Consider the following 72089-nt stretch of genomic DNA (forward strand, 5'->3'; position numbering starts at 1 on the left):
TCTCTGTTGCTGTTTATTCTCTTCTTGAATATTTGTACAAATTTTGGAAACGGATCAAACACTACCCCTGGTGAAGTGTTCCACTCTTTCACGCCATTCCCAATGAATGAAAATTTACCCCAATCGCTGCTGCAAAAATTGCTTCTAATTTTATACTTGTGGTCAGCTCTGCCGATATAATTATTTTCCAACTGAAACCTCTCACAGATTTCTCCCCATGCTTCTTCTCCTGTATAGGTTCCTTTTAATCCTATAAGTCTAGTTTTCTCCCTTCTCTTACTTAAAGTTTCCCACCCTAATTCCTCTAACATTTGTGATACCGGTACACTACTTTTTCTCCTGAAATTCCCTGTTACAAATCTTGCTGCTTTCCTCTGCACACTATCTATTTCTTTTATTAGGTATTCTTGGTGAGGATCCCAAACACTGTTTGCATATTCCAATATTGGACGAACCACGTTTAAGTAACTTTTTTCTTTCAATTCTTTGTTGCATCCTTTAAGTAGCCTCATTATGACATGTAACGATCTGTACGCTTTCCCAACAATGTCATCAACATGACCGTTCCAGTGCAAATTACTTTCAAGTCTCACACCTAAGTATTTGCTCTTGCTATCTTTTGGGATAACTACCTCGTCCAAAGTAAATTCAAATTCAGTTTTAAAACTCCTGTTTGTAAATATTGTAACAGTTGATTTGCCTCCATTAACCTTCATATTATTTTCTTCAACCCATTGTTAGATACTCTCAAGGTCCCTTTGTAATTCTGAACAATCCTCAATGTTATTTATTTCCCTATAAACAATTATGTCATCTGCACACAATCTTATTTCTGATGTTACATTGTTCCCTAAATCATTTGCGTATATTAAGAAAAGTAACGGACCGATTATACTACCCTGTGCAATTCCTTTCCAAACTTTCTCTTTCTGTGATATATTATTTTCTATTTTGAATTTCTGAACCCTTGAATTTAGAAATGCTTCTACCCAATGTATAACCCTTATGTCCAATCCTATTCCCTCCAATTTCTTTAATAATATTCCATGTTTCACTCTATGAAAGGCTTTGGAAAGTTCTATGGCTATGCAAACTAACTGGCCTCCTGAATCCAACTGATCTGATATATCCTGCTGAAATCCCACCAGTTGTGCCTCACAAGAAAATTACTTTCTAAATCCATACCGGTACTGGCTCCTCATGAAACAATTTTTATCATCACATATCCCTCTGATGTACTTTGCTATTAAACTCCCCAGTATTTTACAAACTATAAGTTACTGGTCAAGCTGATTGGTCTGTAATTCTCTGGTTTCCTTCTGGTTACCTTCCCGTGTCCACACATACTTATAACCTTTCATTCTTAAATCCTTGGCTCTCTTAAGAAGACCTTTGGCTCTGGGTGTAAGATGATCATTGATGTAAACTTAAATCATGCGATCTGAAGCATTGAAGCCCATTGCTACAGATGGTATCTGCCGGACATTCTTCTTTGCTGCCAGAAATTCCTGTTTTTTTTTTTCCATCTGTTCATAAATTTGACAATGATGGGTCTGGGTAGTGTCTTGTTTGCCGAGGAAATTCTATGAGCAATGTCTACATCATACTTATTAAATTCAAATCCAATAGCTTTACCAATATTTGTCACGACACTATAAATGTCTTCATTGGGAAGTTCTGGTGCGCCATCGATTTCAATATTGTTTCTCCTTAAGTATTGGTTATCATTTTCCACTTCATCATGGGAATCGGCCTTCATCCTGTGAACTGCTGAAGTTCCTTGATCCTTTCATCCCGTTTATTGATTTCCAATTTTAGGTCTTCAGTTACTTTAGTATTGAAAGCAATACTCTCCTTCAGCCTGTCAATAACTGTGTCAACTAATCGATCCATAATTGAATCTAAAAATGTTGACTTACGAAGTATTTTATTCATTGCGGCCGACAGATCCTCTGAGCGACTGTTTACGTTAGGTGGAGTCCCCACAATCGCATCCGCTGCACTGCGCTGCTGTGGCTGTTGCTGCTCGAAGCTTGCCATCTCCGTGCTTCCGCGACTCTTTTGTTTGTTGTTGGGCATGACCTCAAACAGAAATTCCGGTCTCAAACACTGTTTCGCACTTAGTTCACGTAAAATAAATTATATTTCTTATTCACCTGTGACAATTAACACACACACAGGTCGTTCTTACATATAACTTAGTCACCAAGAATCACTAATATCCATACGAACACAAATCTTCAGATTAACCACCAATGCTCTCTTACTCGGTTGCTATTTGTCTGGAACGAGAGTTTTGCCTACCACTACTATATTGATAGTCAATAGTAAAGAACACGCGATAATTTTAATACTAGATATCGATAGTTTTGTTCGTGGATATTGGCAGCCCTGATTGCCATTACGTCATTTCTTGATGCTAGTGGTGTTTGCTATGGCTTGGCGTCATTCCAGCTGCGGGTCTGTTGACATGAAGAAGGCAAGTGTGCATTTAGTACGTCAGTAAAGTATGAACGCAAAGGAGGGTGTGACGTGATGATGATGATGATTTTTAATTATTATTACTTCTACGTCGCACCGACTCTCGGTACATCCCGGCGTTTGTCTGGTGTGAATATGGGAAACAAAAGAAAACGATATACTAGGCTGTCGACAGTGGACTTGAACTCACTATCTGCCGAATTCAAGCTCACTGCTACGTGACACAAACCGGTCACCCACTTGCTCGGTTGTTATTATTATTAGTAGTAGTTCTATGTGAAAGGTAGGGTTAGTTATGTCCTACTTGGCGAACCATGAGCAACGGCTGAGTGGCTTAATAAGTGGTTCTGAGACGGCTAGGACTATACATTCCTCCGGAGGTCCCTAACCTGTTACAGGGGAGATGCTCACTGGTAGAGATGGGGTGATATTTAACGTACTAGTTTAGACAACTGTTCCAGCCTGGTAACATTGTAGGTACTGAATTAACCCTGTTATTTTCGTCACAGGTAGCAGCACTTCCTAAACCCTTAAGTATCTCACTAGTCTTTTTGCCATCCTACATTACTTGATTTTTACTGATGTTAATTTAGTTCCATATGACTTAGCAAGTTCTTCATTGAATCAGTTTTTATTCATGTCGTAATATGGTTTCACACAGGAGAAAGCATGTCATGATTCATTCTCTTTCCTCGTATTCAATCAGACCATGTGTTATGCATGGCATTCTATATTTTGATCTACCTTATTACATACCATCATTCACTTGTGTATCCAGGGAGCTCACCTTCTGAATGCACACTTCAAGAGCAAGGCAATGACTGTAGTGCGCTATTTGTGGTATTATTGTGCTGTGAATTACCTGCCTGTTTCCCATGAACTTGGAAGACTGTTCCACAGTAACAATTATTGTGCGGAGGTAACGGCCACAGCAGATCTTGTTTTCTGTGGAATAACGTTCCTTCACAACTAATGTTTTGTCGAGATAGCAGCCTCAGCTCTGTGGAACATTGTTCCATGCCAACGAGGGTTCTGTTCAGGTAACACCGGTAGCGTGCTTCTGATACCTTTCTTTGTGTTATTCTGTAAACTTATAACATTTCAAAATATCCCCTCTCAGACTAATAATAAATAAAAGATTGAACACAGATTAACGTATATAAACATATATTTCTCGGTGAATGACACTGAATAAATTCACTTCGTATGACATTTGTGATCAAAGGCTGTTTTAACTTTACCGTTAATAATTTCAAAAACCCCAATCTAAATTTGGGAGCCCATTCAAACTCAACGACTTCAATTTGTACCGGTACCCACAATATATGAAAATGACTCTGCATCATAGTATGCCATCAGTTTTAAAAGAAAATGTGGGAGAATGCATTGGCATTATACCCAATGCATCCTCAACCTAACCCGGCCATTTCAATCACTACCACAACCTGTCACAGGGAAACGGACATCCATCCTGAAAATATGTTCCTGAAGTGTGTGATCTTGTTCGAGGTGTGATATTTGGTATTGCCTTCTATTTCTTGATTTACTGACCACTGAATCTGATCTTTAAAAAACAGTTGCCAAGTGAAATAATAGAAGTTGATTACGCATATTGTGTGCTAAGTTCATTAATTGCTTCAACTTATTTGTTTTGTGTATTATTTCAATACCTGATTTTTGCAATAATTGTAATGTATGCCATATGCATTCTATGTTCACTGATTTTATGTTTGATTATCCTTGTTTTTTATTGGGTTTACATCACACCAACACAGATAATTCTTTCGGCAATGATCAGATATGAAAGTGCTAGGAGGGGGAAGGAAGCTGTGGTCATGGCCTTTATTAAATTACTACCCTGGCATTTGCCTGGTGTAGAAATGGGAAAAACTGGAAGAATGAATGCAGGGCTGCCGACAGTGGAGTCTGAACCCAGGATCTCCTGAATGCAAATCTCAGAGCTACTTTCAAACTGCATAGCGTAATCGCTGGTGGACTATTCATAACATGTTTACTGTTCTTATTAACATGAGCTGATTGTATATGCCCATGGTATTTTAGCACATTCTGTACACGGTCTCCCTCTCCCTCCCTCTGTGTGTGTGTGTGTGTGTGTGTGTGTGTGTGTGTGTGTGTGTGAGAGGGCATCACATTAATATTTCCAATCCATATGGCATCTTACGGTTGGACATGATCAAATTGTCCTCTCAAATCTGAGCCAGTGTCACTAAATGCCACATCTTCAAGACATGGGACATGCACTCTTATATAGCCTATCAATGGTTTTGTATAAAATATGTCTACATTTTGTCTGTTTGAATGTACTGCATTTATTGTTATTATTTGTTTACTACAATGCATTACAAAAATATGGAAGGTCTAGTGAAAAGTGCACTGGGCGAGTCGGCCGTGCAGTTAGGAGCGCGCAGCTGTGAGCGTGCATCTGGGAGATAGTGGGTCGGAACCCCAATGTCAGCAGCCCTGAATATGGTTTTCTGTGGTTTCCCATTTTCACACCAGGCAAATGCTGGGGCTGTACCTTAATTAAGGCCACAGCAGCTTCCTTCCCATTCCTAGGCCTTTCCCATCATCGCCATAAGACCTATCTATGTCGGTGTGACGTAAAGCAAATAGCAAGAAGTGAAAAGTGCAAGCCCTGTGTACATTTAATGCTTCCTAGATTCAGTTTTGTCGTATTTCTGTATGCTAAACTTTTATTGGCACTAATTAATTGAAAGTGCTCTCAGTGTAGTATACTACACTACACTACACTACATGAGCTGTGTGGTCAGAAGTGCATGGCAATAGACTGTACATGAATGATTCTCAAGAAATCTCGCCCCTTTGACTGACTGTGCGACTTGACTCGCTCGTCAAGATATCTGGTGCCATCTAGCAAATACTTTGTTGAGTAACGTTATGCTTTTCTGGTTTTTGATCATGTTATTTTTGTTAACAGAACATATTATCTCGATTAAACTGGAATGTTGGAACATGTTATTGGAAAAAAAAGCAGTTTAGCCCACCTCTACGCACTGGGACTAAGTAGCGTAACATTCCTCTCTGTAGAATTCATACCAATCATGCTCAAAACGTTTTAAGCAAACTTCAACCTACGGGAGTGATGGAATTCCACTTCCATTTAAGGCGAAGGACTCCATGGCAACAATTCAAAGGGGAGATATCAATATTAATGGGACTTATGGAAGTAGCACTGGCTGAGGCTGCAAAGAGGATGTGTCTGGATGTGTTAAGAATTAATTGTCATTAGAGGGGCAGAGTTAGTATGTAACAGGTTACCCACAATGGCTGGCTTGCAGTCATTGGCTATTCGAGCGTGACATCGTACAGATACTGCTCTCTGATCGCAGGAGTGCTTTCCAAAGGAATTTAGTGGTTGCAATATGTTTTAACCAACCAACCAATTATTATCTTGTGTGTCCCCTATACTTTCTGAAATTGACCTTGTAAATAGTAGATAACGAACACAATAATGTACAATACAAGAGCTAATCGTGTTGCAAGACCATCTTTATTGCTAATAGTATTTTAGTCGCCATACTACGCTACTGAAATCCAATAAAGTATTCTGAGTTAAACAAAACTGTGCATTAAATATGACCAATAAACAAGCAAGTGAATAAAAGAACGAACAAATAGTTCTATTATGATAAAGTGAGTCTTACCTTAATTGGTAAGTGTCTTCATTTTCTTTATCTCCTTTACTTTCCCCTCCATAACGTTGACACATTTGCTTCCACTATTCCCTCACATTTGTTTAAAAGTTTTATGTGTGCATATGTCCTCATTTTCACAAATGTGGCCACCAGATCACTACTTAAATTACGATAACTTACACATATTAAAGAAACTGGTTCTCTTCGGACTGTAAGTCCGTGATAAGAACAAAAACTTTTCTGCATATCTTGTACAGTTTGTAACCATTCAGCTGTCAGCTCCGTAAGACCACTGTATGACAGATTTCGAACCCAGGACCCTGAACAATACGTACTGGCCTATGTTCTTCCTATGCGTCTTTGGAAACCTAAGTGTGGATGAGTGCTTACATGTTTTTTAGCTATCTAACTTGCAATGTAATTCAAACCTTCGACCCCCATTCCAGTGTCAGTTTTACTGGCAAATGTTGGAACAGCATCATATTTGCCTTCTTTAAAATAACATTGAGCAGGAGAATATTCTAACTCACGACACGTTATTTCGCTCTTCCTCAGCATTTATGATGAGAGATATTCATCAGAGGTTTCTGTTCATGTGTTCTTGTTTTTCTCTGTCCGGCTCCATAGCTAAATGGTTAGCGTGCTGGTCTTTGGCCACACGGGCCCCGGGTTCGATTCCTAGCAGCATTGGGAATTTTTAGCCTTCATTGGTTCATTTCTCTGGAATGGGGGCTAGGTGTACATGTTGCCTTCATCATCATTTCATCCTCATCATGACGCGCAGGTCGCCTACGGTTGTCAAATCGAAAGACCTGCACCTGGGGAGCCAAACATGTCCTGGGACACTTCCAGCACTAAAAGCCATATGCCATTTCATCTCATGTATTTCTCTATTTTACTGGCATTATTTCAGAGAATAATCATCCAAAGACAATAAAGAGCATTCATCGGCGTAGGGTGGCCATATAATCCTCCTCGAGAATGGATCCGGGAAAACAAATTCTCAAGTGAATCTTGGTTCAGTCGGTGGGTTAAAATGTACTTATTTCCTAGATTCTGAACTCCTGAGATCAAAAGTTTCAAGGAGGAGATAGTCACAAGGATAGCTTTCTGGGACACTTGCTTTACTTTTTTCCCCTTGCAGGTCATACTGTTAATAAGGCCACACATTTTATCTAAAATTTTGTCTTGTTGTTTTAACTGACGACCATACACAGTTTTGCTAGGGACTTTAGGAGTTGCTGGACTGTAAGAATTCGTGAGATGAGCAATCATACACCTCGTACCAGGTATGTTTATATGCAACCCGAGACAAATCAATTTAAGTCAAACACAAAATAACACTGACATAAGAAAGCAGCTATTCACCACAAGGACTAGTCATAGAAAGCACCATAAAACTATAAAATCAAAACTGCAACTCATTTGCACATATTAAAGAAACTCCCATACTACTCACTCACAGTATTACTGCACAGACTTTTAGCAATACTAGCGGTCAAGGTTATTGGTTGGGTAACTGGCTGACTTATAATCGAGCGTAGCCGAAGCCCTCCGATTGCAGAAACCTCAGTTCTGGGCAACATGTTATATACTAACCTTGATAGAGGTGTAAGAGGATATAACAGGGAGTAGATAGGTGATTATAATGTGTTGTTAATATGTGTTAAAAAAGGAAGGACCGGGCGAGTTGGCCGTGCACGTAGAGGCGCGCGGCTGTGAGCTTGCATCCGGGAGATAGTAGGTTTGAATCCCACTATCGGCAGCAGGAAGATAATAATTCAGATAGGAATGGGAAGCGTTTACTGGACTTCTGAGCTAGTATGGGATTAGTAGTTGCGAATAGATTCTTCATGCATAAGGCTATTCATCACTTCACATGGGAGGGTAGAGGCACTAGATCCATAATAGACTATAACATAACCGCCATTGAATTCAGGAAATCTGCTAGGGATGTATGAGTATTCTGCAAAATTTTTGATGATACAGATCTGTCTTGAACTAAGTACATGTAGGCCTAGGATACAGAAAGTGAAATTAGTCTGGAGACGAATAAGGATAGAAAATCTGCAGGGCGTGGGAATTAGACACGTACAGTGATATGATAAGTGTAAAGTTGCTAATAATAGACAGGAAGCAGGTTCAGGATAAGAGAATGGGTGGCATAAGGGATGCTGCAGTAGAAACAGCACAGGAGTGCCTAGCGACAACTGTGGGTAAAGATGGGGAGAAGTTAATATCTTGGTGAAATGATGAAGTGAGGTCAGCTTGTAAAGTAAAAAGAAGGTGTATCAGACATTCCAAACCAGGGCTGATGCAAACAGAAAATTGTACGTAGATGAAGAAAAGAGAACGAAATGCATAAATGTTGAATCTAAGCGGTGGTTAGGAGATTTTGGTAAGAATCTGGAAAGGCTTGGCCTAGTGTCAGATATACCTATCTGGTCAGTAATAAGGAATCTTAGAAATGGATGGGGAAAAGGGAAATGAACAGTGTTTTGAGTGAATCAGGTGAATTGATGGTAGATCCATGGGAATCACTGGACAGATGGAAGAAATATTTTGATAATATTGTCATTGTAAAAGGAAATCATTTTAGTTGACATTGTGAACAACCGATCTCATGGGGATCAGGACAATGATGGTAGCAAAATTACGCTTGAGGAGGTGGAAAATGTAGTATATTAACTCCATTGTCATAAAACAGCGGAAGGAGGTAAAATTAGACATACCATGGCGAGATATATTGCAAAGGCAGGGATGGGCACAACCCTAGTTAACACACTTCACATAGTGCTCAAGGAGACTCTGCAGTGGGTGAAGCATTTTTTTACTTCTGTTCTCTGCTTAATTCAGGGGATTACCAGAAGGAGCATCTTAACGTGCTCTGAACTGTTACAAAAGGTTATTGCCATGTGGTGGGTATTCGCTGTTGCCGTAGAAAAAATGTAAAAGGGGTCAGGGGGTGCAGTTCCCCGGAGTGATTACTGTTGAAACAAAGTAGTTCCCCAGGTTAGAGATTTGACATGCTGGGTGATCGTTACTAAAATACTTTCTTCCGTGCTGTCTAGGCAGTATGTGCTGCAGCATAGATAAAAGGCCCTTGAAGGGAGTGTGGCTCCACTATTCTCATGACAGAGTGGCTTGGATTTCCAAAGATCGGTTAGTCTCTATCACAGCCTTTTCTTGTGAATCTTGTGTTTTTATTCTGCGTGAGTTGGTAATGGTAGCTGTGAGTTACAGGGTAATGCCAGCCATGGTCAATTTAAAGTTAAAAACTTCATGATTGTTCCGTATTGAATAGAGAAATAAGAAGATGTACAATATTATAGGGAAGGATCCACCTTTCAATACTCTGTAGTAAGTTGAACTAAAAAGTAGTTACAACCTGTTTATTGGGACCGGTTTCAACACATTTCAAGTGTCATCATCAGCCAATTAGCGAAGATCTTAAAACAACTAATATATTGAACACAGGCAAAAAATTAACATTGTAACATATCGTAGCAATTCAGTTAATGTTCAAAACACAATAATCACAGTCAAGAGAGTAAACAGAACATCACTATCTTGCGCCGAAAACAAATACAGTTGAAGTTCATAAGCAGATCAAGTATGCACTTATGTAAAGTCGTTGCTAGGCAGGTCTTGTATGCATTTGTTTCTCCGGCCGAAGAGTAAAAGGTGAGTTTACCCTTTGTCCCACACAGAAACAAGCTACACCAAAATTTATTTTATTTTATTGTATGTTTAATTATGTGTAGCAGAAATTTTTATCATACCCAGTTAAAATTTTAATGGAGGTTCAACAAAAAAAAAAGTGCCAGTATTTTTCCATTTCCAATGGAGCGCTCACTTTGGAAACTCATAACTTTAAGAAAATTGATCTGATTTCTACCAAACTTTAACACATCTTAAAGCAACTTATTGTTGATCTGTATACCAAACTTTTATTTCATCTGATATTTGTGAAAATAGTTGTACATTTTGTGAAACAACATTTTCTAATTACAGTAAACAATTTGGCTTATTATGAAGCTCATGAGAATTTCAGTCTAAAATTGAAACTGCCTTTTGCCTGCATGCAGTTGTTGATTTTATATTGATTTACATTTAATAAGATGTGAATTCAGTGCCATAAAGATGGAAAATCATGAAAGTATGTAATATTTGTGTGTTTCTGTGGTCACCTTTCATGTTAAACAACAAATCTGGATGTTAATAGCTTGTTTTTATTTTCACTATTATTTGCTTGTTCTGTTAGTTCTTTTCTGCTGAAGTTGTATTTACCAAATGATTGGGACTGACCCATTTGTTCGTTCTTTATAGGGTTTTATACTTAGCTCTACATACTTTTGAATACAACAGTTATTGTGAAAGAAGAGATCAGCAGTGACCCGTGTCCAAGCTGTCTATCGGCCATCACTTCCTGCAGCTAGTGTTATCATTTTTGCTCCGTGAAACTTGGAAGAAGGACTATGGTAAGTCTTTAAGGCTTTTTGGCCTCATTAATTTTCATACCTGTAATGTTTAACCCATTACAAACTGAGTCTAACCAGCATCTTATTGATCTGCTACATTTCTTTCCCTCTATGTCTGAGTCCATTATTCTTCTTGGTAACCGATCATCCTCCATTCTCCTCATGTGACCCCGCCTATTATGCCGGTTTACATATTTATCAAATAAGTTCATTCCTAACTCGGCATTTATCTCCCCAAATTCTGAGTACCTCCTACCATTGTTCCCACCTGTCTGTACCAGCAATGATTCTCACTCCTTTCATGTCTGTTATTTAAAAACGAATGAATAATATATCCCAAGTGCACCAACTTCACTCTCTCGCAGCAAAAATCCTCTGAAAACAGACCACTGTAGGGATAGTTTGGGCCAGGAATGCTTTCTGACAACTGTGAGCTACTTGCAGTAACTTTTCACTAGCAGGGCCATAACTCAGTGTTTTATCTAGATATAAACTGCTGTTCTGTAGCAACTGGTATTCCAATTCTCAGGCCACTTACTAGATCAGTCAGCTGCTCCCCATCATTCACTAACTAGGATGTGACTGCAGAAGCCTACACCATGAACTTATGGTTTTCCATGGTTTCCCATTTTCACACCAGGCAAATGCTGGGGCTGTACCTTAATTAAGGCCACGGCCGCTTCCTTCCAACTCCTAGGCCTTTCCTATCCCATCGTCGCCATAAGACCTATCTGTGTCGGCGCGACGTAAAGCCCCTAGCAAAAAAAAAAAACACCATGAACTATTATTGTTATCATTATTATTATTATTATTATTATTATTTATTAATGTAAATGTTAAGACATGGTGACTAGGTTAAGATTTAACAGCTTAACCGCAAGGTCTCTATAGAAAGTAAGCCCAGTTTTCACAAACCCACAGTTCAGTAAAATTGTTGTTAACGTACTGATACACAATGCTCGTGATATATTTCCAGATGAAAATGGGAGTGTTTGTATCATGGAAGTAATAGATTATAAAGTTACTTTTAAAAAATTAAACAATAGGGATGTGGCGACCCCATCTCTCAGTGGGAAACCACTGCAGTCAGCCTCCCGAGTATTGGCAGGCAAACCATAGGTAGTTGGGTTTAGAGGAAATGACAACCCAAAACTGTGAACATCTTCGGTCACAATGGAATAATCGCCTATTAGGTTGGGCAGCTTCTTGCCTATGTGGAAAGTAAGGGGACACTACCACATTATATTCCCCAGGAAACACATGGTATGGCTATTTGTGAATGCTTTCAAATACTTGGCAAGTGGAACAACAAAGCACATGAAGTGCATCCGAGAGGTGAAAACTCATATCCCCCTGTGGGTGGGAGTGGTAGGATATCATCCACTGTACCCCTGCCTGCTGTAAGAGGCAACTAAAAGGGGCCCCAAGGGCTCTGAACTTTGGAGCATAGGTTGGGGAACATAGGTCCCTTAGCAGAGTCCTGGCATTGCTTCCACTTGTGCCAGGCTCCTAACTTTCATCTATCCTTTCTGACCTCTCTTGGTGAACTCCTGTTATTTTCCGACCCCAGCACTATTAGGTTTGCAAGGGCTAGGGAATCCTTTATTTTCACACCCTTCGTGGTCCTTGTCTTCTTTTGGCAGATAACTTCATTTTTTGAAGTGTCGGATCACTTCCATTTTTCTCTCTGATTAGTGTTATATAGAGGATATTTGCCTAGTTGTACTTCCTGTTAAAACAATAATCACCACCACCACCACTGAAAACTCATAGTGTGATTGCGAAGGAAGCATTAAATAAGAAGAATAGACTTTTTTGTGGGGGTGTGGATAGAGACTTGGGGAAGCAATTCATGAAGTGCTTTGTATGGAGTGTGGCACTGTATGGTGCTGAGTCATGGACATTGAAAAAAGAGGACGAAAGAAGATTGGAAGCATTTGAGATGTGGATTTGGAGGAGAAGGGAAAGCATACAATGGATAGAAGTAGTAAAGAATGAAGAAGTCTTGAGAATAGTTGGGAAGAGAGAAATATATTAAAAGTAATCAAGAAGAGCAAGCACAGTTGGATTAGTTATCGGATGAGGAGAGATTGCATGCTTGTAGATGCTATAGAAGGAGCGGTGAATGGAAATAGACAAAGAGGATGGAAAATAGATCAGATGCTGGACAGTATCAAGTATGAGGAAACAAAAAAGGTGGCAAAAGACAGGATTGTGTGGAGACCTGTCATATGAAGACATGGCATATGGCAGAACGCTGATGATGATGATGATGATGTATCTTACATAATGGCTGTAATGTAAAGGACATTAATTCCGATATCAGGGTGTTTGTTAGTTTGTTTTACCCACATGTCCACCAATGTGAACTCGAGAGATGTACTTTTGGAGAATTAGAATGTTCTCTGTCCCCTTGCCCATGTTTGAATAACTGTATTTTGGTTGTAGACTGTTAATTAGCCCTCAGGATAAGTTATTTTACTGAAAAAGGTATGATTTAGTTCTCTATTCAAATCTAACATCTGCACATCTTTTAATTAAAAAAACAGACAGAATATACCAAAATTTGTATATTAGAACAAGTGGACGAAGCTACTGATTAGGTGCTTGTGCCTATTCCTAAGTGGACTCTAAACAAATCAAATTATTTTTTCAAAAAAATAATACAAATTTTAATACTGAAAAAGAAAAATAAGTTGTGATCTGCAGTTTGGACTTTAAAATGAGCTTGATTCCTGTGTTAAAATAAGAGAGGAACCAATAATGTTCTGTGGGGACAGTCGGCTATATTTAGAGAGAGAAAGTGGGTAAATGGGTTGAAATAACTACAGCTGAACTCTGTTAAGAAGTTTTTCAAGGGACTGCAAAAAAAGAAAAGCTTCTTAAGCAGGAATCTTCTTAAAAGTGGTAATGCCCAAAAACTTATTCTGTACTTTGAAATACAAGTGAAACACACAGCCAACAGATTTCCTTGTTTGTGAACAATACCGAAATAAGCCAATATATAGGAGCTGCTAAAAGAAAGCCAAAATATAAAAATTGTATTATCATGACATGTATTTTTAGAGATAAAGTAAAATAATTGAACGCACCATATTATAAATACATTTGATAAGTGAAGGGAACATATTATATAAAACCTTGCACAAGATACAAGAAGTAATACTAAGAACATTAAAACGGTAGATGGTAACTCTACATTATGTAAATTCTCTACTGCATTAGTCATTGAATACATTTTCAGACACAAAAGTCTAGACTTCTACTTGGAAAAGAAATGTTCCAGGTTTGACTGTTTCAGGTTTTTACTGCTTTAAAGTATAAACCTCTCCATTTCCCACATTGCCTTCCATGTGTTCTGAGGCACACTGGCTGAACGTTTCACAAACCACCTCAGTTTTTCAAGGCAGATGCTTGCCTCACTGCAAGATGGTTTTGGGGATTCTCTTTCTCAACCTCTTCTTCTTCTTCTTAATCTCCTCTTCTCTTGCTTGAATTTCCTTGCAGATCTGATCGATGGTCTGTTCCTCGCAAGTGATTACCATATCATCAATGGCAGTGAAGTCTTTGAAACTACTGGTAATTGCCATCTTCTGCGGTATAGTTATCCAGCACCCAGGCTCTTTATCACCAGTTTCCATAACTATGCTGTTGGTACCACCATCAAAGCCTGCTTTCCTGAAGCAATTTGCTATTATTACAGGCTTCAATGAATCCCATGATGAGGCAATGAAATGCATTGTGTCCAAAAGAGATGGTTTGTGGATGGGTTCGCCTGCTTCCATGTGTAGCAGCATACAGCTCACAACTGATTTTCGATACCTCTGCTTCAATACCTTAATGACTCTTTGGTCCATGGGCTGTAGTGCCGATGTAGTATTCGGTGGAAAAACTTCTACCTTGATGTTCCTTCCTTGGATAGAAGTAGTAAAGAAGTGGTCCATAAACACCACAATCTTCCTCTTCTGTCTCCCCATTTTTTAATTTGATGCCTGCATATATTCTTCAGACAGGGAACTTGTCATCCAAGCTGACTTGTTGCTGGTGTACTTGCACGGCAAAAACCTGACATTTTGATACAACGTGGCTCGCTACACTTCCCTATCATCAATTGAGGTAGTTTTTCAGTTCCTTCCATATTAGCACCAACCAATACCATAACTCACATTTTACTTAATTTTACTCTGTGGCAAGGTTCTCCCTTCAAAACTAGTGACATCCAGGATAAGCTGGTAAAAAAGTGTGAATTCATTGAGATTTAAAATGTTGCAAGGTTTGCTTATTTTAGCAGGCAGAACCATTTCCTTCCATTAAAATGCAGAAAGTGTACAGGGAAATTTTATGCTTCCCTTTCCTTCGCACTTACATTCCCTGCTTTGCCACAAATTGTTGTATAAAAATGCCAGCTCAATTTTTAAAGCAGTCCAGCCACCCGTTCGACACGATGAAAGGTACCTTTAATTTGCACGCAATATTTTCGGCTTTCTCTTTCACAATAGTCCCGCTGGAAGGTATGTTCAAAACTTCGCTGCTGTTTAAACCATATTAGCAGAGCTTGTTCTACTTCATCGTACTTTCCGATTTAACTTTCTTGCAAAGTATTCCCTGCAGAAGCAAAGATCTCTTCTTTTTTCGCTATAATGCCGTTCAAAGTAGATGGCGGCATTCCCAGCTCCATTGCCAAAACAACACGGGAGAGTGTAGTTGACTCCACTTTCCTTATAATCTCCACTTTGTCTTTTATTGTTAGTGCCTTTCGCTTGAGCTCTTTCCTCTGAGTGCCACTCATTTTCACTTTAAACGTCCGTACGTTGATATCAAGTAAAATTAACTTCTCTGACTCTTATTCACACTAATTACGATGCTACACTATGCTTGGCAATCCATAGCTTAGGCTTACCAGATGCAAGGACAAGAGTTCGTTAGCATGTGCTTTCTATCTTCCTCGCCCCCCCGCAACCACACCTGCTTCAAGGTTAACGGCAGCAAATGGGAAATCTGGCAACTCATTCTCAGAGATTCTTAATATGTAAGCCTGAATCGCCCCTGCATTCCTACTGGTTGTCACGGCAACGGGCGTAGTTTCTGGCTGTTTTGCAAGTACCACATGGCCAAGCCAGTATTGAGTTTATTTTTCCGCTTCAGTCCTCTTCGTGCTATAGGTAATGAAGAAAAGAAACACAGGTTTGAAGTTGCAGAAATGAGTGCATGGAATAGTATCTGGGGTATTACGTGGGAGTGATAAAGGCACAGTAGCAACGCTGGCACATCTAAACGTAAACAGGTTTCTTCCCTGCGAGAATTTTATTTCATGTCTCCTCATCCTTGTGCTACATTCTAATAATGCGATGTAATAATTACGAGTGACAGGTTAATACAATGTTTAGCTTGTATAAAGGTAAAAATAACTTTTAATTTTATGCCAACACATCTTATTGCAACGCCTCTGTGTGCCTCCCACAAACACCCAGTTGGTTATCAACATTCGTTCAACTTTGTAGACGATCGGGATCTCTTGGCCGGCTGTTTGGCAGCATGTGTATCAGCTGGCAAGTTGGCTGTTTCCTGCATAGAATTGTGAAGTTGTTTTTGTTCACCTCACTAATAATGGACACGGAAAATCTTATCAGTTTAGTTAAAAAACGTAATTTCCTCTACGACAAGGCCCATAAGTATTATTGCAACAACAGCATAAGCGAGAATTCCTGGAAGGAAATAAGCAAGAAAATGAAAAATCAAGCAGTTTAAAATATTCAGTTTCATGATAGGTTAGGCCTATACAGTATTTAGTTTATTTTGCAATTATTATTGACCTTATTTCAGAATCATACCATGTTAGAGTCCATATACAGTATGGTATGTCAGTACAATAATTGGCATTGGTTGGAATGTACGATCCTTAAGTGTTCATTATAATTTTATAAGTGGCATTCCATAGGTTTGTTGTACATGTATTCCTAACAAACAGTAATGTTGTGGACAAATATACTTTACGGTTCTTAATTAATGTTTAGGCCTCCTCGATTAATGACTTCACCCTTTCACGGCACGCAACTTACTGCATTAAAATTTGATGAAATCAATCATTGTGTGCTTTATGTTTCCCGGGTAGAATCCATTCGATTCTATTCCGCTAGATGGAATGGTGGAGTGGAAATTTTGACTGATAGGTTTGCTTTGATTCCACAAGGTGAGAGTGAGCATCTGGTGTCTGTCATAGTGTGATGTCGTATGGCCTTGGCAAGTCCGGACAGGTTCCATGACACCAGAGGCACACCACAAGCGTGCGAATGGTCTAACACGGTGCAACTTGCGCGAAGACTGGAGGGTTCTAACCATGGGCTGCTTGAGCGGATGTTTTCTATCTCAAGGGGCTCTAAAATCTGAACTGTTTAACCGGGAAATATATTCACAACAGAACACTTTAAACGGGAAAAATATACATATATCTTAATACAACTGATCAAGGCACAAAGAAAATCACACGTAATATGAAGGAAAACTTCTTATGCAGGAACTTCTTAACCGAGTTTCACTGTACCTGGTTTTCTAGAGTGAAACTAGCAGGTATCCTCAATGGCATCTAATTATGACCAGGGTACCTATTTTCAAGAAAAAGGGGAATGCACAGGGAAATTAAAATGCAGAAAGTGTACAGGGAAATGACTAGTCACATCAGAATGAGGCTTTTGATCTGAGACTTGACCCAAACGGAAGGATCGAACAGGACTGATGTGGACGCTACACGAGTCATACACAGTGAGTAGTACGTTGAGAGAGAGTCAGTGCACGTGGTAGTGAAGGAGAAATGAAAACGATAGACATACTTGTGCTAATCGCTCAACGGTGGCAGTACACAAAGCACGCGGAGTATCCAATATTGCATAAACTTGAGTGTGGTGTAGCTTACAGTTCACGGTTAATGATAGCGTAATTCCAGATCTTTACTTTTATAGTAAAATTAAATGTTCGTAGATTGTATCTTTCCTCATTAATTTGTAATTGCTTTGCCAAAACTTAAATTATAATAATACACGCCTCAAAAAATGTTTTGCACCACCTGGAGTTCTGGGTTTCTATGTTGCTGATGACCCCAGGAAACATGGGATGCAAATACACACTTAGTCAGACATAGCATGATTGATGTAAAAAAGAAAGCAACGGCAGTCACAACACACACTACTCTCCAGCAACGTGCACCCGTCTATCGAACAACAGAATCTAATTCTTTCTCTCATTACGGTGTTACTATACCTTGTGCACTGAAGCATAATCAGACCCATTGCGGCATGCTGTCCGCAAGGCGGTTGAGGCTGTCCTGGTTGATCCTGTCTCATTCTCTGACAGGTGGGCACTCAGCCCACTGCCTGTTTCACCATGTCCCAGGCACGTTCAATGGGATTCATGTCCAAAGATACTGCAGGCCAGTCTATCCAATGGATTTGGGCTCTCCAAAGGAGGTTCATAATAGTGGAGCAGTATGAGTGCATGTTGTCATCTTGCAGAATGAATCTGTTGCAAAAATCTCAGTATGGTTGAAAAGTGGGCTCAAGGATACTGTTCCGGTATTGTGTACCAGTTATATTGACCTCTATGACAGTGAGTGGCTTTCCACATCCATATGTAAGGCTGCCCCAAAATATGATGGATCCACCTCGCTGTTGGACATGCTGGATGGCATACAAGACTCGTCTGCTATTACCTCGCTATCTCGAAACCCTCCTCCAATGATTACTTAGCATCAGATACATTTGGCATTCACTGTGAAGGGGACCCACTGCCATACTACTGGAGTCCAGACCAAGTGCTCCTTTGCCCATCTGTAACTGGTGCAATGATGTTGGGTTGTATGTGCATGTGCTTGCCAAGGAACTCTTTGAGTGTAGGTGGTCTCTATGGAGCCTGTTTGTGATTGCCTGCATAAACACAGCCCTACCAGTTGTTTGCCTTAAGGCTTTACGTAGTTCTGTTGCTGTGTCTGACTAGTTCCTGCGACCCAGGATTCACATGTAATGGACTTCAGCTGCTGTTGTTCACAATGAACAACCACTGTAAGACTGATCTTCAACAGTTTGTGTTGAATGATAGCGTCTGTATGTCCTGACATCATTACTATGGTGAACAACAACCAGGCTGGCAACTGCCCTCACAGACAGGCCTTGCTCATACAATGTCGTTATGTGCGTATGGTCAAAAGTGGTAATGAATCCTTGAGGCATGTCTCTATACTGTACAGGACATAAATGTGCTCTTTACATGTTGTGTCCACAGGTGACAGTAACAGCGCACTCTTCTAGACTGTTCTGAGACTGTGCGCTTTACCTCTACATCCATGAACAGGTAGCATTACACGTCTTTTGGACGTCTGTCATGCAACAACTCTTAGAGCAAACATCCTTTACGAACACAAAAAATACAGGTCAGAACTGTTTTTGAGGCGTTTATTATAAATTGTAAAAACAATAACTCCATGTAATTTACATAATGTGAAGGTGCTAACTATTATAGACTGCTCGAAATTATCACAGAAAAAATTCTGTAAAGAATGAAATGTGTCAGTGGTGCTTTTTTCTATGCATGCTACTTGACCAGCATACATATTTCGTCAACACTTTCATTTACTACAGTATCTGGGATCTTATTCCTGAGTTTCTGAACACTAACCCATATGTTTCTGTTACAAGTGTGTTCAGAACCTGGCACGCACACTCACATCAGTTTTAAGAATAATGTCCCTGATGAACACAGGCCTTAGAAGAGTGATTGGCTGATGGCATGCTGTGAGCAATGTAGTTGATTTTTGTTCCTTTCCATTTAGATGCTGGGGAAAGTTATATGTTCATAAACCACTGTATTAGGGTTATTATAATTGAATTTCATTGTACATATTTTTATATTTGTATGTATTCTTCAATGGTTCATGTTTGTGGGTTACTATAGTCACGTCCTAGTTCGTGAACCATGGGCAACGGCTGAGCGGCCTAGTAAGTGGTCCTGAGAGTCGGGATACCAGTTGCTATGGAATGGGAGTGGGCATCTCGGACATATTCTGAGTCGTGGCCCTCCTTGTGCTCAGGCGGCTAGGACTATAAAATTCACCGGTGGTCCATAACCCGTTAGAGGAGAGGTCCTCACTTAGACTATGTGCAAGTAGGGCAGCATCCTGCTTCATGAATTTACCGAGCTCAGAACACTTTAAGCAAGCCTCGGACCTATGGGAGTAATAGAGTCCCACTCCCATTTGACAGGCGAGGGACTCCTTGGAAACAACTTGGCGAACGAAATGGAATTCAATGGGGAGCTATCAATATTAATGGGGCTTATGAAAGAAAGAAGGTAGAACTGGCTGAGTCAGAAAGGAGGATGCATCTGGATGTGCTAGGAGTAAGTGATATTCGGGTAAGGGGAGATAATGAGGAAGAGGTGGGAGATTATAAAGTGTACTTGACGGGTGTTAGAAAGGGAAGGGCAGAGTCTGGGGTAGGGGCTCTTTATCAGGAATACCATTGCTCGCAACATAGTTTCTGTTAGGCACGTAAATGAGCGAATGATGTGGGTAGATTTATCAGTGGGAGGAATTAGGACAAGAATTGTGTCCATGTATTCACCATGTGAGGGTGCAGATGAGGATGAAGTTGACAAGTTTTATGAAGCATTGAGTGACATCGTGGTCAGGGTGAACAGCAAGGATAGAATAGTGCTAATGGGCGATTTCAATGCGAGAGTTGGGAATAGAACTGAAGGATACGAAGGGGTGATTGGTAAATGTGGGGAAGATATGGAAGCTAATGGGAATGGGAAGCGTTTGCTGGACTTCTGTGCTAGTATGGGTTTAGCTGTTACGAATACATTCTTCAAGCATAAGGCTATTCACCGCTACACATGGGAGGCTAGGGGTACCAGATCCATAATAGACTATATCTTAACAGACTTTGAATTCAGGAAGTCTGTTAGGAATGTACGAGTTTTTCGGGGATTTTTCGATGATACAGACCACTATCTGATCTGTAGTGAACTAAATATCTCTAGGCCTAGGGTAAAGAAAGTGAAATCTGTCTGCAAACGGATAAGGGTAGAAAATCTCCAGGACGAGGAAATTAGACAGAAGTACATGGATATGATTAGTGAGAAGTTTCGAACAGTAGACAATAAGCAGGTTCAGGATATAGAAAGTGAATGGGTGGCATACAGGGATGCTGTAGTAGAAACAGCAAGGGAATGCCTAGGAACAACTGTGTGTAAAGATGGGAAAAGGCGAACATCTTGGTGGAATGATGAAGTGAGAGCATCTTGTAAACGTAAAAAGAAGGCTTATCAGAAATGGCTCCAAACAAGGGCTGAGGCAGACAGGGATTGGTACGTAGATGAAAGAAACAGAGCGAAACAAATAGTTGTTGAATCCAAAAAGAAGTCATGGGAAGATTTTGGTAACAACCTGGAAAGGCTAGGTCAAGCAGCAGGGAAACCTTTCTGGACAGTAATAAAGAATCTTAGGAAGGGAGGGAAAAAGGAAATGAACAGTGTTTTGAGTAATTCAGGTGAACTCATATTAGATCCCAGGGAATCACTGGAGAGGTGGAGGGAATATTTTGAATAAAAGGAAATCATCCTGGTGGTGTTGCAAACAGCCAAGCTCATGGGGAGAAGGAAAATGATGTTGGTGAAATTATGCTTGAGGATGTGGAAAGAATAGTAAATAAACTCCATTGTCATAAGGCAGCAGGAATAGATGAAATTAGACCTGAAATGGTGAAGTATAGTGGGAAGGCAGGGATGAAATGGCTTCATAGAGTAGTAAAATTAGCGTGGAGTGTTGGTAAGGTACCTTCAGATTGGACAAAAGCAGTAATTGCACCTATCTATAAGCAAGGGAACAGGAAGGATTGCAACAACTATCGAGGTATCTCATTGATTAGTATACCAAGCAAAGTATTCACTGGCATCTTGGAAGGGAGGGTGCGATCAGTCGTTGAGAGGAAGTTGGATGAAAACCAGTGTGGTTTCAGACCACAGAGAGGCTGTCAGGATCAGATTTTCAGTATGCGCCAGGTAATTGAAAAATGCTACGAGAGGAATAGGCAGTTGTGTTTATGTTTCGTAGATCTAGAGAAAGCATATGACAGGGTACCGAGGGAAAAGTTGTTCGCCATACTGTGGGACTATGGAATTAAAGGTAGATTATTAAACTCAATCAAAGGCATTTATGTTGACAATTGGGCTTCAGTGAGAATTGATGGTAGAATGAGTTCTTGGTTCAGGGTACTTTCAGAGGTTAGACATGGCTGTAATCTTTCACCTTTGTTGTTCGTTGTTTACATGGATCATCTGCTGAAAGGTATAAAATGGCAGGGAGGGATTCAGTTAGGTGGAAATGTAGTAAGCAGTTTGGCCTATGCTGACGACTTGGTCTTAATGGCAGACTGTGCCGAAAGCCTGCAGTCTAATGTCTTGGAACTTGAAAATAGGTGCAATGAGTATGGTATGAAAATTAGCCTCTCAAAGAGTAAATTGATGTCAGTAGGTAAGAAATTCAAAAGAATTGAATGTCAGATTGGTGATACAAAGCTAGAACAGGTCGATAATTTCAAGTATTTAGGTTGTGTGTTCTCCCAGGATGGTAATATACTAAGTGAGATTGAATCAAGGTGTAGTAAAGCTAATGCAGTGAGCTCGCAGTTGCGATCAGCAGTATTCTGTAAGAAGGAAGTCAGCTCCCAGATGAAACTATCTTTACATCGGTCTGTTTTCAGACCAACTTTGCTTTACGGGAGCGAAAGCTGGGTGGACTCAGGATATCTTATTCATAAGTTAGAAGTAACAGACATGAAAGTAGCAAGAATGATTGCTGGTACAAACAGGTGGGAACAATGGCAGGATGGTACACGGAATGAGGAGATAAAGGCTAATTTAGGAATGAAGTCTATGGATGAAGCTGTACGCATAAACCGGCTTCGGTGATGGGGTCATGTGAGGTGAATGGAGGAGGATAGGTTACCTAGGAGAATAATGGACTCTGTTATGGAGGATAAGAGAAGTAGAGGGAGACCAAGACGACGATGGTTAGACTCGGTTTTTAACGATTTAAAGATAAGAGGTATAGAACTAAACGAGGCCACAACACTAGTTTCAAATCGAGGATTGTGGCGACGTTTAGTAAATTCTCAGAGCCTTGCAGACTGAACGCTGAAAGGCATAACAGTCTATAATGATAATGTATGTATGTATGTATGTATGTATGTATTCTTCATGATAATACATAAAATATCACATTTTAGCATTTTAAGTTTTCTTATATAAATTGCTGTGTTGAAGTTTCACTGACAGCCCCTTGGTGACATGGAACGTTCAAGAGCCGTTTTACCCTGCGGACAGAGGTGATTCAGATGTGAGCACTGTAATTATACAGCAATGTCTTTAAAAATTCACTGTAACTACAGTTTGGCTCAGATTATTTTCAACTGTTTACAGTAGAGACTCAAATGAATGTAGTTTACATTCATTAACTTTATATTTACGTATGGTTTAGTAATGACGAAGGGACCCTCCACATTTTCTATGGAAATAAAGTGACGTTCTTGTATTTGCATGGGTTGTTTCATAATGCAGTGAAAACTAGGGTAATTGTTGTCTCAGAAACTTTGAGTGGAAGAACCGAGATAAATAGTTTAAAGATTCATTTAGCACAAATTCTGTGTTAATATGTCTATTAGTTCATGAGAAAGAGTACGTACACTTAGGCTACTTTGGCACGTTTTGTTGTCCATTACTTGGCCGTGCGCATCATGCCGTCCCATTTCTTATGTTAATACGCCCATCCTCGCTTCACTCAGTCCAGTCTTCTGTAGTACAGTTATTGCTTGAGTTATTACGACTTTATTACTTCTGTTTCATTCAAACTGCACCGTGCCATCCTGTTGCTCCACACAATGTCATATTTCAAATTGACAGCAAGTCAAGAAATTATGATTACAAGTAATCATGCTCATATTTGTTGTATTGGCTTTATAATTGATCGGGTGGTTGAATTATATATATTTTTTTCAAGTAATTATACGCCATAGCCCGTCAGGACCTCGACACAAATCGGAGTAAAAATAAGTGACATCACAATCATCCTGTTGCTCAACAGCAGACAGGTACCTATTTCCATTTCCCAAGGAGATGAGGTAAATAAAAGAATAAATGGCAGGGACGAGGCAGGGCGATAGAAAATTTTCCATAAGACCAAGAAGAAGGAAGGAATGCTACGCACATACCTCATGATCGTTTAGCGGAAGGACGCTAGCATTCATCCAGAGTTTCAACAAAATAATCCCATACTTATTCGATGAAACACAGAACAACAGATATTAAAACAATCGTATCAACAAGCATCAAAATCCACTAAGAAACACCTAGAGCGGTAGATTGACTTTAAATGAACTTTACAGTACAACCATGGAAAACATGACGACGACTGAGAGACAGGTTATGCAGGAAATCCATGAGATGGCAGAAACAAAATACAACAAGAAGCCAGTTACCTAAATCCACCTACATACTATTCTACAAGAGTTGCGTTACCAACAAACAAACAATTCCCAAATCTACCAAGACACATGAGAAATTATAAGGTCACACAACCTTCTAACAAGTGCCATAACTGCCCAATAATGACTACACAACATCAAAACCACAATAACTTCCAATAAACATGTGTCAGCCCTTCAGGGTTAAAAGATTACACAATCTTCAACAGCATGCTATGAAGTCATCATGCGACCATCAAAATTTACACTCAAAACAACACACTGGTACTCAAATAACACCACCAGATACAGGCCCAACACCAAACCTATCGCGGCTAAAGAAGTAGAATTCTCAGGTTAAGAACCATACTTTCACAACACAACACTACAACAACAGGTAGATATGGTAGGATACTCCACATAGTACAACAGCACACAACTCGCATAGAACAGCACGCAACAGGAAATAAAATAAATAATTTGAAATAAGGAACCTGGCGAATAAAGCTTCCAGAGGAGCTCAGAACTAAAGTTTAGCGTGGGGCTACAGAAAACGATAATAGGAAAGATACTTCCAACAGTTATCAAATTGGGTACGAAGATCCTTTAGGTACGACGAACTAGCAACGAGCCAATCTCAGAAAGAACTCACAACTCCCAAAGAGATGGGAATAGTAGAGAACCGGGCACTAGGAGAATTAGTAAAGGAGGAGCACCTATTACAAACAGTCAGACAGTGGAGAACCAGAAAGACTCAAGTCCATGCACAAGGCAAACAGGTTACCACTCCCAACACCAGTCGACAGAGCTCCTTCACAACTAATCACTTCCGCCAAAGATTAGACATAGAGAGGGCATAGTCACTGACAATTAATAATGGTTTTCCAAACCTACACCACCTAATGAAATGATATTACAATGCGAAGCATATCGTGCGATGAATGCACTATTGCCCTACAACCAGCACGAGTGAGCAATCATACAGTAGAAACAAAACCAACCCCCGTAGACAGAAGAACGGGGAGGAAAACGGAGATAAACATCATGCACAACATCCCGAAAGGGTGCCCTAACATAACAGTGCATTCTCGAATCATGATCAACACCTATAGTTTCAAATTATGTAAAGTTTAGAATTTTAAAGAAGAACAGTCCAGGGTTGAAGACCAACCAAACCTACCATAGGATGGTGACAGGAAAAAGAACCTTGCAAGGCGCGGAAAGGTAGCACGGGCTGAGCAAATATAACCAACAGAAATTAAATCAATAGGAGTAGATTGACAAGTAATTCACAGGACACCAGAGCTACAAGATCGACATAAGGTAATAAAACTTCGTATGCCAAATCCGCTTCGTCACGAAATATCATCAAGACACCATTACAGGATAATTTTTCCAGACCTATCAAAGGAAAAGCTCGCACAGGAAACCATCATAAGCCAGGGAATCAATACAGACATTAGAAATCAGAAAATATTACATGGTTTTACACACTACCCATGAATTAACCCTAATTAGCCCACTAAGAGGTAGTTCTTAGGCACATCTTTAAACAGTACACCACATCCTACCCAAGGTTGTACCAAACACCAAAATTAAAAGGAAACTTAAGGGAAACTGCACCTTATCCAGATTTGATTTGAGACAGATGAACTCGCCTAATTCTCTTAGTGATGGGATCACTAACTAACACTGATAGAGGGGACAGGAACTGCAAAATGGTACAAGGTCCTTGGTACCTGGGAGCCAGTTTAGCAGTAAATATTTTGATAGCTTTACTAATTGGATAGCATTTAATGAAGACATGGTCTCCAACCTTCAACCTTGTTGATTTTCTACCCTTGTTGTACCGTTTTTTAGCCTTCTCGTACGATACAGACAGATTTTTCCTCTCTTCATCCCAAATTTTCTGAAGATCATTGGGCTTGGACAGGTCAGGAAGAAGGTCATTGATTCCAAGTAGGTTGGACATGGGTGAATACGGAGGGTAACCAAACATCAGAGACATAGGCGTCTTACCATGAGTTTCATGTAAAGCTGAGTTGAACGCATGGGCCAACCAATGCAGGCAAGAATCCCACTTGGACTGATTGTTATGATGAAACGCAATCAAGGCCGACTTTAGATTCCTGTTCATTCTCTCAGCGTAAGATGGGTTAGGATAGTATGGAGTGGTAGTTACATGTGAGATGCACAACTCGAACAAATATTTCCTGAATGAATGGCTGGTGAAAGCACTGGCGTTGTCGGAGACTAAAAACTTGGGAGGACCAAAGGATGCAAAGATAGAGTTCAAACAACTGATAGTCGTTTGAGTGTCAGTAGATCTCGTAGGGATAATCCAGCTGAATCGAGAAAAGGCATCAATGCACATGAAAATGTGGGTGTTTCCTAAGGTAGAACGAGGGAGCAGACCCAGGAAATCAATGAAGAGCCGTTCCATTGGGCGAGAGGCTTGAGAAGAAGATAAAAATCCCACATGGTTGTTCATACTCGGTTTGCTAATAGCACAGGTTTGACAAGATTTCACCATGTTTCTAATATCATTATCCATCTTTTTCCAAATGAAGATCTATCTAATCTTTTCCCTTGTCTTGAACGTACCCAAATGTCCACCAATGGGAGAGCAGTGATAATATTTGAAAATTTCCGGGACAAGGACCCTAGGGACAACAATTTTGAAATTCCTACTCTTTCGACCTTTACAACAAAGAACACCCTTAACAAGAGAGTATGGCTTTACTACAGATCCTTTGTTAAGCTTATCAATGATCTCCTTCAAATCTGGATCAGTTTTCTGATGATCTGCAATTTCATGATTTAGTAGAGGAAGATCCGAAAGAATGGCATTAACTCCAAAGACATTAGTTACAATTTTTTCATCATCAGGATTTACATCGGTGCCAAAATTACCCTCAAGCATCCTACTTAGGCCGTCGGCGATGACGTTCTCAGAACCCCTGATATGCCTGACATTGAAATTGAAAGATGAAATCCTCAAAGCCCATCTAGTGATACGGCCAGTTCCCTTGGGTCGGTTCAATACCCAAGAAAGAGCTTGGTTGTCTGTCTCAAGATCAAAATTAACATGCTCGATGAAGGGTCTGAATTTTTCCAGGGCAAACAACACGGCCAGACATTCCAACTCATAAATGGAGTATTTGTTTTCTAGGTTGGTAAGAGTCCTAGACACGTAAGCTACAGGCCTACGCCCATCCTCGTACTCTTGTAGAAGAACACCAGCAATCGCTTTGCCAGAGGCGTCAGTTTGCACAATGAACCTTTTATTCAAATTTGGAATAGCCAAAACAGGAGCATTCATCGAGCGGATTTCAAAGCTTCAAAGGCTTCTTGCTGAGGACGACCCCTGAAGAACTTCACGTCTTTACGTCTAAGATGATTTAGAGGAACAGCTATCTCTGCAAAATTAGGAATGAACTTCCTGAAAAAATTGACCATGCCCACGAACCGTGCGATACCTTTGACATCTTTAGGGGGTCGAAAATCCCTAATAGCCTGAGTCCTAGAGTGGTCGATGGAGATACCATTGGAGGAAACCACATGTCCAAGGAAAGACATACTCGGCTTAGCAAACGCTACTTTTGACAACTTGACAGTCAGTCCAGCTTTCCTCAAGCGATCCAGGAATTCTCTAACATGTTCGACATGTTCTTCGAAGGTTTTTGAGAATATAACCAGGTCATCAAGGTAATTAAAGACGAACCTGAACTTAATGTCATAGAGAATATTGTCTAACAGTCTCGTGAGAACAGCCGCGCCACAAGAGATGCCAAACGGGAGCCGCAGAAATTCATAGAGGTTCCAATCAGTGATGAAAGCAGTTAGTGGAATGGAAGACTTAGACAATGGGACTTGGTAATATGCCTGATTGACATCTAACACAGTGAAAAACTTGGCACCCGAGAACCACCCAAAACAAGTGTGCAGATCGGGTAAAGGGATGGATTGCAAGATGACCTTGCAGTTTAAAGCCTTGTAGTTGATAACAGCCATGAACCCTCCAGAGGGTTTAGGTACCAGGAAGACTGGGGATGCATAGGGAGAGGTAGATGGACGGATCACTCCGTCAGCTAACATCTTTTTAAGCTCGAGCATACGAGGAGGTGAGAGGCGGTAAGGAGGGGATCTGACAGGAGTGTTATCTGATAACTCAATCTGATACTCGAGAACATCAGTAACTCCTAACTTGCTAGTAAACACATCAGGAAAATCATTACATAGAACACGAATACACTCAGCTTCCTCCTCACTTAAATGGCTGAGATCTAATTTATCAATTTCACCAACTCCTTCCGGTACTGACTCATCTACACAGGAAACCTTCATTGCACACGAGGAAAGTTCCCTTAAGTTAAATTTAGAATCAGGTGAAAATTTAAAGAAAAACATCCTAGCTTGAAGATCCATAACTAGTCCAATTTTCGACAAGAACCCTGTCCCTTAAATCATGTTGCAAGACAGGTTAGGTGCCACAAGGCATGTGATTTTCCAGGTGAAATTCCCGATTCTTACTTTTACCTTTACAGCCCCCAGAATTTCCAACTTGTTCCCATTAGCAGCCATACACTTCACACCAACAGGTAATAATTTATCCAGTTTACAAGCACTCTTCAGCTTGGAATACCATCCAAAATTAATCACATTGACAATACTACCAGAATCAATCAATGCTAACAGGGGTTCGTTATTTACTTCGACTTCAGCAAAAGTACACAAGGAAACACCACAGGTAGAAATCTTATTACACTTTTGGGGACAGATAACCTTAGCAGAGCCCGGAGACTTTCCAAAATTAGAATTTTTGCACTTTATTTGGGAAACTTTTAGTCATCGACCAGAATTAGGAGCTGACAAGGGGCAATTATTCTTAAGATGCTGAGCAGATCCACAAGAATAGCAACAACCCCTAGAGTTGCGCTTAACTACAGTACAAGCATTTCTGAGGTGGTTCCTAGAACCGCAGTTAAAACACTTCTTGGCACTGGCATCCTTATATATAGGAGAGGGGACAGGATGAACAGGTTTGGCAGGTGGAGGTAAACTTACAGGTCTGGGGGCATCTCCATGCTTGACGTCTTCAGCGAAGGAGCATGCAACCTCCAGTTCATCAAAAGTAGTTGGGCACTTACTCAGGGAAAGGTAGGACCTGTATGAGGGAGAGATGCCTTTTAAAATTCTTGCCACCATTTCTTCCTCTGGGACAGTAATTTTGAAAACTTTACAGTAAAATCTGAGGTCAAGGATATAAGAAAGTAAATTTTCATGAAGGAACTGCGTCCGAAAACAATGTTGAGGAATTAAGCTTTGTAATGCCAAGGAGGGAATAAATTTTTTCAACACCGATTCATGAAATTCATCAACCTTAAGTTTCAGGGAAATGGCCTCTGAGATTTCCCGTTTCAGAATACCTTCAAAATGGGAGAAAAGAGCTTGAAAGATACCCAAATCATCGATAGAATAAACTTTACCAGAATCCTTCATTTCTACTAGAAACCGCACAAAACGAATGCTTTCCTCAATCGAATCTACTGAGAAATTTTTCACCCCATGGAAAAGCTCCTTTAAAGGGTTGTAGGTGGGAGTAAGGCTCATTTTAGACAACAAACTTTCCAGGACGGGAGAGGCAGCACAACATAAGCCTGGGTTATTAGGAGGGGTAACTACATCGTTTGAGGAACACTGAGGAATAGGGTCAGAAGGATTACATTTTTGACTGATTTTTAGGTTATCCATATCTCTGCTGGCAATCATCAGGTTCAGCTCAGCAGAAATGCTAGAGGCAATAGCCAACAATTTGGTGCACTGAGAGATAAACTCGGGTTCAGGTTTAAGCGACAATAAAACATGGATCCTTCCCAAGTAGTGATATACTCTGGCCTTTAAATGGTCAATTTGTGCTTTAGTAGGAGACATATCCAAGAACTCTTCCCTTATTACCTCTATCTCGGTCAAAGCCTCGGTTATAAAATGAAGTGCCTCACCAATATTGCTGGGGCGAACACAAGAAGGATTAATGGGCACCTGAATAAGCTCGGAAAGAAGGTTAGCACACTCGGCAACAGAACCAGCTGGACTAGCTCCACGTATCGCTACCTCATATTTTAACTCTGCCTTACGGAGCTTGTGGGGAAACAGGACCGCTCGAGACATCGTGGAGGTACATGCAACAAAATTCCAACAAATTAATCAAGATAAATGCGCTTCTTTTCACAAAAGTAAGTAATCTTTAAGACCATTTGCCTTTTTTCCACCACTCAACCATTTGACACAGTGAACAGTTTTCAAGAAAAGGGGGATACGACCGACCTACAGGTAATTAACAGTAGCACAAGCGTAGTCAACTTAGGAACCACGCTCTGCTACCACTTACTGGCCCACCAGCTTGGTAACCTGGTACCAAACTAGCTGATTGAGAGTAAAAGACTACACTACATCGGACAAGATCCAGTGGAAGAGGAACAAAATAGGAAGCGTCACATACACTACACACCCAGAACAAAATAAAATACATAGGAAAAGGTGAACTTACCTCCAGGTGGTAGAAAACCAACGGGTGGATCAAGCTACCAACTGTCAGTGTGCCAAAATTAATGTTGAGTAGAAATCAAGACAAACTTTCTTTTTTTTTTTTAAATATATTATTTAATGAAACTCAAAATTAACAGGTAAATAACAAGACATCTTCGCAGTAGTTTACCAAAATGATAGCTACCAGAAACTGACTAAAATCAAATTGACATGTGATTAAAATGAAGAGGTCTTTAAAATTAAAGTAAATTAAATTAAATTGGATTAAATAAGGTAAACAGACCTCACCGAACTACAGAAAACTTCAAATAAAGTACCAAGAAACACCTAAAAGTAAATTAAGAAAATTATTCGAAAACTGCCAAACGGTAAGAAATAAAATAAGGAAATTTAAATGGTACCTTCAAATTTTGAACCAACCTAAAATAACGAAATTAAATCACCAAAAATCCGGTCGGCGAGAAACATTTTAAAGGAGGATATGTTATAATTAAACACTTCTGTTTACCTTCTTAACAACCAACAAATCTTTTCTTAAGAGAGGAAATAAGTCATTATTAGGAAATACCATCTTGTAAGAAACAGGAAAAAAAAACTTTCTTTGCTCTCACAGATTTTCGCTGAGAGATGGAACTCTCTCTCTTTCGTTTCACATCAGTTATAGGGTAACCAATATACAGTGGGAGGTCCAGCACAGGATGTAAGTGCTACTCAAAAATGTTCAAGGGAAAGGAAACCCGACACAACAAAACCTGAAGGGAAAAGGAAAAAGAGCAATGAGGGGCAAGAAACAGTAAACACACAACACGGTTCCTTTTAATGGCAGAACAATCTACGACAGGGGTGACTCCCAGCCTTCAAAAAACATCATCACCATCACGTCTCTCAGAAAAACAACATCGTCTCCAAGGCAACCATAATCCATTGTTAATTCAGGAAAGAACCAATCCCGATAGTGGACCAACAATGGTACGCAAAATGGAGGCAAAATAATGGAACCAACAATCCCAAAAACCAGGGAAAAACCCTAAAAGGAACGGAATTAAATAAAAAGCAGAAAAATAAATTTAAAACAACCCGAAAATGCACCAATATCCTTACTGGAACTCCCATGTATTACCCCACTTTAAAACAAATTTCAGAACAGCAGTAACATCATTACCAGATAATAATAATAATAATAATAATAATAATATTTTACATTTATACCTCTTTTCAAATTTCCCTTAGAAAATTCAAATTTCTTGTGGTGACACGTTACATGCTAGATGCTTCAAACAAACAAATTAACATCTTTTTCAACCCGATACGTTACTTTTGAAAGGGTAGTACATTTTCACTTATCAAATAATGGTCCACCAAATTTTCCGGAACGTATCACTTATTTTGATGATTGATAGATTTCTCCTAAGTAAATGCAGAAGCAGTTCACCACCGATGAAAACAACAAATAAGTATAAAGGTTGACTTACAGGTTGGTTTGAGGTCCCAGCAGTAGGAAAGTTAAACAACATGGCCAGGCCATGTCCTCCTTACCGTAGAAGTTGGTGTTTACAAGGTAAAATAAAAATCACACACTACAAGGATGTATTAGATGAACGCTGAGGGTGTGGAGCACAATCCTACATCCTTTTAAATTCACTATCCATAGTCCATTATACTATGCCAATGCATTGCCTGGAGCTCGGTACACCAACGTCTTCTCGGCATGATAGAAAAGCAGCGACTCCTCGCTTCGCTTCCCTCTCCAGAGACGGACTATTTCAAAAATGGCCGACACCAAGCGCTGATTGGCCGGAGCAATGTCAAAGAATAAGACGACATATAGTTCCTACTATAGCTGTAAGATTGCAGCATCACCCAGAGCTTACACGCCTTCATAGAATTAAACTTTAAAAACAGTGAGAACACCGATTAAGCAGTAGAAAATAAGAATACGGTTTTCTAAGCCATAACAGGCTATCCCAAAATGTAGATGCAGAGGAGCCAAACACGAAACCTCGGTTTCAGCCTTGAGGCTGAGTTTTTAATTTCTCCTCTCTGCATTCTGGCAGTGTCCGTCCTATTGTAGGCTGACAGAGAGAAAGTAGGTAAAACGGTTGAAATATCTACCTGGTTTTCTAGAGTGAAACTTGCAGGCAACCTGCACTGCATCTAATTAAAATGCCTGCACAGTAGTTATGCACAAATGATTATTGCTCTTCCTGTTATTTTTATTATTATTAATGTTAATGTATACAACTTTATCATTATGGAAATTTGGGGAGAAATGCATCAATTATGCAAATAAGTACAGTATTTCTGGTATCCATTTACTACTGTTATCCTGTATGCTAGCCTGTTTGTGTTACAGATGAGTTACACTACTGTGAAGCTAGTCGCTGTCAACGAGTCGCCTAGAGGGCTCTACGCAGTAATTTCCATGTTACTGCTCACAGGGGGAATAGAACGCAATCCTGGGCCTGTCTTTGAGGTAAATCGAATATTTCCTGTATCAATATACACCAATATATACAAATCTTGGAGGGTTTTGAAATTGCTTCCTACCAGGCGAGTTGGCTATGCAGTTACGGTGCGCAGCTGTGAGCTTGCATCCTTGAGATAGTGGGTTCGAACCCCACTGTTGGCAGTGCTGAAGGTGGTTTTCCGTGGTTTCCCATTTTCACACTATGCAAATGCTGTACCTTAATTAAGGCCACGGATGCTTCCTTCCAATTCCTGGTCCTTTCCCATCCCATCATCACCATAAGACCTATCTGTGTTGGTGTGACGTAAAACAAATTGTAAAAAAAAAAATCTTCCTTAAAAGGGGGTTAAAAGAAAATTTATGTCTTTACGAATGTGATGTTAAATAATAAAGGAACATGTTAAAGGATACTAAGAAGTCATGTAACAAAAATTGTAGAAAATATTTACAAAAAAACAGATGTAACAAATTCCTTAGTAGATCATTTGGAACACAACCTGCAGCAAGGAAAAGAGAAATATGTATTAATGACTTCAATTTTAACTTGAATGGACAGAGGCCTAATATGATTTTGAGTTTTGAGAAAAATAGACTATGAGAACCATGAGAATAAACATATTAACCCTCACTTTCTGAAGTACAGTAGTTTGCTTCCTCTTGCCTAGAAGTCTCTCGCTAAGAAGTTTTCTCCCAGTTTGGTTGAGACTGTTGAGATCTTCATCAACGTTGAAGGGAAGTACCAATACAATATCACATCCCTCTGCTGCTGCCCCTAAAGTTGGTTCTGCTGGATCCTCTTCTTCCTCTTGAGTACTTGTCTTTTTTTTTTTTTGCATTGTCACCAAAGTTTCCAGCATACATCCGTGGTGCTAAGGTTAGGATATCATCATCACAAGTAATAAATTCTTCAAATGTTGTGGCACTCGAGTCCTTTGATACAACTCCCAATCTTCCCCAATGCCATCAGTAGTGTCTCCTTCATTAAAATCTTCTGAAATTGCACCAAAACCTGCATGGCCAAAGCAGTTTTGTATAGTGTTCGTTGTGACTAGTTGCCATGCTGCTAGAAACATATGCGTGGCTTGGAGTAATTTCCTCATTTCTTTCCGAACTTCACTTTCACAGAATGAATAATGCCAAGGTCCAAAGGCTGCAGGTGACTGGTGCAGTTAGGAGGATAGAAAACCACTTTGATATTCTGAAGGAAAGATGTATGTATCTGAAGGATGAGCTGGACATCTGTCTGTCACCATATCTATTTTCCTTCCTGCCAATCCCAACTTAGCATCCAAGCTTCGTAAAAAATTTAGAAGTGTCCAATGTCGTCCACACATTTTTGTTAAAATCATACTTACATCGGACTGTACGGGTGTTCTTGAAACATTGTGGATTCTTCTATTTTCCAATTATTAGTGGTGGTAGTTTTTCACTCCCGTCACTGTTAACACAACAGTGCTGTCAAGTCTTCGTTTACATTTTTGCCTCCATGTGTTCAATCTTATGTACAAATTAAGGAATGTCTATCAAAGATCTTATAGATCTTTCATCAATAAATATTTTAAATCGAGAGTTCTTATTCACAACAGCGATCATTTAAGATTTTATGAATACACTCTTAGTTCCCACGAACTTTATCATTAAGAGTTTAATGAACAATTCAACAAGTTTTATTGATTATATGACTTGCAGATTTAACAAAGTTTGCCAATATTTTATTTTAAATGTCCTATCATGCAACAAATTTTTAATGTGTCTTTCCAATTTATTAATGTAATTTTTGTATTCTGTTATATTAATGTACTTGATTATAGCTGATGATGTCCCTCAGGGGAAGAAACATGTACTAAGTGTAATAAATTATAAATGTATTGAATAGGCGGACCACTTAAAAATAATATTTATCACTAGTTAATTTATTGTCCTTACGAAAATCGTCATTAAAAGCTGGCACGTTAAAACAGGGTTCTAGTGTATCTTTTATAACTAATAACCTCCATGGTGGAAGTCTGCAATACATTGTTTTATGATCGAGCATTACCCTGGCTGAATATTGATTTCATTAATACTGCATGCAAATAAAAGCTTCAGAATTTGTGAAATCTATTGTAAACTGAGCACAAAAATTAGGTGAACAGATTTTTAATGCTGTGTAGAATCTCGACATGTGGATTTGTGAAAAGAAGCACATGTTGGTGAAGGAACTGCATGCTTTATTTAATTAGCAACAACAAAACCATCGCCACTGCATTTAGCCATTCGCCACAATTTGCAACAGAACAGATGAACTATCACAATCACAATGTAAATTTCTTGCGGAAGAATCTGCATACCCGAGCAGTAGTTGTCTAATACTGTTTTGCACCTCCCGTAGCTTCAATTGCAGCTGCACGCCTGCGTAGTATGCTGCATATCAAACGTTGGATGCCTGCCTGTGGAATGGAATCCCATTCCTCAACCAGTGGTTCGTGTATTGTTTGTAGAGCATTTTCGTACTGCCGAATCGGTCTCTGCAATATATCCCATAAGTGCTCCAGTGGATTTAGTTCGGGGTTCCTTTCAGGGTACTCCATCACACAGATGTACAATCACTGGAGATGATATCTGGTGCCTCATGCAGTATGGGTTGTCGCATTGTCACGCATCAGCAAGAAATCAGGCTCTACACCAAGAGCAGCAGGAGCAATATGGTCGTTCACGATGCCCCTGACGTACACTGTAGCATTCAGATGGCCAGGTACCACCGCAAGATCCATACGGTTATCAATCATGATCCATCCTCACACCATGACCGAAGCCCCACCATGTCTGTCTACTTCCTGCGCAAGACCTTCAACGAATCACTGTCCTCGTCGTCTCCACACGCGTTGACGGCCATCCAGTCCATATAAGGTAAACCTGGACTCGTCAGTAAACATTACCTGACGCCAGTGTCTCAGTTGCCAGTGACGATGTTCTGTGGTGTTCCCGAGTGAGGGGGGTTACACGCGCAGGTTTTCTAGAGCGTATTTTATACTCTCGTAATTGATTGCGTACAGTCTGAACACACAGCTGAACGTCAGAGGCTCTTGTAAGGTCACTTCGCAGTTCCCTGGCACTGCTGGAGGGCTGGCGTAGTGCTGATAACCATAGGAATCTGTCTTGTTGAGCAGTACTTTCCCGTCTGTGACCTTGTCCACGGCGTCTAACATACCCTCCTGTCTCCGCATAACGATGCTAGAACCTGTGCACAACTGATGGAGGCACTCTGAGGTCGTTCTTGACGTAGGGCAACAGCTCGGGACACGTCCACTTCGCTTAGATGCCTCGTGCTGACTATCTCATACTCGAATAATGCGTATTAATGTCAAATAGTGTGGCGAGATTGGTTTGTGTGCTCCGGACTACTTTGTATTGAGACCCGACTGGACTGGAAGCACGTTTACATTCAATAGGGTAACCTTTATGCAGTTAAATCGCCATGACTGCTTTACTGTGGTGTGTAGCAATTCGTATAAACCTGTACATATTTCATGGTCCATGACATAAACTTTTACAGCATGTCAAACATTTGTTCCCCTAAGTTTTGTGCCAAGTATATTTCTTAATTGTTAAGAAATTCGAACTCTAAATGGACCTTTTTGCTTGCCGTCAGCATACCTGCCAAGTATTCCAGATTTTCTGTAAAATGTACGGATTTTGAGTGTGTTTTACCTTTGTATGGATGAACAATGTTATTTTACGGATTTGAAATATCCGCACTTGGTTTTGCTCTTTGCGGTCACATCAGATTTGACTTTTGATACTAGCTGGTAATATGAGATGCAGTGTTTGGAATTCGACTGGTAAATGTATCGATAATCACATTATCCATTACCATGGTGCTTTTGTCTCCTCTTCGACCTCAACTCCTAATTCATTCACTGAGATGTTCCCAAACAAGTAGCAGGCTGTTATTTTTAAGAAAAGAAATCCGTGAAAAGTAGCAGGCTGTGAATTTATTTATAACAACTTTAGTAACTGCATCGTGCTTCGTAGCAGCTGTGAAAGGCTTTGTTTGTGTGTGGGTGTAACATTGGTGGTAGTTCTGAAACTCCTGGAATTGTGTGACGAATTTGTAAGCGATTTAGTATCTTTAGTGGTGTTCGTAATTAGTTCAACTAAGAATAGATATTATCAGTCTTTTAGGGAGGCATATTCTGCTTAATTCCCTTGTTTTATACGATCACTGAAAGATGTAACGTTGTGTAAGTATTTAATTTCATGGGCGATCATAACATATATTTGACTTGTATTAGTATTGTTTATAATATCCCTCTTTGCCATCCTTTTTCATTATGTTTCAAGACTTTGCTACGCATGCACGTGTTGTTAAAAATTTTCCGCTTTACAATCTTCCAGATTTTTCTTTTTGAAAGTTGGCAGGTAGGCCTAATCAGAAAAGTCTGATTTTCTGATCCCCTGTAGGTAGAATCCGGAGACGAAAAATACACTCGCAATATCCCCTGCCTCTTGTAAGAAACAACTAAAAGAAGCGACTAAGGGATGATGGTTTTAAAACCATGACATGTGAAGAGTACCATTATGTATGGAACACCATACACCGTATTCCATTCACTTAGCATGTCGTAAATTTTAAGTCCCCATTCTCATTGCATTAAATCTATATAAAAAATATCGCATACCGAATTTTCACCATTACCGGTTAGTAAGATCACATTTTTCCTCGACCTAAACATGTTACTGTATTGTCATCCCTTCTGAAAGAAATATGATTTCCGACTCAGGTAAGAGCCATCACCACAGTTGCGTGATTACAGGAAAAGACCTTCCTGAACTTCCAAGGATAAGTTGCGCTTATGGGGGGTAAGCTGCTAGCTTCAGGAATGTTCAGTTTTGCATACTGGTTAGCTGTGGGATTGCTGAATAGCAGAATGAGCCTGTTTGAGCTTGTATTTCGCATTCCATTCAGAACGTAGAAATGTATTTTGTGTTGAGTGGTACAGTGAAGTGTTGGGTTGAAGGAATTATACAGTACCATATGAATGGAGAGTTGCTCTAGTAGCCCCTGTGTATAAAGGAAAGGGTGATAGGCATAAAGCTGAAAATTACAGGCCATTAAGTTTGACTTGTGTTGCATGTAAGTTTTGGGAAGGCATTCTTTCTGATTACATTAGATATGTTTGCAAAATTAACAACTGGTTCGATAGAAGGCAGTTCGGTTCTAAGAAAGGTTATTCCACTGAAGCTGAACTTGTAGGATTCCAGCATGATATATCAGATATCTTGGATTGAGGTGGTCAAATGGACTGTATCGCTATTGACCTGTCTAAAGCATTTGATAGGGTGGATCATGGGAGACTACCAGCAAAAATGAGTGCAATTGGACTAGACAAAAGAGTGACTGAATGGGTTGCTATATTTCTAGAAAATAGATCTCAGAGAATTAGAGTAGGCAAAGCTTTATTTGACCCTGTAATAATTAAGAGGGGTATTCTTCAAGGCTAGGGTTACCAAACGTCCATATTTAGCAGGATGTGCCCTTGTTTATAGTGTCTGTCCTGGCGTCCGTATTTATTTCTTAATTATTTGCTGATTGTCCGTATTTTTGTCTAATAATGTTAGAATGAACTTTTTCCAACTGGAAACCCATTTTCGTAAATTTAGACTCGCTTATTCCATAACATTTGACTTCAGCTGCAGCTGGTATTAGGTGAATAGAAACAGGTGCGAAATATGCGGAGATTAAAACAGGATGAACTTCAATTATATTTTGAAGGAAAAGATGTTAAATATAAGCCAAAAGGCAAAATTTTAATTCCATATACTGAAGTTTGAAATTAGTTACAATACAGGCGTTTATTATAATGGCATTTTACTGCATAAGTAATCTCTTCTCTGGTGTCAAGAGCATTCGTAAGGCTAAACTGTGTATGGCACATTTGTTCCCATGAGGTCTCCATTGTATCCTGGTGTATTTTCCTTCCTTGCCAAGTTTTATTGTTTTCATTACCTCTTCATTGACAATACTAGTGTTGGGTTAGGAATTGGTATCATATACATCATGGCTTATATTGAGTAAGATGTATCTCTATGCGACTTTTCTACTTGACCTTCTCCCGTCCATTCTGACCTAAAATTCTCAGCTCTGTCCTCATCATCCTTCTCCTTTCCCCTTCTCCAGCTCCTGGCGTTATGTCAGTATGTTCGAGCAGCCTCCTTAAGCCTTTCATAAAAGTTAAAGTAATTACAGTGTTGCCCTGCTTTTACATTCCAGTATTTTACGTTTTACCATCCATTAAAACATTTTCTGTGGTCCTCTCAGTTTCCGTGCACTCAAAATGTATTAAAATCCTGAAATTTATGTTTGCGACATTTTATGCTTTTCAAAGGCATTCCCTGTGTACGCCATTCAGTATTTTATGCTTCCCGCTATTTACACCACGTCAGGCTGCTCAAGATGTAGAAAAATCAAAGTATAATGGGGTCGCAACTAACCTATAATCCTTGAAGTAACTGCTGCATGTTGACCAAAACCAGACAGCACACATTACAACGTATGGAGAATACTAGCCTACTGCGAGTGTCAGGGAAAACTATGCAAACTGACGGACATCTGTGATGAATGGGTTGCCTATTTAACAAATTTACTCAAAAAGCAGGACAATTCTGAAAAGTGGGTTGCCTAGCCCACAAATTATTTTCCAATATATTATTCACATGTATGTGTATTTCTGGGGAGGGGGCTATCTGAAATTAGCAAGGACATAAAACAGACACTATAATCAGGATACCAGCATACATCCTGTGGATGAAGGATAGATGCCATTTTGATATGTGCACGTAAAGTAGCAAATATTCTTGGTGTTGGAAATTTCAGTGCATCTAGTGATGAATCTGTGGAAGAGGGAATCAGTGGAAGATTGCAGGAGCTGACCTACGGACCCAGGAACATTTTTAACCTTTGGCATTCAAAGGAGATAAATGCTGTGATGGAAAACACTGTAAATTGAGGCTCACATTGATGTGAGCCCTTGCTGATTGCTCTGAGAATCTCCACGCCTTTGTGGTGGAGAAATGTAAAAAGGCTCCTTGCTTCAAGGATGTGTGATGTAGGTATTATACATCCCTTTAAGTCATTCTATAGGGAAAAGCTGGTGCAGCACATTTTATTCCTTATGGTTGCTGGAAAGATTCCATCATCACTTAAAGTTCCAATGTTGTCTGCGCTCTACTTCGTTGCTAAGTCTTGGAAAGCTGTGAAGCTAACTATGATCTCAAATTGTTTCTTCAAAGCAGGATACTTCAAGAACCATCCCAACTCTTTCCTACCAGTGAAAGGAGAATAAATGCACAGTGAATTGGTGCCTAAAAATGCTGAGAAAAGTTTAGCAGTTGACATTTTATTGTAAATATATCATCTGTAGAGGGGTTTGAAAAGAATTTTCATAACTTTTAGGAGCTTGAAATCCAAATAGAGGACATTAGAAATAAGAAGTATAAAAAGAAATCGGCTCTGGTTTATTTCGGTAGGAAGCAGTGATTGTGTAATTCTCCATCTGAAATGTGTTACAAATGTAATTAGGTACAGGTAAGACTGAAGATGCTACCTTATCTGTTTATAGCCTATTCGCTGTTCACCCTGTTTTCGCTGGGAACCTATTGGAATTTTTGTGATAGTATAGGCAAAGGAAAAATAAAAGATGGAATTCAAGGGTACTGTCAGAACATACAGCTCAGGAAGCTCCAATATATTGCCACAATTTACATTACTAAGCACGTTTTAGTATGTGGCAGCACATGGTGAGTCTTCTGTTATTAGTGTTGGTTCCATTTCATAAATTTATGTCTTAATATAAATAATTCATGTGTGTGAGGGAAGAGATTGTTTCACATCTCCACCTAAATCACAGGGCCTATTTCAGCAAAACCTGGTACTCATTTTACCATCTGTGAAATAACGCTATGGGGGGTAAGACACCATTAAAAATCTTACGGTCAGTAGGGGAGAGGGTAGCATGTAAAAGTAATTGATAATAGTGTAGAATACATAGTGAAGTCCAGTCCCAGCACCCAACAACTTGGGGTGAAAAGAAAAATGTCCAAACTGACTGAGATTAGTGTTGAATGCAGTTTCTATAGTTCCTTTGTTGATTATTCACAGTTCCAGCATTTGTTGGAATTGTTTACATATCTATGGTGCAGCATGTCAATACATGCCATTATCACGTAATGTGATTATTAATTCAAGCGGATCAATTATTTCCTAGAAAAACCGACCTGTCAGAAGTTTAATAAAGTTTAATAAACCTGAAACAGAATAGTTTAACACTTAAACATATAACAATAACTTTAAAAACAATTATTAAAATATCAATCGCTGTCACAAACAAATCTACAGAAATTCTCATCATACACAATTAACAGGTAGTAAAAATCTTAAAAGTAAACATGCAGCAGGCAACATTGAGAAATGCGGGTAGTTTAATATGAAACGTAGGCACTGTATAATTCAAAATGACAGACTACAAATAACTTACATGTTTAATTCATCAATTTAGCATACAATGCTTTTTCTTTCTTTCTTGCTTTGTTCACCCCCTGGATACAGTGCCACTCAGCTGATCTAGTTCATGTCCAGAAAATTATAATATGGTTGCAATATGTACGGCACATCGTAAGAGAATCAATATCTCTTCAGGTAATTCTTATGGTGGCCAGTGTCAGTAGAATTCATTCCATGTAACCCGTCTCTTAGGAGGACTATCTGTTAATTTATGGTCTTATTGTGTGTTCCAGACTCGTTGCAAACTATGTGCAGTACTCTATGGATCACTAGTGGAAGATGTGGAGATGAGGGAGGTGCAGCTGAGAGAAAACACCAGAGTGGTGGAAGAATTGGAGAGGAGACTTACAGAGACAGAGAACAGCCTGAGGTTGTGGGAAGAAGTGCTGAAAAAGAGGGAGATGGTGATAGAACAAAGGGAGGAAGCATTTGAGAAGAAAGTAAAGGAGGTGGAGAAAGCATGTAATGAGACAACAGAAGAGATGGAAAAAGCATGTAAGAAGAGAGAAGAAGAGGTGGAAAGAGCATGTAAGAAGAGAGAAGAGGTGGAGAATGCATGTGAGGAGAGAGAAGAGGAAGTGGTGAGAGCATGTAAGGACAGAGAGAAGATTGTTGAGCAGCAAGAGTTGGAGTACGAGATGAGAGAGAAACCGAGAGAGAGGGAGTGGCGGGACAGACGAGAAGGTCCACGGTGGCAGGAACTGCTCACCCAGTGTGAACCAGGTCACGAAATCCTTCAGCAAATTCTAAATTGGGCGGCTGATCAGGGGTACATCAATGTGGTGAATTTCCTTCTTGCAAGAAATCCCTGTGTGGACTGGAAGCGCACTGCTTTGAACCATGCTGCAGAGAGGGGGCAGCTGCTTGTCGTGAGGTTTCTGATAGAAGAGGAGAAAAATCAGGGTCAAGAGGACTGTCTCTCCTTTGGAAGATGTGACATTGACGTGAACATTGGCGCCCACAGTCAAGGAGTGCCTGCATTGCTCCTGGCAGCAAAAGAGGGCCATATGGAGGTGGTGAGGTACCTGGTGGAGGAGGGAGGTATTACTGGGGAGATGCTGGATACTGCTCTTGTACAAGCTGCTCAGTGGGGTCACCTCGATATAGTGAGTTACCTAACCACATTAGGCCCCTCTAGTCTCAATGTTAAGGCTAATGGTGGTTACACTCCACTACATCTGGCTGCATAGTTTGGTTTCATCAATATAGTGAAGTACGTCACCACATTAGACCCCACTAGTCTCAACGTTAAGACTAGTGGTGGTTACACTCCACTACATCTGGCTGCACAGTTTGGTCACCTCGATATAGTGAAGTACATCACCACACTAGGCCCCACTAGTCTCATTGTTAAGACTAGTGATGGTTACACTCCACTACACCTGGCTGTATGTGAAGGTCACCTGGACGTAATAAAGTACCTCGTCACACTAGACCCCACTAGTCTCAATGTTGAGGCTAGTGATGGTTTCACTCTACTACTCCTGGCTGCACGGTGTGGTCACCTTGAAGTCATCAAGTACCTCACCACACTAGACCCCACTAGTCTCAATGTAAAGACTAGTGGTGGTGATACTCCACTACTCCTGGCTGCACGGTGTGGTCACCTTGAAGTCATCAAGTACGTCACCACACTAGACCCCACTAGTCTCAATGTAAAGACTAGTGGTGGTTATACTCCACTGCTCCTGGCTGCATGTGAAGGTCATCTTGAAGTAATTAAGTACCTCACCACACTACACCCCACTAATCTCAATGTTAAAACTAGTGGTGGTTACACTCCACTACTCTTGGCTGCACATAAAGGTCACCTTGAAGTAATGAAGTACCTCACCATACTAGACCCCAATTGTCTCAGTGTAAAGACTAGTTATGGTTACACTCCACTACATGTGGCTGCACGTGAAGGTCACCTGGAAGTAATCAAATACCTCATCTTACTAGACCCCACTAGTCTCAGTGTTAAGACTAGTGATGGTTACACTCCATTACACCTGGCTGTACGTGAAGGTCACCTGGAAGTAATAAAGTGCCTCACCATACTGGACCCCACTAGTCTCAGTGTTGAGACTAGTGGTGGTTTTACTCCTCTGACCCTCGCTAAATTTTATGGTCACCAGAATGTGGTATACTTTCTAGAGCAGTGCTCACTGAATAAGTAAGTTCCTTGGAACACACGATAATAGCAATCTTGTGTGGCCCCCCTCTATCTGCAGTACAGTCGCTACCTGCGCGTTGGAGGTGAGGAGGAGTCCTTCCTCCTGTCTGGAGGATCAGTGCTACTACAGTGAGGGGTGCTGCTGGTAACAAAAAACTCTTATGTTGTGTCGTGACCTGGAAGTGAATAAGTTGTCTGTGGAAAAGTTTGTAACCATGTAAATAAATTGTAAGATAATATAGCTGTTAAATGTGAGTTTGTGTTGGCACCAGTGCCATCTTCCTTTTGATTATATTAGCAGCTCACTGCCTTCTTTGTTCCTGAGTAGTGTTGACCACATTACGCTTTCTAATTGGGAGTTGAGTGGAGTAACTGGTGTCTGTAGTAACTTAGTTTAGCGTAGTATCGTCTAATTAAGTGAAGGCAGTGTGGGTAGTCAGCACCATAGATCATCAAGGTAAGTGGCATCGAGAAACATTTTTGTTGAAGACACTGGTAATGAAATAGGTGGCATGATCACATGCAGGTATGTGGCCTTAAGATGAGGCACAGATGAGAAACTTGAAATTTTGTATGTAAGTTGTCTTATCACACAGAAGACAATTGAACAATTCAGTCTCCTTTTTGTAATTTTCGTGTTTTGCCTCCTCACCACCTCATTCACACTTTGAGTAGTTCCTGCATTGATCCCTCCAGAAGTATTTGTATTATTGTTTAAACAGGGGTGAAAGTGAAGGTGGAAGCAAGTGGTGGTGTTAAAAAAGAATGAGACGGACATAATCAACTTATCCCAGTGCGTGAAATGCAAATTTACCATAGTATAAAATCAGACCTGAAATTAGAAACCATATTTTGAGATTAATCACATAAAATTTATCATGGTAATAGTGAAAGATCTCAGTTATCTTATGATAATAAAAATATCTTTTGCAGCGAGTATTCGGTTTGAAAAGCTGTTGTTTCAGTACACTCATGTCATTGCCCTGAAGTGGTGCAGCTCATTTCTGGCACACCCCCAATGAAGCTGGATGTACCTTCTTTACTACATACCTGGAATCGAACCTGGGCTAACTGTTATGCTATCTTAGTTTCATTGAAATGGTAGAATTGGATTAAACATCACTCGGGTTGAAACGAGTGAGCTGACAGCTGTCGTACTGAGCTATGTACAGGAGGATAATGACCAATGTCATTACAGCCCTGTCACCAGAAATCAACTATTGTTCCTGTACAGAAATTAAGTGGGTCACTAGTTGCACTATGTGATTCAATCTAAACATTTTAACTCTCTTTCCAACAAATCATTTCCTCCAAGAAATGCCTCATTTGATTCCTTGATGCATTTAGGAATAACCGTGGTATTGGGAAAGGAGGGTGCCACTTTCAGTCAGTCGCCACTGATCTGCATTTAAGGCAGGTTCACTATTAGATGTTCACCCAGTATTTTCTTAAACAAATCGAACACGTCCCTTGGTAAATTATTCCACTCCCTAATTCCTCTTCCTCCAAACGAATGTTTGCTCCAATTTGTCCTCTTGAATTCCAACTTTATCTTAATATTATATGCAAGATCATATCAAATCATAACTTGCTTATTGTTTTCCATACAGGCGTCCCTTTACATGATGACGTCTCTTGTGCACGTTGATATTCCACTTGAATGTTAATATCTTGATCAAGGCCCAGGAACCTCCAGTTCTATGTGCAGTCAGAACCAAGGCCGTTTTTACACGTGGGACTATGTATGTATATTCACCTTTGTTTTACGTTGCACCAACACGGGCAGGTCATACGGTGACAATGAGATAGGGAAGGAAGTGACACTGGCCTTAGTTTGCCTGGTGTGGAAATTGTAAACCGCGGAAATTAATATTCAGGTTTGCTGAGGTGGAGTTTGATCCCATTTCTAAAGACAGCTCGGTCAGTGGAAACATTTTAGTTATGATGTAAGCAAGCAGTGATGGGAAGAGTGCAAAATAAAAGTATTTGGCCTCAATTACAGTTACTTGAGGAGAATTAATAATTACTTTTTCTATCAGTAAAATTGCAATTACTTCAGAGAACGCAAGTCTTCAGGAAATCTCTGACTTCTTTTCACATGGGAATGGAATGGTACCACAGTTTGCAAGGGGACTCAAATTTGTGCTTTTTATCTTAGAGACATTAGGAGGCCATCATTGCTACATGAAAGTAAACAGACATTCATAATGATAGCTCCCAGGCAAGATTAGAATATCACTTTCGATTTTACGTTATTTTCAGGATAACTTATTCAAATACAGGAGTGGAAATGCCTTAACCTGTTCACCGCCACGTGTTTTGAAGTGTACGATCTCTGCCTTCCCTCTGATTAGTGTTAAAAGAGGATGGTTGCCCAATTGTACTTCTTCTTAGAACAATAATCACCACCACCGTATCGACAATGTAGTACACGATTATCTAAATCTCGGCAAGCTGCAAGTAAATGAACAAGTGCTGGGGCTCCAGAGTTACTAAGCTCTTGATGCGATGAATATCGATTACTGCAATGCAACGATTATAATTTTATTTTCAGAATTAAATTACGAGTAAAAATTACTAAGAAAGTAATCAAAGTAATTCAATTATTTGCCAACTCTGTAAGTAAGATATTTGTGCTCACGACACAAGCTCTTATTACTCCGTGCTAATGGTACATCCTGGTTGTTACAGAGCACTTCATAGGCAACTAATGCCTGTTCTATGTATTTCCATTTGACAAAATTGTTCCAGAAATGTATACCCATACATGGTCACAGGTTTGTATGTGTGCACCTCCGAGTCCAACACTTCAGTCGAACGTTCATTGACGTCATGTTGCCGTAACAAAACATAATATATTTGCTCTTGCAGGTCTTTTCTCCCTCTGTGCATTAATACTGAACGCCTTTGCCCACCAGAAAGGGTGAATGAAAACTCTTCTCAGTTAAAATGACCACAGATTTTTTGACTTTTGACGTGTTTGACATTTCTGTGTGTATTTCCTCTTTATTGTTTTAAATAGGTATGTTGATTATTGAAAACATTGTATTCATTTTGGCCACAAAAATATTGAAATCTGATCAACTGCGGATGTTAATACAGTGGAGCTCTCTAACCTTCATCTTGGTCTCCTCCCAGCATCCTTAGTACCGTAGTTTCCCTTCAAAGACAACTGAAGGAATCATTTTTAATTTAAAAATGCATCGTTAATTAAGTTCAAATTTCGAACAGTTGTCATTTTCCTCTCACAAACTTGATTCAGTATATCTCTTCCCTCCTGACTTGATTTACTCTTCCCGCCTCCAGTATGCTTTTTTGACACCATATTGCAAAGGCTCCTCCTGCTCTTCTGTACGAGATACTGTGTTGCGAGCACCGCTTCGTCCTTCCGTGGGAAATTACGGGGCGAGCGCATCGAACGAGATTCGATCCATGACCTCCCAGTCAGAAATCCCTAATACTCATGAGTAATTTAAGTGTAATATATAAAAGGAAGATACAGCAAGAAACAGTGGAAGTGAATGAGTAAGTGTAATAGAATATCAGTGCAGTGAATAAGTGCAGAATTGCAATTATGATTAAAAGCATTTCTTAAAGCTAGTCTCAACTTGGAACATTTCAGTGAGCTGAGAATGAGGCAAACTTGTGCAATCAGAATATTGGTCAGAGAAACAAGTAAACAGACTACAAGGTCATAGTTAGAAGCTTTTAGAGGGTGGACCAGGAAAAGCAAACCTGTTGTTGGTCACGTAGCAAGGTGCCCTGTAAAAATAAGAACGCACGCTGTGGTGCAATGATTCTTTCTAGAAAGAGTACCAGTCACATGTACATCCATGAGACGGGTGGGACCACACTTGAAGTAACCAATAGGAAACTAACAGATCAGTGATGTGAGGGAACATAGTAGTAGGGGATGACTTGTTCCAGAAGCTCAGAGAAATGATAAAGGGGAGTGACAAAGGAGCCTCTTGGTCATTTGGTCATTCGGGCATTCTGCAACATTCTGGTCATTCTGTTGGTAGTAATCCTGGTATCATTCAGGCAGTTATTCTATAACATTGGAAAGGAACATTCTCTTGGGAAGGGACAGACACTAGATTACTTGGCAGAGAAGAGACACTGTAGAATAAAGTCAGTGAAGATAGCAGTACATGAAGTTAGTCAGATTAGGCAGTAGTTGAGCCTGCCATCAGTTAGTGAAGACAGCACTATAAGAAGTTATTCAAATTAGGCCGCAATTAAGACTGTCAAGCACTAGAACTGGTTAGCAGTGTTCCACAGGGTAAAGTACAGAGACAGTGCATAGAGAACTCACTGAGTGTTCGAAGGAGACTGTAGCTTCAATTAGCATTCACCTTAGAGTTCTGTGCTCGAGTCCTGAAACCATTAGGGAAGATTCAGAGGAACATCACAACGAGGATTCAAGAGAGAAGCAAGAAGAAAGAAGCTTCAAAACCTGAGATAAGTATCAACTAGTTAAGAAAATTTAAAGACTGAAGGGAATTTATAAATGTTGTAAAGGGAATCATAGAAGTGTGTGTATTTTCCAAGGAAGTCAGAGACTGATAAACTGGTTATTTAAAAGTAATATTGAGAAGAGAATAATTACAAGTGTGATGTAATATTATTGGAAGGGTATATTTGACAGTTTGTTTAAATAAATTAGACTAAGCCCGCTGTCACATAGAGCATCGAACGATCAAGAGCGACCAACTGGCATCGAGTACTAACAACTAAATTCATTTACCTTGTCACACTGCTCATCGATCGAGAGGGATCGACTGCACGGAAACAGCTGATACTCTCGCCCAGTACCGTACAGGCTACAGACGTATTCATATTCACGAGAGAAAAAGAATGTGTTGTGAAAGCGATAATTCAGATGGAAATATGATTCTAACCTATGAATATATTAGGAGAAAGGAAAGAACCAGACGCTCGCAGTGGACAAGATAAGGAGCCATGGAGAATTCCACCAAAGTGTGCCTTCGTTGTGGAATGATGAAGAAAAATTCAGGAACTAGTACCGAATGCCCATCAATAATTACAGTATAAGGAATTAGAGGAAAAAATGAAGTCAGTAATAAACATCAGGCAAACAAATTACAGGAAAATATAAGTTCTGAGGAAAGGCTGACACTATCGTTAAATTCAATATTCACAACGATTTTTTTAGGTTTAAAGCCAGAAGTGATGTTCATCTCCGAAACAACTACTGTATGTCCGTGGCAAAATATATCAAATAAAAGATTAGTGGCAGGTACATTTCTTTGCATTCTACAGGATTCTAATAAAGTATTGACAAAAAGGACTGAACTGTTATGTACATCAATTTGAATTCATAATTTGAAGGTGCTACAATCAACAGTGGAAATATCTTTATTTAGGCCTACAGGTTTCTGGACATTGGTGACTCATACAGATTTAGGATTGCTCACAAAACGTCAGTGGATTTGTTCCTATTATATGTGATCCCATTCATAAAGCACTACAGCCAGAATTCTTGACAGGGTGAAAATTCCAACAAAAGCCTCACAACAGTGGTTCATTGTACTTAAAATATAAGACTAATACCATTTATGCTATTTGTTTTAATGATGCTGGATCTTGGAGCATAATTACTGTCTTTTCCAATGATTTAGATGGAGGCTAACAGCTTTGTTTTTTTTCATACCACTTGGTGAGATCCCACCTACCAAAATAATAGACATATCAAGAAATGCTTCCAGTCAAAATTTACATTACCTAATGTAGAAATAGTGTGTCAAGTTTCATTACCATCCTGTAAATAATTTTGAAAGAAAAATGCACATATGCTCTGAATATTGTGAAAATGAGAAAAGCAATGGAGTTCCTTACACTGTTTCTCTCCCTCATGATCCTCTGCAAATCTCTTGTTGCCTCTCCTCTGTTTTGTTATTGTGCCACGTTCAGAATAGTCATATTGCTTTCATGACAAGCATGTTGCTGAATTTCTGTAGGCCCTACTGTGTTTTGTGCAAAGAATCTAGGTCCACATCCAAACTTTGCAAGAATGACAATCCTGTCTTAATTTATATCATTGAAGACTACAGCAGCTTCAAAAGCAGCTAATTTTACCAAATGGCTGTAAAGAAAGGTTGTCTATGGACATCTCTTCCAAAGTAAATTCTCTTTAGGGTTCTGTATATTCATATATGTGTACATTTCTTGAGAAGTTCAGGTGAGGCTAGTGCTCTGTACACTAGCTTAAAAACTATAGGAAAAGCTTCTGGAATTTTGTTCTAATAAGTAAGTTGGCAGTGTAATAGACTGATACTTGTCACAACTACATGTAAATTACACACAAAGTCTTGTATATTACCCTCATCACTAAGCATAAAGTACTGTCTCCCCAAACTTTGCACTGACAAGCTGATCAAATTGCTCACTTGGCAATAATAAACCAATTAATATAAATCCTGCACTTCCATCCAAGTTGCTGGTAAACTCCTTGGTACAGAGTAACAACTTTGTCTGCAAAGGTCTGGTAGGACTCCCTTTCTTTCCTCAATGTTGATTTTGCCTTTCTCTGTATTGTTCATATGTAACTTTTTTACTGATATGAACAGTACCAAGCCTATCTATCCGTCCTGAAATACTTTCCTTATGAATCAGTTCAAGGAAGATGAAAACTTTGCCTTCAATTTCACCAAAAATGAGAACCAAACACTGCAAACAATAATAGGTGCTATAAACAAGCACTTTGCCTTCTATTTTTAGAAGTGAAGAGTATGCCTTTCTAACAACTAAATACTATTGCCGTCTACAGTAAAATGTTATTTAGGCCTGTTGCTCAGGTGGTAAAATATTTAATTTTGCTATAACTTACATTGCCTCTCAAAACTTTGTAAATACTGATTATATAAATTAATGTTTGACAGAGTAGGGTGTATGGGCCTTGTAAGATCTTGGATTGACTTACAGGGTAATTAATATACTCAACCTTTTATTACAAGCATGTAACTGTCATATGAATATATTTTTTATAAATATGTACATGTTCTGCCATCATATCCCCTTAATATCACATCACACAAAATGAAGTTTTTTATTTTGTAAATTAAAATCTTCAAAACTTTTCACCTTTCTTTTTCATTGTTTACATGGATCCACAGCACAAGAAATAAAATAATCGGTCTACCTTGATGTCTTCTATAGGCCTATATGTTATTAATAAATTATAAGTACGGTAACAGACATGAAAGTAGTGATTGCTGGTCCAAACAGGTACCAATGGCAGGAGAGTACTTGGAATGAGAAGGTAAAGGCTACCTAAGTTACAAAGGTATAATGTGGCAGGGAGGGATTCTATCAGGTATAACTGTAGTAAGAATTTTGTCCTATGCGAACGACTTGGTCTATTGAAACTGTGCAATCTACTATCTTGCAACTTCAAAAAGGATGCAATGAATATGACATGAAAATTAATCGTTTCAAGACTAAAGTGATAGCAGTAGGGAAGACACCTAAAAGAGAACTGAATGTCAGGTTGAGAATACAAGACTGGAACAGGTAGATAATTTCAAATAGGTATTTAGGATGTGTATTCTCCCAGGATGGCAGTATAATAAGCAACATTGAATATAGATGCAGTAAACCCAATGCGATGAGCTAGCAGTTGCGATCAATAGTATTCTGTAAGAAGGCAGTCAGCTCCTGGACAAAACTACTCATGTCTTTACACTGGTCTGGTTTCAGAGCACCTGTGCTTTACAAACCTAGTGCAATGAGTTTGCAGTTGCGATCAACAGTATACCGTAAGAAGGAAGTCAGCTCTTGGACAGAACTGTCAATACGCCAGCCTAGTTTCAGACCACCTGGGCTGTACAACTCCTTACTACATACACACACACAGAAAGGACTTACTATTGTATTTCAAAATACTCCTTTCCTTGTAAACCATACATGTTCTACCACATCAAATATACAAATTAAGATGTTGTAATAATGCTTATTATTAATAAAAATTGGAGTTAAGGCTACTTTCCCATCAGGTGCTGATACAAATAACTCACTGAGGATTCCAATAAATATTGATAGATAAGTATAACGAAAACTGATTTAATATAGAAAGTAGAACATTTCTCAAGAACATAAATTTTATTAGTTCACTCATTCTTTCCATGTCATCATGAAGACACTAAAAATATAATTGATTATATTTTCTTTTCCCTTTTCAGTATCTTTTCTAAATATTTACTTAACACATCACTGTCACTTTCACATTTCTGTTTATTTTATTTTTAACTGCTTGCAGAGCTGTTTGTAGAATCAGAAGCCACTGGACTGGAAGTTGAAGTCCCTTCAGTAATTTCTGAACTGCAGGAGTTAGACCCCTCCAACACAAATTATTTCTGCTTCCTCCTCCTCTATTTCAGCTTGGTGAAAAGGCTCTCATACACCTGGTGCCACTTCTATAGATGTGTTTGTTATAGAACTGAAAAAAATGAACAACATATTAATGCAATTCTTCTAAATTGGAGCTACATTTTAGTCTGGACACAAGCCTTCTCTTTAAGAAGTTGTTACTTTCAATAATTATTTTAGTAAGATGATTGTTAGGTTAGATTATATTACTTTCAGTTACATCTGATAAATTAATGAACAGATGGGTGGAACTTATGGCCTACAGATTGAATCTTCCCCTCGCTCTTTCACAACTAGAACACTGGTCTGTAGTGTAGGCCTACTTTTAAAATAAATATTACAGAATTGTACCTTCTTCCAACAATGAAGAGTTCCAGAAAGTTGAGGGCATTGAAGTAGACCCATTTTATGTTTTCTGTACAGCAGATCCTGGGAGTAGAGGGAGGATGTTATCTCTCCAAGATCGATATCCAGCCCTCAGAATTTGCCATGTTTTGGCACAACTTTTTCCTGAAACAATTAATCAGAATATTGTGACAAAGAAAATATACATGTAGTAGGCCTACTTATGGCATAGACCTACACTTATTTGTCATTAAAGCGAACAATGGCATTCATTTCATTAGGTACGACATCGAGGTTAGGAAAGCACTGCTTATGTTTTCCAAACATTTCTTCAATTAAGTTACAAGAATGATAATTACTACTTTTCCTAGTGTAACTTTTTTTACCAATCTATTCCGTATAATATATATTATCAATAATTAATCTAAGATAACACTATTCATAAGATAATCGTAATAAATCTAATAATTACTTACCAGTTTTTGTCCCAAATCTCGACGCTATAGAATGTCATACAAAATTCACGGTCTCCCTATTACTATATCCAGGGAGTCTAGGATTATACACAACTTTGTTTTCATACACAAAGCAAATTAATGTTTCGATTTCATCAACAGATCACTATGTTGCGTCCGCCATTATCGAACGACTGCGAGTGAAAAACGGACACGTTTGTTTTCACAAACCAGTCGATCTTCATCGCTCGTTGTTGATCGCTGACGATCGATGCTGTGTGACTGATGCCACTGCCCTCTGTAGGTTTGTTTTCTTAGTCGGTTGATCGCAGTCGTTCGATCGAGCCTGTGTGACAGCCCCCGTACTGTTGTTGTTTACACAGCAAAGCCAAACTATAGAATTCATGCTAGGAACACGTTTCGCATCGGGAAATGTTATATAGTATTATATATTTTGTGTGTGACACAGTTGTTGGCGCAAGATAATAAAGGTTTAGAACATTCACATCGATCGATCATATTATCGATTCAATTCAGATTTCATCTCCATTCAGTTGGCAGTACTACCGGAACTGGCAGTGCTGCCTTCTTACGCCTCAATCGAGTACAAAAATCTATCACTAAAAAGTGCGCGTACAGTATGTATCTTCTATGTCTAGCAGCCGGGATATTGAAGAAACTTTGACTGTTCGTGATGGTTTATTGCAACACTTAGAATATAAGTTTCCTGAGAAGAAAAATATGTTGAATATCCTAAAAGAACAGTTATTCTTGTTACCTAAGAAGAGAGTGAAGAATTATTCCTGGGAGACAATGGTATTTTGTTCATTAGCTCATTCAATTTCTCCCCATTGTTACAAATTTATTCGAGGATTTGGTAAAATAACTCTTCCTGCTCCACGTATATTGCAATTAATATGCTCAAAGCTTGTAGCAAAACCTCTGTAGGAAAAGAATGAAAATTATCTGCTCTATATGAAGAGTAAATTTCCATTACTCTCTCCAGAAGACAAATTAATGCTATTGTCTATGGATGGGGTTCATATCAAACCGCAGTTAGATTTCAAACAGGGCAGGGTAGTAGGTACTGCAATGAACAGTGATGAATGTGCCACAAGTGCATATGTTTTCATGGTCCATGGTGTACTTTCACATTATAAAGATGTTGCTCATATTGTACCTGTCACTAATATTCATTGTGAGAAATTATTTAACACTACGAGAACAATAATCCTTGGTTTGGAAGAAATAGGCTTTGAAGTAGTTACAGTTATTGCAGATAACAGTGCTCTGAACAGGAAAGCAGTGTCTCTTCTTAGTGATCCACCTGAATTGAAGCATGTTTACAGCCATCCCAGAGACAAGAACAGAAAGCTCTTCTTTCTCATAGACACCGTACACCCAGTGGCGGCCGGTCAATACGTGCTACCGGGCTCCAGCACGTAGCTTGGAACTGTAAGGAATTAATCATTTATCAGTACAATTATCCTGGTGCCTTTTCTTTGTTTTGAGTACGGTATGAATTCGTGTTTTGTGAAAATTCATTCATTCATTCATTCATTCATTCATTCATTTCAATTAATTCCAACGAGCCTGCAGGCTCATACATAGGAATTGCACAGGACATTACATACTGGCGGGCACTTACACATCAAAATATAGTTTGTGTATATAAGATATTAGTAAACGGTTGAACATATATACACACTAGCAAATGTACCCGTGCTTCGCTACGGTACTCTACCTTGTATACGGATATCGAAGTAAATTAGAGCACTTTAAGTGAATAAGATTTTTAAATTGGGTTTGTCTTGGCTTTATCCGAGAATCAGTATTGTGAAATCCACAGACGTTGTTTCCAATGAAAGTGTGATTTGCGGAATTGTGATGATAACGGCAAGTCCAATTGTTTACTGCAATTCACAACGAAGAAAGTAATTTCCATTTAACGGCAGACCCCTTTGCCTAGTGCACGGCCAAAATCGATTTGGGGAGGTTTCATTACAATGGCAGACCCCAATTCCTACTTTCAGATAGATTACAGTTGAGGAACTTTTATTATATTTGCAAGGACCTTCCTTACTGCCAGTCAAAAGTGAGTTGCGTTCTTATCTTTATAATGGAAGACGCATTTTCTAATGCCAGTCAGCTTCCTGCCAGTCACACCGAGTTGGTGAGATTCCATTATAGTAGCAGGCCACTATGCCTATCGTCAGTCACATTTTAGATGGGTCAATTTGTTTATAATGGAAGACACGCTCCCTAGAGTTCTGCTAGTCGAATCGAGAAGGGAATTATGCATTAAAATAGTGCACAAGAGATGGAGGACGACCCCATTCTTATTGCTTGTCAAAGTCGATGTGGAGAGGACTGAAAACAATAGCAGAAGCCCTCCTTCTGACAGTCACTATCGATTTGCAATGTATATAATACCAATGGCAGACAAACCCTTTCTAGATTGCTACAAATCGACACCAATGAAAGAATATAGTCGTCATACGGAAGTATAAGGATGTTAACCATCATTTACAGAATAACTGCTGCTAAACGGTACAACAAATCGAAAAACGGATTGTACGATAAGACGCACTTTCTGGCCATATCTTGGGGTCATCAGCTTCTCCCGTACCAAGTTTCAAATTTCTGAGATTTCTGGAAGTGCCTCATTAATTCACGTCTTTTTTTCATTTTTAAATATTTATATGTACATCGCTCCAGCATGACTTGCTTTTAAATACACTGACTGACAGAGCAAATGCAACACCAAGAAGGAGTGGTCAGAACTTTATGCCAATTGCAGGGTAGACTGACGTCACTGAGGTATGCTCATGACGTGAAATGCGCCGCTGTGCTGCGCACGTAGCGAACGATAAATGGGACACGGCGTTGGCGAATGGCCCACTTCGTACCGTGATTTCTCAACCGACAGTCATTGTAAAACGTGTTGTCGTGTGCCACAGGACACGTGTATAGCTAAGAATGCCAGGCCGCCGTCAACGGAGGCATTTCCAGCAGACAGACGACTTTACGAGGGGTATGGTGATCGGGCTGAGAAGGGCAGGTTGGTCGCTTCGTCAAATCGCAGCTGATACCCATAGGGATGTGTCCACGGTGCAGCGCCTGTGGCGAAGATGGTTGGCGCAGGGACATGTGGCACGTGCGAGGGGTCCAGGCGCAGCCCGAGTGACGTCAGCACGCGAGGATCGGCGCATCCCCCGCCAAGCGGTGGCAGCTCCGCACGCCACGTCAACCGTCATTCTTCAGCATGTGCAAGACACCCTGGCTGTTCCAATATCGACCAGAACAATTTCCCGTCGATTGGTTGAAGGAGGCCTGCACCCCCGACGTCCGCTCAGAAGACTACCATTGACTCCACAGCATAGACGTGCACGCCTGGCATGGTGCCGGGCTAGAGCGACTTGGATGAGGGAATGGCGGAACGTCGTGTTCTCCGATGAGTCACGCTTCTGTTCTGTCAGTGATAGTCACCGCAGACGAGTGTGGCGTCGGCGTGGAGAAAGGTCAAATCCGGCAGTAACTGTGGAGCGCCCTACCGCTAGACAACGCGGCATCATGGTTTGGGGCGCTATTGCGTATGATTCCACGTCACCTCTAGTGCGTATTCAAGGCACATTAAATGCCCACCGCTACGTGCAGCATGTGCTGCGGCCGGTGGCACTCCCGTACCTTCAGGGGCTGCCCAATGCTCTGTTTCAGCAGGATAATGCCCGCCCACACACTGCTCGCATCTCCCAACAGGCTCTACGAGGTGTACAGATGCTTCCGTGGCCAGCGTACTCTCCGGATCTCTCACCAATCGAACACGTGTGGGATCTCATTGGACGCCGTTTGCAAACTCTGCCCCAGCCTCGTACGGACGATCAACTGTGGCAAATGGTTGACAGAGAATGGAGAACCATCCCTCAGGACACCATCCGCACTCTTATTGACTCTGTACCTCGACGTGTTTCTGCGTGCATCGCCGCTCGCGGTGGTCCTACATCCTACTGAGTCGATGCGGTGCGCATTGTGTAACCTGCATATCGGTTTGAAATAAACATCAATTATTCATCCGTGCCGTCTCTGTTTTTCCCCAACTTTCATCCCTTTCGAACCACTCCTCCTTGGTGTTGCATTGTCACTGTCAGTGTACATAGATGACGGATAAGCATGAGCACGTTGAAAAGTGCAGACTTCCACTTCGAGATTAATATCTCCTAAACGGTTTATGATATTAAGAAACGGTTTGCGCCATCAGACGCCTCATTTATCGATCTACATGTTTATTTCTAAAGTATATCCTCGTATCTCCCATATTAAGGGGGTAAATTGAGTTCAAATTTTGAATAGGCTGAAATTCGGGTACATTTTTTTACATTTTACATTACTTTTTGCCTACTTATGTATAAGCTAGAATCATGAAATTTGGTCCACATATGTCCCTTAATCGTGCCAATGTGCGCACCCAACGTGATGATCCTATCATTCTTATACGTGTGTCAAACAATGAAATATACTTGTAAAAATCACCAAATTTACGAACAATCCAGAAATACGGCCAAATTTAACGTATAAGGGAGAGAGATACGACAAAATGTCACAGGATCAAAGTTGTAGATCAATCAGAATTGAAGGGACTTTGTGCCATCCGTTTTGTGATACGACTTACCGTTTAGCCAAAAAATAGCTCAAAACGAATGTCTGCACAGTCATTAAAATTGCCTCCATATTTCGATATCTTTGGGGGTAAAAAGTGAAACATTTGAACATCTTGGAATTTTCCCGTCGGTTAGGGACCAAAAGCTATAATTTCACCAAATTTCAATTGTCTAACTCGTCTGGCAGGTTGTGCCGCCATCTTGGTTTGGGGGGATGGGGGATAAAAATGAGGAAATTCCCGAAAACGTATAAGCCCACGAAACTTATAGGTTATCGTTTTGGATATAATATACAACTGTGTTCTTATGCTGAGCCCAAAATTTGAGCCCCCCAGCGTGCCCCTTCAGGGAATTTTGAGAATTTCCGTTTTTTCTAGGGATCCTGGGTTCCTCAGTTTCTCCCGTACCAAGTTTCAAATTTCTGAGATTTCTGGAAGTGCCGCATTAATTCACGTCTTTTTTCATTTTTAAATATTTATATATACATCGCTCCAGCCCGACTTGCTTATATATATATATAGATGACGGATAAACATGAGCACGTTGAAAAGTGCAGACTTCCACTTCGAGATTCATATCTCCTAAACGGTTTATGATATTAAGAAACGTATTGCGCCATCAGACGCCTCCTTTATCGCTCTACATGTTTGTTTCTAAACCATATACTCGTATCTCCCATATTAAGGAGTAAATTGAGTTCAAGTTTTGAATAGGGTGAAATTTGGGTACCTTTTTAACATTTTACATTACTGTTTGCCTACTTATGTATAAGCTAGAATCATGAAATTTGGTCCACATATATCCCTCAATCGTGCCAATGTGCGCACCCGACGTGATGATCCTATCATTCTTATACGTGTGTCAAACAATGAAATATACTTGTAAAAATCACCAAATTTACGAACAATCCAGAAATACGGCCAAATTTAGCGTATAAGGGAGAGAGATACGACAAAATATCATAGGACCAAAGTTGTAGATCACTCCGAATTGACGAGACATTGTGCCAACCGTTTTGTGACACGACTTACCGTTTAGCCAAAAAATTGCTCAAAAGGAATGTCTGCACAGTCATTAAAATTGCCTCCATATTTCGATATCTTTGGGGGTAAAATATGAAAAATTTGAACATCTTGGAATTTTCCCGTCGGTTAGGGACCGAAAGCTATAATTTCGAGAAATTTCAATTGTCTAACTCGTCTGGCAGTTTGTGCCGCCATCTTGGTTTGGGGGGATGGGGGATAAAAATGAGGATATTCCCGAAAATATTTAAGCCCACGAAACCTATAGGTTATCGTTTTGGATATACTATACGACTGTGTTCTTATGATGAGCCCAAAATTTGCGCCCCCCCCCAGCGTGCCCCCTTCAGGGAATTTTGAGAATTTCCGATTCTTCTAGGGATCCGGGGGTCATCAGTTTCTCCCGTACCAAGTTTCAAATTTCTGAGATTTCTGGAAGTGCCTCATTAATTCACGTCTTTTTTCATTTTTAAATATTTATATACACATCGCTCCAGCCCGACTTGCTTTTATATATATAGATGACGGATAAGCATGAGCACGTTGAAAAGTGCAGACTTCCACTTCGAGATTCATATCTCCTAAACGGTTTATGATATTAAGAAACGGTTTGCGCCATCAGACGCCTCCTTTATCGCTCTACATGTTTGTTCCTAAACCATATCCTCGTATCTCCCATATTAAGGGGTTAACATTTTACATTACTTTTTGCCTACTTATATATAAGCTAGAATCATGAAATTTGGTCCACATATGTCACTTAATCGTGTCAATGTTTGCTCACCCAACGTGATGATCCTATCATTCTTATACGTGTGTCAAACAATGAAATATACTTGTAAAAATCACCAAATTTACGAACAATCCCGAAATACGGCCAAATTTAACGTATAAGGGAGATAGATACGACAAAATATCACAGGACCAAAGTTGTAGATCACTCCGAATTGAAGGGGACATTGTGCCATCCGTTTTGTGATACGACTTACCGTTTAGCCAAAAAATTGCTCAAAAGGAATGTCTGCACAGTCATTAAAATTGCCTCCATATTTCGATATCTTTGGGTGTAAAAAGAGAAAAATTTGAACATCTTGGAATTTTCCCGTCGGTTAGGGACCAAAAGCTATAATTTCACCAAATTTCAATTGTCAATTGTCTAACTCGTCTCGCAGGTTGTACCGCCATCTTGGTTTGGGGGGATGGAGGATAGAAATGAGTATATTCCCGAAAATATTTAAGCCCACGAAACCTATAGGTTATCGTTTTAGATATACTATACGACTGTGTTCTTATGCTGAGCCCAAAATTTGCGCCCCCCCAGCGTGCCCCGTTCAGGAAATTTTGAGAATTTCCGATTTTTCTAGGGATCCTGGGGTCATCAGTTTCTCCCGTACCAAGTTTCAAATTTCTGAGATTTCTGGAAGTGCCTCATTAATTCACGTCTCTTTTCATTTTTAAATATTTATATATACATCGCTCCAGCCCGACTTGCTTATATATATATATATAGATACAATATATAAAATATGTACATCCTCAATATGAGGATTACAGAGAATTATTTCTGACTGTATTTACATTTACATAACATGAAAGTTGCAAAGTACAAGAATGGATTATGGAGTATTTTCATTTACATACCGGTAACATAAGAGTTGTTGAAGTACAAGAATAGATGTCAGATTATTTACAATTACATAACATAAAAGTTGCAGACGTACAGGAATTGATTACAGAGTATTTACAGTAAATATACATAACACAGAGTTGCAGAGGTACAAGAGCAGATTACAGAGTATTTACATTTACGTAACATAAAAGTTGTAGAGGTAGAAGAATAGTTCCGGACAGTTTGCAAGATTGTTTGGGAGAATGTCTTAAATGACAACAAAAATAATGCTTGACTCTTTATTTGAATTTTGCCAAAGTTGGTGCTGTTTTTATCTCCACAGGGATGTTATTAAATAACTGGATCGCCGAGAACTTCAAGCTGTTTATACCATATTTATAAGAGCAAACATTGTATAAGGCAAAGTCATTTGCATGCCTAGTACTATATGGATGGTTGTCAGAATTCAGAGTATATGTAGTGTTGTGTTGTATAAATTTATGTTTTATTTTATACATGAGTACAGCTGTATTGAATTCTGCACTCATGCTTAGGGGTGGTATTTTAGCACATAGGTATAGATATTTTATTGGTGTTAAGTAGGGAAGATCAAGTATATTTCTAACAGCTCTATTTTGTACTACAATTAGCTCATTCAAGTCAGACTTCTTACAGCGCATCCAGATTACATTCAAACATTGTAGGTGACTATGAATTAGAGAGTAGTAGATCTGTTTTAGAAGATGTTGTGGGATAAGATAACTAAGTTTCTTTAAAATTCCTGCAGCAGGTGTGATCTTTTTAGTAATGTACTCAACATGGTCTGTCCAGTTCAAGTTCCTATCAATCACCAATCCAAGATATTTGGCAGTTCTAACTAGTTTTATTTCAGTATTCTGTATATATATTTTACTGTGTGGGATTTCATTCTGACCTTGTTTTGTCATTATCATATAATTAGTCTTTTGCACATTAATAGTTAATTTATTTGCTTGAAACCAAAAGCACAGAGTATGGAGGTCTTCCTGCATATCCTTAACAATGGAGTCTATATTGCATCCAGTATAGAACAAGTTTGTGTCGTCGGCATACAGTGTGATACGTCCTTTCAAACGGCAAGTTGCAATGTCGTTGATGTAGACTAGGAAGAGAATCGGCCCTAATACTGACCCCTGTGGAACGCCATGGGTTACCCTAATTGCTGAGCTCCTACAGTTATTCAGCACTACATACTGTTTTCTATCGGACAGATAATTATCAAATCAAATCAGGACGAGATCTGTCGAACACCTAGCTCTGTTCTCCCGGGGAACTCCTCTCGTGCTCATGTGAAATGAGCTTTGGCCTGTAGCCTGGAGGAAGCAATACGCAGGCGCAGCCAAGTTTGCAACACTCCCCGTAGCCGGTGGAGTATACCATCAACCGGGATCAACTTTCACTGATCCCGTCTATAGTTACTTGTCCTCCCACAAGGGGGTAGAAGTGCTCGATGCCTCCTGCTACCCTGATGTTGAACGTGATAAGCGAATCTGCCACTAGAGAGCAGCATCGTCTGAGCTCAAATGTACAGCGTAACTGGGGGCAATCTATCGCAAATGTAACATTGTTATTAAGGTAACCAACCAATATCCATCTTCCTTTTGTGTCAAAAATAAGGAATTCGTACGTGAGTGAAAGAATCTTGGACTGACCCTAAATTTTATCCCGCATTAGAAGGTAAATAATGCTGGTAATAGAGGAGGTCTCAATGATTCAGTTGGTTGGCAGCACTTTCAGTTGCTTTCTGCGGTGTTTGATCTCGCGGTTATATTGTTGGTTTGGTGTGTGTTTTTCTATCACTGTGTTAGTTTTAAAGTTCATACGGAGATTTATCCAATTATTATCCACTACAGTGTATATCAAGTGAAATTAAACTAGTGTTCTTAGTGAGGATCTATATTTCCAAGATCCTATTTGCACTGAAGATTGAAAACAACGTATTTAGCGTTTTTTGTAGCACGTAGGATGATTTTTCACGAGCCGCCACTGCGTACACCGTATTCGAAATAACTGGTTAAATGCAAAGGACCAGCAACTCTATTTCGCAGACATAATTGACTATGAGAAGATGCATTTTTTAGTGAGTTGGAACATCTGCATTCATTACAAAAGAAGAATCTTCTAAAATATGGGTCCTGACACTGAAAGCTTTGCATCCAACAAATTTGGAACGTCAGAATGTTTCCCTTGGCATTACATTTTTTAACCATCCACTAGCTATTGCCCTGAAGGGAATAGGAGCTAAGAAGAACTTGGAATGCTGGGAAAGTACAGCAAATTTTATAGAAATAATCTGTACGTGCTGGGACATAGTAAATGTCATAACCCTATGGAAAGGTAAACGTTTCAGGAGTCCTTTTCAGGAGACTATAACCACAGTTTCGTGTCATATTGAGTATTTGGAGAAGTTAGTGCAATGGTTAGATAATTGGAGGTCGAGCAATTCTTATGGAAGACTCAGTAAAGAGGCACAACCTGCATTGGCTCTCTCTGCAAAGGGTTTATCAGAAATGGCAAATTACTTTCTTATTGATAAAGGCCACAGCTCTTTCTTGCCTGGAAAAGTGCAGACGGATAACTTGGAAGCTCGGTTTGGTAAATATTATCAGCTTGCAGGTAGTCAGTACAATATATCTCTCAGACAAATATATGAATTTGAAAATAAATTGCGACTTCAGTCTGTTATGGAGCTGGATGATGCTATTGCTGACTGTGCAGAAGACAAGGAGTGTGACGTTGGTGTATTTGTGGAATGTACAACAGATGAAAATGATGTGGATGGCATTGAAGAAGAATATTGGCCTCTGTTATATTACATCAGTGGATACTATTCCTATGGTATAATGAAAAGATACAGCTGTGATTACTGTGAAGTTTTTATCTGCAATGAAAGATGTGATGGTGCTGCTGCCCATTCACAATAAATGCAAATGACGGGAGGATTGTGTCATCCACACAGTGATGTGGTACTCTGCACATCTACTGTTTCATAATTATGAATAAACTATCACGGAAGGATTTCAAAACACAATTTCTACATCATTCCAGTCACTTGAATGTGTTGTTACAAGTAGTGATGGGCGATATTTCACGAACTGTGATTTTTTCACTGATATCAACAAATCACGAGTAACGACTGTTACTTTCTACGCTATCACTGTGATCAGCCGTGATTTCAAGATTTCACTTCAAGTGATCACCGTGCGCACTCTTAACTCCATATACCGAACTAGAATGTTGCTACCTAAACTGTGACTGTGATCGATGTTGTGATCAGTCGTGATATCACGACATATGTTGCCGCAACGGTATCCTCGCGAAGCGATGCGTTCAAGGAAGGAGCATCACCATGATTACCAACAGTATGGACATTTGTTAATTTCATTTTTTAAGAACATCAAGATATCGTTCAGTTTATAATGTATTTATAGGAACTGAGCACATTCCTCCCGATTATAATAACAACTGAACACTTGTAATCCTCGGCATCACTTGCAATATCAGTTTTAGGAAATTATCAGTTGACTCGCAGTGTGGTATTATTTTTAAGCGCGCTTTCAAAAAAAATCGTGATACACGGGACTCTCCTAGAATAGTAACAAACATGTATTTCTCCTGTTTTTTGAAATGCCTGGGGACATATTGTCACTGGAGCTCAGTAGGAGGCATGTTGACCGAAATTGCGTTTTCTAGAAGGAGGAAGAATAGTGACTTGTAGCAGTTCTTTAACGAAGTGGATGAAAACTTCAATTATGTAATATGTGAAAACAGAAATTGTCTTAAAAAGAAGTACTTCAAATCTGAATAAACATTTGGAATGCAAGCACCTCTCACTTGCTTTGCCAGAAAGCAGTAATCAACAATCGGTATGTATCTGATGATACAGACCTGGGATTTTAGGCTCTAAAAAAATTGTTTTAGGCACATAAAATCGCCTTTTAAACAAGTAAATAGGTTTATAAAAGAGAATATAATCACTTCAAATATGCTTTAAAAATAGGCAGAAAATAGACTTTAAAATATGACAATATAAACCTACAACGTAACGTGATATTTTTTTACTTTAAGTACAGTAATGTGGTATAGGCTACCCTTTATAAACAGGAATAGTTGCAAAATGAAGGCATAATTAAACGGGCGTTTATTACAAACAGCTATGGATTAGGAAACATTTTTTATCAGTACTGTACTGAAATTATTGAACACAATTACAACACTGTAGGCATCCCATAACGGTGTAAATGCGGAGTACCGGTATGTGTATTTATTTGTGAGGAGCATTCCTACTGCACTTTTCAGTCGTAGTTTGCTTTACAGTACATAAAAATAATCTTCTCCAGATGTTCCACAGTCAGGCTGCGTCTTTTGTCTTTAAAATAATTTTAAAAGCAGAAAAATATATCCTCTATACTCGCAGATGTTGGAGGGGCATAGCAAAATTTACCTACATTTTTCAGTTCAATTTTACTACGTAGATCTACTTTTCCCCCATCCATACTTGATGTACCCTATTCTGCACTGCACTGAATTACCTATATTCTTCTGCAGTACACCAGCCCAACTGTCTTTTATTTTATCCCCTACTTTACCCCTAATACTTTGGATAATATTCTCAGCTTCCTCAATTACAAAATATATCTGGGGCCGATGACCTTCGATGTTAGGCCCCTTAAAACAACAAGCATCATCATCATCAAAAAATATATGTTTGTGACTACTTTTTTTCTAATTTTGGTAATGATTGACTGGAAGAAATAAAAAATTTGCCTGAATATATGCAATGTCTCTCTGGACACTGGAATAATCCTTTAGCAGATCTTTGCCCATATGACACACATGCAGAGTTGTCTGTTAAAGGTATATTGTCTATCACAGATGTTCCATATAGAGTACAGGGCAACTTCCATTGAGGAACCCCAATGGCTGATGATTGGCTGTGGTGCAAAAGGAATAGAGGGGAATTTCTCTCAGAAGATGGCTATTCTTGATGGAAGCTTACAGAACACACTCTTCGTTGTTGAAATCAGATTATTTACTGCAAGCAACTTGGCCCTAACTGTTCCTGTGAGTCTATGCAAAGCATGGGCCATGCAGGTAACATGAACATTAAAGAAGGGTAGAAAGTTTTAACGAGAGGTAGAGTAGCAATCATGTAGGAAACAGCATTGGGGACAAGGAGAAGGACTTTATAACCACCAACACTCCAAGGATACAACAATTGGAACCCCTTGTTGATGATGTATACAATGCTTTGCTCTATTTTTTGAAGCTGCTTAGAGCAAAAAAGGAGAGCAGTAAATGCCAATTGGGTTCTAGTTTTCCTTCTATAAGATTAGCAATATACCTGCCCACAGAGTTGCTGGTTTTGTCCACATACAACCATATGTAAGGACTCCCAAATATCCTCCGTGACTGACAAAATTACCTCCTATATCTAAGTAGTTTTTATTTAATGTAGATGTTGAAGGTATGTGTTGTTGGTGTATTTCTGTAAACAAATCTCTGAAAACAGTACTATGCACAGAATTCCAGGGGATATTTTCAGCAACTAAGGCTCTAAACATATGAGCATAGAAACTACTGTGGATTGTGGGAGGTATACTTCGTGTGAGCAGAGTCTGTCCAATGTTACTTTTCATGGTTGATTTTGCTTTGTGACTGGCACTATCAGCATGCTGCTGAAGGTGGCATTTTTTCTCTTGTGAAATCTAAAACGCAATAATGTGATGGAAATTACAGACTAAGATAAGGAATAGCTAATGAATAAAATTTGTAATTGTGAATTATTTCATTTAAACCAGTATTACTCTAAAGTTAATTAAGAACAAGAACACTCCAGGCCTCGAAAGATCTTGGCTTTCAATAACAGCTGCTGCCCAGCTCTAGGCTTGCAGATATTAGCCGTGTGGTCAGCACGTCACATCCCTCAACTGTATTGCCTTGCCTCTGAGACCGCTGCTCATTGTAGCTTCCCGATTGCTCTCACGCAGCTGGGTCAACGCCTTTCCATACCTTACATCTTTCTAAATTACTGCCGGTACTGGTATCTTGGGAAAGGTGCACTGGTATCGTGAACCTTACATTAGGTGGCTGAGAATAGTCATTCAACATTATATTTTTCATTTGTGCCAGATAAATGTGTAGAATTTCATTTCCTAGCACATACCAAATAATCGGTTACAGTATAGGACAGGACTGTTGCCAATACTGATCCTATTTTTTCCTTGACATATTGGTTGAACTTCGGCATGCCTACAAAAACTATTGTAAATAATAAAATGATTATATTTGTACGCGTAGAAGTAAATTGGCAACGGTCGTGTCTGTAATGCGACCAAAATGTAGGCTGTTTATTAAATAAAAAACCCTAGGTGGCTGATTTTCTTATAAATGTTTACACAGAGATAGCCTAGTCACAATAACAAGGCATTCTGTTGATCACAAGCTACAAATAACAAGCAGCGATGACAATGCGGTGATTGTGATCACGTCACGACTAAAAATCACTGATATCAGAAAATCACGATATCAAATCACGCTGTGACTCACAAATCACGGTATCGCTCATCACTAGTTACAAGTAGCTATGAAATGTTTGCCCTCTGACACTTTTATGGGCCACAAGTGCCCAGTCATATGACAGATCTCATTCAACGGATCATTCTTCATACAGCTAGCAATATATTGATCAATGATTTTGTAAATGACTTCAATGATGATGCTAAATCTAAAACTCTCGCCCAGCAGTGAATTATAGTGTTTAGTGCTGTTTATGACAATCATTTTGTAAATAGAGTACAGACTGCTTTTAGTGTAAGAACTATGACTAAACTTAAAAGCAGACAACTAGTTTGTAAATTAACTTACCTGATATTTCTGCAAATGCTCTACGCAACTGTCAGTAATTGGTATTTTAAACTTCTACATTGATGTCTATGCCATGTAGGCCCCTACTGAACTTCATTCATTGATAAGGTAATTATAGTACGATTGAGTGTGCGTACCAGTTTTTAGTTGGTGTGTTTGAAATTGTTCATGTTTTAGAGGTAAGCTTGTGTGTCATGTACTGTATTTTGTTATTAAGGCAAATATGTGGAGTCATTGAGTATGCATACCATTCTTATAGTTGGTGTGTTCTAAGATGATGCTGTTCTTGTTTAGAAATTGCTTTATGAAATTTCTTAGCCTATGAATTCATCAGTACCTACTGTAAAATCTGTGGGTTACTGAGTATTTCACTTTTCTCTTGAACAGAATATGAATATTATTCAAACTACCAAACGAAGTATAGGGATAGCCGGGTACCTATTTGCGTAAAATATCATTATTTAAACATTGGTTGTATTTTCCGAAAATCCTTACGTTAGAAATAATCAGTAATACATCTTGCATGTTTTGGTACGGTAACTGCTCGGTAAAAATAAAGATTGAACTGTAGATTTGAACTGAAATAATTCGGTCTAAGTGTTTAAGTTGCGAATAGCATGACATACGCCCATGGCCCGTTCTCGGCCTTAGCGCTGTGACGTCACGAATCTTATTGCGACGCCTTCTCCATAGGTGGTGCTGCTACAGTTGAGAGAAATGCGTCTCCTCTCATTATATATATTTGAATCGGTGAGTCGTGAAAGGAACTAATTACGCATTGAGTACTTTCTGGTAAACCGATAAAAACTGTCTGATTATTACAGTTTTATAAATTTCATGTACTTCATTTTTCCAAGTTGTACAGAAAGGACCACTGAGTATAAAAAATAGAAGTAACTTTTGCCATTATGTATTTTAATAGTTATAAACTAGACATGAATGCATTGTACTTAGTGCCTTTTAATTCTGATTGAGATTATATGACAACAATTGGCGTGTTATATTATGTTATTGTTATTTCTTCAACTTATAAATTGCAGCTTCTGAAACACAACTGTACACACATTAGACATCATCATCATCATTATCATCAATGTTACAGGTATTTGTGGTAGGCCATTGCAGAAGTCTTTCATAAAATGTCTGTATGTCATCGTCGGGTGGAATGAATTGAGTCAGTTTCAAGATCAACACAAGAACGTACACACTTCATTAGCACCTTTCTTCGCATCTCCGTCGGTGTACAAGTAAATAACAGAACTGTTGTCCTTCAGATTTGTTATACAAAAAACGAACACAGATAACTGTCTCAAGTAAAACACTTCTTGCACTGGGATGCATGGGACAGACAAGTTCTGCGTATAGTCGAGAACTAGTCCACACACCGAGTCATCCCTGGCAGCTAGTTCTCTACACTTCCGTAGCTCCTTGTAAAACTTCTAGCTGAATGTCCAGTTTACCCTGTGCCATACGTTTAACTCATTCAGAGAGATGAGGTGATTTCAATTTAGTTTGTAGCTCTTCACACGTGCTGCACACATCAATTTGTGCTCTCCCAAACTTTAAATTAAAATTGGCATTGGAGTATGATAAATAAAACTATATTTAACTGTCGTTCCAAAATGAGATATTTTGAAGAGGTTGTACATGGTTTTCACATTTAATTCAAAGTGCAGATATTTTACTTATTTTCCTCCGTGGTGTGAAGTTGTAACAGAGAATGAACTTATGTGATCATAAATATCTTTGCAGATATCTCCTGGAATTGCATGGGTCTTCTTGTTGTAACCCCTGCCATCTTCTGGTCTGGAGCCTGATATTAAAAGAGAAGTTAACCTGAAAAACCTTTTCTGTGATATACAATGAAGGTTTATAAAAGCTTTCCTGCAAATTTCTATGCGGTTTGAGTTATGCAGTACATAGAACTTAAAGCTTGCTCGAGTTTGTTTCGTTTTGTTTGAGTGTTCTGCTTGATCGGATCGGCGTTTAATGTCGAAAGTTTCCATGAGCCGTTGTAGGTGAAGGTCTTGTTCACTTTTGTTGTTGAAATCATGAAATTTCGAGAGAATGACAATTTGACCATTTTCTGTGAACTTCAGATAACACTGCCGGAGTTTGCACTCACATATTGGAATAATGATTATTTTGTCATCAATTAGTTTACCTGAACAAGTGGTGTAGGCTTACCCTTTCACTATCTTTTCTTCCCCCAATATTACACTTTCACTTCTCAGGTCTTCTCTTCCGCTTCTTACCTCTATCTAGAATATCTAGCTCATCTGTGCTTCTTCAAACTCCATAGTTTTGCTAAATAATTCCAGAAAACCCTCAAAAATACTATTTTACACACAATAAACTCTGCTACATACGAACTGCGCAGATAGATATCATATTTCCTTTGTCACGCAACCTTCAGCACTGCACCATGGAGCCACTATCACATCAGCTGGCGCAACGTTTGGAATTGAACAGAACTAAATGCAGCAGTTAGTTCCTTTCTTCACCAGCTCTAAAGAAGAGGTTATGCATTACATCCATGTTGAAATATCTTCGAGATAGTGAATGTTCCACAACCCACGTGTCTGCCGATGGTCATCGCATGTGTCCCATAAGACGTGTTCGTATCCATTTCAAAATTCGTAATTTTTCTTGGGACTGGAATTTTAACGTTGTTCCCGATCTGACTGTTCCCCTCATCCTTGAATCTGATTTCATGTTAGCCACCGGGTTATCTATCTATTTCATCAGCTGTTCATTTGCTTTTCGTTTTAGATCAAACGAAATTTTCCCTTTTGAGAATCTCACAGATAATAATCCGTTATGCTTTGTATCAAACGGCGGTCCCCTTATCGATCCATCCGATCTTTCCGGCAATCAAGTCTCCGTACTCAATGATCTTCCATAAGATTTCCCTGAGGTACTTACTGCCAAACTAGGATGCGCGAAAGAGTTTTCGTACTGCATTGAACTGAAAGATCGTACTCCCGTCAGACACCCTCCTTTCAGTTGCTCCCCTCCTAAGCTCGCCGCTATGAGGCAGTGTATTAATGAACTGTTGGAGAAAGGTGTTATTAGCCCATCAAAGTCTTCCTGATTGTGATGTCGTTATCCCTGCAAGTGGTTTCAGTTCTCTTCAGAATGCAATCGACAACAGATTTATGTTAAATGCACTGGAACTGGATCATGACTATTTTAGTCGTAACTATGATTCAATTAGTATATATGTTGATAATGTAGTTGAGTACGGTACATTGCAGGGAGTGTAGTTTGTCAGGCATCTAAGAAGTTGAAATGCTTACAATGTTTGGAGGTTCTATTGGCTAATAGTAGTACATACGGAAGTAGATTAGCAGTAGAAAGGAATGTGAATGGTTCTCTTGCCATCTCAAGATGTAGTAAAACTATGTAAAATTGCTGAAACAGTTTTAGAAATAATTATGAACTACTGGGAAAGCAGGAAAGAAAAGTAATGTTAAAACTGCAGACTGAGGTGTTAAGTTTATTGCCGAATTGTTTATTTTTCGAATTTGACCATTTGTTCACTGCCGTGGAACCAGGTGAGGAATCTCATTATGCCTCGCTCATTAAATTAATTTTGCATCAGTATTTTACCTGTAGACTGCATCATGTTTGTAGAAGCAGATCTGAGAAAGAAGGAGGAAAGCAAGTGAGACAGATGTTTACAAAATTAATATTATTTAAAGGGCAGTAGCTTGGCCTGTACCATGTGAAATGAGATAGATTTTCTTTTTCTGTAATATCTTCTATGCTTTTACAGTCTTTGTTAAAATACAGGCGAAGTTTATTAATTCTTTATGAAATAAACTGTTACCAGTCACAAGTTCTACGGAGGATCCAAAAAATGTAGAAACGTTTTGATAGTTAATACCTTTGGAACAAATGACATATTGCGATTCTTGCACAGTAGCTAGTCCATTGTATTCTCAACAGATGATGATCACGTGAATGGCGCAATAATCTTGGCGCGCGTTTTCCAGCAGATGACAGTGCAGCAATAAATGAAGTAAGATTGTCGTTTGAACAACGCGAGGCCATATTGAAGTGGTACTGGAGGTACAGCGGCAATGGCGTACTCGGCCGCCAACACGTACAGCAATTTATCGCACTCGGGATAAATTTGAAGCCGACGGTACTGTTCAGGATGTGCATAAGAAAAGGTCTGGCTGACAAATCCAGCTTCCAGCGCTGCTGTGTTGCAACATTTTACCAGGTCTATGAAGCAGGGTGCACGTGGAAGCGGGGTAAGCCGATTAACCGTACGATGAATTCTGAAGGCTGTAAAGTGGAAAGTGTACGTTCCAAGATCGTTGCATGCTATGAACGAGGGCGACCCGGATCGAAGTATGGAGTACTGCGAGTGGTTTGAAGGCATGCTTCATGAAGATGAACGGTTTGCAGGGATGATTGTCTGGTCAGACGAGGCGCAATTCAAACTGAACGGTACTGTAAACCGCCACAACTGCGTGTACTGCGCTCGTCACGTTCACGTGGACAACATGTTAATGTGTGGTATGGTCTGTCATCGTGTGGTTTGATTGGCCTGTTCTTCTTTGAAAATACCGTAACTGGTGAGGTGTATCTTCATATGCTACGAACATCAGTTTTGCCTGCCTTCCAAGAGGTGTTTGGAAATGAAAGATATTACCTACAACAAGGTGGCGATCCATCTTTCTACCACAGAGATGTCAAAGCCTACTCACCACGGCCTTCAGACCTTGCACCTCTTCTACGTATGGGGGATGTTGAAAATTGAAGTTTATCGACAGAAGCCAGCTACACTGAACGAGCTACGAGAAGCCATCCTGTGTGGCTATCACACTGG

General features: G+C 39.5%; 1 protein-coding gene across 2 annotated transcripts; it reads left to right on the plus strand.

The window, feature by feature from the left end:
* Positions 1 to 3426: 3426 nt before the first annotated feature.
* Positions 3427 to 42901, plus strand: LOC137503067 (putative golgin subfamily A member 6-like protein 3). Of its 2 annotated transcripts, none has more exons than XM_068230497.1 (4): positions 3427 to 3521; positions 10488 to 10639; positions 33050 to 33169; positions 41939 to 42901. In XM_068230497.1, the coding sequence occupies exons 2-4, from the start codon at positions 10637 to 10639 to the stop codon at positions 42893 to 42895; spliced, it is 1080 nt and encodes a 359-aa protein (XP_068086598.1). In that variant the 5' UTR covers positions 3427 to 3521; positions 10488 to 10636; the 3' UTR covers positions 42896 to 42901. The 2 variants fall into 2 exon arrangements, with proteins under 2 accessions (XP_068086598.1, XP_068086597.1); XM_068230496.1 differs by lacking the exon at positions 3427 to 3521 and adding an exon at positions 9699 to 9842.
* The last annotated feature ends 29188 nt before the right edge of the window (positions 42902 to 72089 follow it).

Source organism: Anabrus simplex, chromosome X (assembly GCF_040414725.1).
Source record: "Anabrus simplex isolate iqAnaSimp1 chromosome X, ASM4041472v1, whole genome shotgun sequence".
In the NCBI taxonomy this organism is placed as follows: Eukaryota; Metazoa; Arthropoda; class Insecta; order Orthoptera; family Tettigoniidae; genus Anabrus; species Anabrus simplex.

Coding starts and splice junctions, on each gene's coding strand:
- LOC137503067 (XM_068230497.1), top strand. Junction 33,170..41,938: donor ATCCTGGGCCTGTCTTTGAG/GTAAATCGAATA, acceptor TGTGTGTTCCAG/ACTCGTTGCAAACTATGTGC.